The sequence below is a fragment of the Gossypium raimondii genome, chromosome 10 (assembly GCF_025698545.1).
Source record: "Gossypium raimondii isolate GPD5lz chromosome 10, ASM2569854v1, whole genome shotgun sequence".
NCBI classification, from domain to species: Eukaryota; Viridiplantae; Streptophyta; class Magnoliopsida; order Malvales; family Malvaceae; genus Gossypium; species Gossypium raimondii.
This window is the reverse complement of record NC_068574.1, coordinates 61,326,002-61,390,529: the sequence shown is the minus strand read 5'-3', so window position 1 is coordinate 61,390,529 and position 64,528 is coordinate 61,326,002. Positions and strand designations below refer to the sequence as shown.

The 64,528-nt window shown below is 33.1% G+C and overlaps 6 protein-coding genes, 1 long non-coding RNA gene and 1 pseudogene across 7 annotated transcripts; 2 read left to right on the top strand and 6 right to left on the bottom strand.

Annotated features, from left to right (window-relative positions):
• Positions 1-6,741: 6,741 nt before the first annotated feature.
• On the bottom strand, positions 6,742-9,327 carry LOC105778619 (laccase-12). Its single transcript, XM_012602346.2, has 4 exons — positions 9,165-9,327; positions 8,908-9,059; positions 8,205-8,578; positions 6,742-8,119 (listed from the first exon to the last, which is right to left on the bottom strand). Exons 1-4 carry the CDS (start codon positions 9,252-9,254, stop codon positions 7,026-7,028), a joined length of 1,710 nt encoding a protein of 569 aa, XP_012457800.1. The 5' UTR covers positions 9,255-9,327; the 3' UTR covers positions 6,742-7,025.
• A 6,747-nt stretch (positions 9,328-16,074) lies between these two features.
• LOC105776761 (probably inactive leucine-rich repeat receptor-like protein kinase IMK2) lies at positions 16,075-18,829 on the bottom strand. Its single transcript, XM_012599658.2, has 2 exons — positions 16,900-18,829; positions 16,075-16,819 (listed from the first exon to the last, which is right to left on the bottom strand). The coding sequence occupies exons 1-2, from the start codon at positions 18,647-18,649 to the stop codon at positions 16,233-16,235; spliced, it is 2,337 nt and encodes a 778-aa protein (XP_012455112.1). The 5' UTR covers positions 18,650-18,829; the 3' UTR covers positions 16,075-16,232.
• Positions 18,830-23,986: 5,157 nt separating this feature from the next.
• LOC105776764 (PRA1 family protein B3) lies at positions 23,987-24,958 on the bottom strand. Its single transcript, XM_012599661.2, has one exon. The coding sequence runs from the start codon at positions 24,865-24,867 to the stop codon at positions 24,220-24,222; it is 648 nt and encodes a 215-aa protein (XP_012455115.1). The 5' UTR covers positions 24,868-24,958; the 3' UTR covers positions 23,987-24,219.
• Positions 24,959-25,386: 428 nt separating this feature from the next.
• Positions 25,387-28,488, bottom strand: LOC105776763 (pentatricopeptide repeat-containing protein At2g22410, mitochondrial). The gene has a single exon (XM_052621667.1). It carries the CDS (start codon positions 28,259-28,261, stop codon positions 26,195-26,197), a length of 2,067 nt encoding a protein of 688 aa, XP_052477627.1. The 5' UTR covers positions 28,262-28,488; the 3' UTR covers positions 25,387-26,194.
• Positions 28,489-30,547: 2,059 nt separating this feature from the next.
• On the top strand, positions 30,548-32,721 carry LOC105783774 (uncharacterized). The gene is made up of 2 exons (XR_008190255.1): positions 30,548-30,829; positions 32,464-32,721. It is a non-coding gene; the product is annotated as an uncharacterized LOC105783774 (long non-coding RNA).
• A 5,208-nt stretch (positions 32,722-37,929) lies between these two features.
• LOC105776289 (omega-3 fatty acid desaturase, chloroplastic-like) lies at positions 37,930-40,606 on the top strand. Its single transcript, NM_001309353.1, has 8 exons — positions 37,930-38,441; positions 38,560-38,649; positions 39,122-39,188; positions 39,267-39,359; positions 39,439-39,624; positions 40,023-40,103; positions 40,195-40,332; positions 40,421-40,606. The coding sequence occupies exons 1-8, from the start codon at positions 37,930-37,932 to the stop codon at positions 40,604-40,606; spliced, it is 1,353 nt and encodes a 450-aa protein (NP_001296282.1).
• On the bottom strand, positions 39,239-44,493 carry LOC105776290 (N-(5'-phosphoribosyl)anthranilate isomerase 1, chloroplastic-like; annotated as a pseudogene).
• Positions 44,494-49,134: 4,641 nt separating this feature from the next.
• Positions 49,135-52,285, bottom strand: LOC105776287 (zinc finger CCCH domain-containing protein 29). Its single transcript, XM_012598857.2, has 2 exons — positions 52,087-52,285; positions 49,135-51,503 (listed from the first exon to the last, which is right to left on the bottom strand). The coding sequence occupies exon 2, from the start codon at positions 51,489-51,491 to the stop codon at positions 49,485-49,487; it is 2,007 nt and encodes a 668-aa protein (XP_012454311.1). The 5' UTR covers positions 51,492-51,503; positions 52,087-52,285; the 3' UTR covers positions 49,135-49,484.
• Positions 52,286-64,528: the final 12,243 nt, after the last annotated feature.

Below are 64,528 nucleotides of genomic sequence, written 5' to 3'. Positions count from 1 at the left end.
TTCTCTTCGATTGCGCCGCCTATTTTTTATGGAGATAATTATCAGATTTGGGCAGTGCGAATAGAGATTTAACTGGAGGCTATATATCTTTAGGAAGCTGTAGAAGAAGACTACGAGATTCCTACATTGCCTACCAACCCCACCATGGCACAGATCAAAACACAAAAAGAAAAGAAGATAAGGAAATCAAAGGAAAAAGCATGTTTGTTTGATGCAGTTTCACCAACTATTTTCACGCGAATTATGTCTCTAAAGTCAGCAAAGGAGTTATGGGATTATCTCAAATGTTGAATCTTGTACGTGATTTTGAGCTGCAGAAGATGAAGGAGATTAAGACAGTCAATGAGTATTCTGAAAGGCTCCTTAACAAAGCCAATAAGGTCAGGTTGTTAGGTTCATCTCTAGCAGATTCAAGGATTGATAAGAAAATTCTTGTAACAATACCTGAAAGGTTTGAGGCTACCATCACCACCTTAGAGAACATGAATGATATGTCAAAGATTACTTTGGCGAAACTCTTAAGTGTTTTACAAGCACAAGAGCAAAGGCATATAATGAGGCAAGAAGGGGTTGTCGAAGGTGCTCTACTAATTAAGCATCAAGATGATGGAAAGAACAAGAGATCAAAGAACAAAAATTTTCACGCTACGAGTGGAGAAAGCTCTGCTTTTGGGAACAAAAGTAAAATTGGAAATAGAAGATCAGGAGTAAAGAAGGATTATCCTCCATGTCAACATTACGGCAAAAAAGGTCACCCTTCTTTCAAGTGCTAGAGAAGACTGGATGCAAACTATAGTAAGTGTAACCAAATGGGACATGAAGCTATTATTTGTAAGTACAAAAATCAGCAACAAGGAGATGAAGCGCAAGTGGCAGATCAAGAAGAAGAAGATCAGCTTTTTGTTGCAACTTGTTTCACTATTCATAAAGCAAGTGAAAGTTGGCTCATTGATAGTGGTTGCACTAATCATATGACACATGACAAAGAGTTGTTCAAAGAACTGAAGAGTACCCAGTCCAAAAAGGTTAGAATTGGGAACGGTGACTATAGTGCAGTCAAAGGAAAGGGCACTATAGCCATTACAAGCTGTTCAGGTACCAAGTTCATTACTGATGTTTTATATGCACCTGATATTGATCAAAACCTGCTTAGTGTTAGTCAATTAGTAGAGAAAGGATTCAAAGTGAAGTTCATGGAAAATGCATGTGTGATAGAGGATGCTACAGGACAAAAGATGTTCAAAGTTAAGATGGCAATAAGGAGTTTTTCCCTCAATCTAATGTAAGAGGAGCAATTAGCTTTTCTAATCAAAAAAAGCCTCACAATACTGTGGCATAAAAGGCTCAGACACTATCACCATCAGAGGATACTGCAGATGAAGTCCAAAAAATTGGCAATTGATCTGTCAGAACTTTATGATCACATACCGACATGTAAGGCTTGTCAATTTGGAAAGCAAAATAGAAAGTCATTTCCCAAGACAGCATGGAGAGCCACTTGTAAGTTGCAGTTGATTCACACAGACATTTCTGGACCTCAAAAAACTCCTTCATTAGCAGGTAGTCAGTATTATGTTACTTTTATTGATAATTTTACAAGAATGTGTTGGATTTTCTTCTTAAAATTCAAGTCAGAAGTGGCTGGAGTATTCTGGAAATTCAAGAAGACTGTGGAAAATCAAAGTGGCAACCACATTCAAATATTGAGGTCCGATAACGGCAAGGAGTATACATCAGAAAATTTCAATGCATTTCGTGAAGAAGCTGGCATTAAGCATCAATTAATAGCTCCGTATACTCTGCAACAGAATGGAGTTAGTGAGAGGCAAAACAAATACATCTTAGACATGACCAGATGTATGTTGCATGAGAAAAATTTACCCAAAAAATTCTGGGCAAATTGCCGCAGTTTTCCTACAGAATAATTTACCACAGTTTTCCTACAGAATAAATTGCCCACAAAAGCAGTCAAGGATCAAACACCCTATGAGGCTTGGTATGGTCATAAACCATCTTTAAATTTGCTCAAAATATTTGGTTGTTGGTGCTTCACTCACGTTTCTCAGATCAAGAGAGACAAGCTAGACAAAAAGGGACTTCTATGAGTCTTTTTCAGCTATAGCACTGTTGCAAAAGCTTACAAAATTTTCTAACCGCAGTATGGGAAAATTGTTATAAGCAGAGATGTTCATTTCGTGGAAAATGAATAGTGGAACTGGGATGAGAAAAGTGGCCAAAGCACAGCAGATTTGAAGCTTAAATTTCCTGTTTCAACCACAGATAAAGATAAAAATTGGCTGAATGAGTTGGTGGATGATGCTCCAACAAGGGGTACTAGATTGCTCACTGACATTTATGCAAGATGTAATATAGCTGTTTGTGAACCTACAGATTTTGCTACGGCAATGAAGGACATAAAATGGGTGGTTGCAATGAAGGAGTTATCCATGATTGAGAAAAACAAAACATGAGAGTTGGTTGATCGACCCCATGATAGGAAGGTGATTGGAGTCAAGTGGGTGTACAGAACCAAGCTTAATGCTGATGGCTCAATCAACAAACACAAAGCAAGACTTGTGGTCAAAGGCTATGCACAAGTTTCCACAGAGATTTTTCATAAGAATAAGATGATCTTATAAGGAATTTTCAACTTCCACAGCGTCTTCCGGTCAGAAGTTGTCCACTCCTGTAAAATATAATGTCCCTCCCTTGTCATAACATTGTAAGCTAAGTATTTATATACTAATTTTTCTGAATATTCTCCATTATTATTAAGAGCCCATACCCTCTTATTTATTCCTCCAAAGAAAAGATAATGATCGTGGTTTAAGAGTGTTTATAATTCCCTGATCCCTACCATTATCTACACTACCAGCACCTTCTTGTATACGTCCATTCAAAATGGTCAAGTTATTTCCACTCCTTATTTGCCAATCCATCCCTTGATCCCTACCATGAATAATGCTTTTCCACACCCACGAGTCTGAACTTTTCCTTATGGCATTATCAAAAGTTATTGTAGCATGTTATTTCTTGACAACAGTGTTTTAAACAAGTCAGTTGTCTTCATTATAAATTCTCCAAGCCTGCTTGGCTAGAAGAGCTTGATTCATTAGTATCGTTTTACGAATGCCTAAATCCCCTGCATTTTTGGCTTGCATAGCCAGTCCCAACTTCTCATGTGAATCCTTTTTCCCACTCCATCATTACAGTAAAAGTTTCGAATAATTTTATTGAACTAATCACATACTTTGACTAGAGCTTTGAAGCTTACTTTGTAATATGTCAATAAGCGGTTGGAAAAACCTAGCTCTTGATTTCATTTAATCTAGCAGGAACCCCATGTCACGGACTTCGATTTTTCTCACACAATCCGTGCAGCCTTAAGCAGTTTTTTTGTTCCAAAAATGCCTAAGTCAGCCTAACTCCCAACAATTGAGGATTTAATAAAATTCCTCTAAGGCACCCACGAAGAACAAGTGGAAGAACGAAAAGTGAAAGAACTCGAAAGATGAACAAAACCACAGAAAAGTAAGAACACTAGAGAGAGTTTTGAGTGAATGCTATCAAAATTTTATTACTCATTAAATGAATTACAATGAAGGACAGAGGCTTCTATTTATAGTTGAGTCTCCCCAAAAGCAATGGTTCATATCAAAGTATATCAATGGCTAAAATTAGAAGCTATCTATAAATCAAATCCCTAAGATTACAAAATCGTATCTTCTAAAGATTACATATCATATCTAGGATTACATATATTTGATTGTAGATGGGCCTTTAATATCTCCAAGCAACGGGCCAATCCAGTTGGGCCAAATGACCTCCTTTGAACATGATGGATCACACAAGTGCACCATGGTTATAGGCTCCCATGTGCAACCCATAACACTAGGATGATGACCAACCTTTACCCCAAGATTTTGTCGGAATAGTTTCATAAATGTAAAATGACAATTTATGCTTACCATCATATCAGATTTATCAAAGTTAATGGCTTTACCAGAGACTTTACAGTATTGCTCAAGGATTCCTTTGATAGTACTGCATTCCTCCAGATTGACCCGAAAAAAAATATAGCTATGATCAACAAAGAATAGGTGAGAGATGAGATAACATTTCTGCTCATGTTGATTCCATGAATTTGTCTCAACTCTTTTGCACTTTCTAAAGTGAGAGAGAAGGCATTGTGACGTATAAGAAAAAGGTACGTGGAAATTGGATCTCTTTGTTGAACTCCTCTTTTCAGTTGAAAAATCCTAGTTTGATCCCCGTTGATGAGTAGTTTGGATTTCACCAATCTAGCACAAAGAAGGATAAGATTCATCTATTTTTTACTAAAGCCTGAGACAAGAATTTCCTAATGAAATCCCAATTTAATCTCTCGACTTTGCTCATGTCCAACTTTTTTTTATATATTCTCCATATCTGTTTTACCGTTCATGTTCGGGGTTCATGACTGCCCCTCTCAACAATTTTGTCTCCAAAAGTCGACCTAGATCCTCCTCTTACAAATATAATGTGTCTTATCATTGCACCAAACCACTTATTGATTTGCTCATCTCCAACTTAATTTAGTCCTCCTAAGATGCCCTCCCCCTTTTTCCTCCTCCATATGGTATTTAAAATCTCTGATCCCACTATGACTTTGTCTGGCATATGTTTCTTGCCAACGAAAGCATTTTGGAATGGAGAAATTAGATCTTTTAATATCGATTTTAGTCTGTTAACCAAAACTTTGGCCAAGATCTTTTACAACGTAGAACAAAGGCTAATAGGTCTGAAACCATTAGCAGTTTCTGAAAGATCTTTCTTCGGGATAAGTACAATAAATGTTTTATTAACATCCTTCACCATTTTCCCTTTATCAAAGAAATCTCTCACAACATTTTCTACATTAGGTCCAATAAACTCCCAACATTCTTGAAAGAAAAGAGCTAGGAAGCCATCCGGTCCCAAGACCTTTAGCGGCTTCATTTGGAACACTGTTGCTTCGTAATCTTGACTTTGAGAGTACTTATATCACAAGTTAACTGAGTATCAATTCAATTTCAAAAAGATACAAATATATTTACTTTACAAAGTAAATTGTATTATTTTTAAAATATTTTATCATTTTATATCTTTCCTATATAAAAATAGAAAATTATATATAAGATTTTAACCTATACCCGTCTAATATATACAATAGTTATACCTTATCATTAAAGCAAATCATTATTTATATTATTTTTATAAATATATTTATTACATAATTTATTTTTCACCCATAGTATATAATATACAGTAAATATCCTTGAACTAAGTAGCTTATTTTAAACAGAGGCATTCACTGATCCTAGATTGTTTTAGGATTTTTATTTTATTTTAATTGTATTGTTATAAAAATTAATAGTAAAATTATGCTTTTATGCTTCCATCCTTCAAAATTTTTTTATTTATTTAGTAAAATTTGTGATTTGACATAGTAGATGCAGTAGGACATTTAATTTAAACTTGGGTAAACAGATTGGCACTTAAGTATTTTCTTTATCCAATTAAGTACCTAAACTTGGTTTTTTAGTTCAAATTGGCACTTGAACTTCGCTTTTTTTTTTTTCCGAATTAGCACCAGTTTGAACTAAAAGGTCAAATTCTAGTACTTAATTTGACAAAAAAAAAGTTTAGGTGCGAAAAAGCCAAATTAAAGTACCTAATTGGACCAAAATAAACTTTAGGTACCAAATCGAATCTTAAAAAATCAGGTTATAGTAATTAAAGCTTGTAATAATAATAGTTACTTTGATAAAGAATGATTTTTTCTTACCTAAACTTCTTCAATCTTGTAGCATCCAAAATCAGATTTCTTTATTTTCTTTATTTATGTCAATGTTGTTATACCCAAATTGACTAATCCTAATTAATTGCAATTTTCTTTCATTTTATCTTCGTTCATGTAGTTCTAACAACTATGGAAAAACATAACAAGTTAAAATACACTTCAAGTCCTTAAACTTTCCGTACATTTGTAATTTAGTTTCTTTACTTTTTATTTTAAAGAATTTAGTTCTTTTATTTTTTAGATTTGAAAATACAAATACAATATAGTTAACACTGTTAAAATTCTCATGTTAAATCTAGGATAGTATAGTCGGGGACAAGGGGGTTGAGATAAAATTTTAAAATATTTAGGGTCGAAGATAAAATAATTATTCTAAAAATGATTAAATTATATTATTTAATTTTAGAAGGGCTAAGATTATATTTTTTTTCATTTATTTGAATGGCTAAAAGGCTTAAAATGAAATTTTAATACATGAGGGAGACTATTAATTAAATTTTTCGATTTGACGAGTGGGGCAAGGCTTCATCTCTTCATCTCTAAGTATAGCTTTAAATAAAAGTAAAAAATTAAAAAAAGAAAAACTGAATTACAAATGTATACAAAGTATAGGAACTTGAAGCATATTTTTTTTTATAGTAAAAAATTAGAGAGAATCAATTACAAATTAACATAGATAGTATTAGAATTAGACAGTAATGATTGATTATCTTATCGAATCTGTGTCAACTTTAGCAGGAGCAACATGAAAGACTTGGGACCAATCGAAAACTCTTTTATTAATCCCGCCAGAATATGAGGTGCAAAATTCGCTTTTCTTGAAATCTGTTTAATAACCACTCGTCATTCACGTTTGCATAGTTTTTACATCCGTAAAACTTGAAGCATATTTTAAGCAAAAGCAACAAACAAAGATATCATTAACAAAAAGACCCTTAAATTTTATCATTAATATTATCTTTAAAGAAAAGAATACAACTAAGAATCAAACGAATATGGCGGCTGGTCCACTTTATATCTATCAAAAGGAAAATACAGAAAGTGAGCAATGAACTAAACCTCCCCTGAATTTTTTATGCTAAGAAAATGACAAGGAAAAAAATAATAATAATGATATAACAAAAGGTTAATTATGTATTCAACCCTTCTTATTTTGCTTTCATGAATTTTGGTTTATTGTTGTGTGTTGGTGGTGATTGAATCTTTAACATATAGGCAAATCCGGTGGCGGTGCTTGCAAAGACTGTAATTCTCCGAGCCCGTTTTCGACCACAAATGCCATGGCTAAACCCCATGTGATATGAACATCCAAATGACAATGCATTATCCATACACCTGGATTATCAGCAACAAATCTAATCGCTGCCCATCCATTAACAGGTACTCCAACTGTGTTTCGTTGTGGTGGATCGACGAGGTTGAATTTCGATGTATCAGTTTTAGGATCGAAGTTTCCGAAACCTTCGGCAACGATGTAGAAATCGTAACCATGAAGGTGGATTGGGTGGTTTTCGGGTGTGACAATGCTTGTGTCTTGTATCACGATTTGCACTTTTGAACCGTACTTGAGTTTGTAAAGTTTGGTTCCGGGTACCGGTTGGTAAAGTGATCGGCTTACGTTGCCGGTGTAATCGAATTTCAATGGTGGGGTTCCGGGGAAATCGGTGGTGAACACTCCGGGAATCCCGTGTTGGTGAGCTTGTAATAAAGAGATGCTTTGTGGCAATACGAAGGATACATTATTCATGCTAGCAGTGAAACGTGTACCGTTCGGTCCTTGGCATCGACTCGAAGGGAAATTCGGTGGGCAGTTGTTGAGTCCTAGACCGACTGTGAAGAAGAGACTTTCGTCGATTTCGGTTGGGACTTCAACTTTTCGGGGACTTCTAAAGCTTTGGCTGAAAGCCGTGACAGTGTTAGTATCATTGTAGGCAGGTAGGGATGGCATGATTGGTTTGGGTCCATTGATGCCTTTCTTGGCAGGGCAGGGTGCGGATTTGTATTCGAGGATGGCAGTGGTGGTAGTATTGTCGAAAGGTGCATTTTGGGCGCTTTGATAGGCACGAGCCGCCATGTAGTATCGAGCCGGTAGTTGGTTGCCTTGGATTAGAACATCAGTCGTTTGGCCAGGGCCTAACATGATGACCGATGTTGCGAAGGGCTTGAGGTAGGAAGCATCCGCACCAACGACCGTCAACTTATGGTTGGCCACGGTGAAGAAAAGCGGTTGGTTGAGCGCAGCATTGATGACTCTAAGGAGGTTGGTCTCACCGACGTCGATGGGAACAATCGTAGTATCTGAAAAAGAAAGAAAAGGTTGAGGATGTAAATGTCGTGCAATATAATATTAAACCCGAAGATTCGAATCGAATTAATAGCAAACCTTTGGAAGAGCATTTGTAGAGATCACCAGGTTGACCATTGATTGTATACGCATCAGAGTTATTAGGAGCTGCCCCTGTCATTGTTGCTTGCCTCACAACATCAATGGGGTTTGCATCCCACCATTCACCGAGTACGATTGCCGTTTCGCGCTTCGGCTTAGGGAAAGGGTACGATTCGCCTTCCCTCGGACGAATAATGAGAGCTCCATAAACAGTAGCTCTAAGCCATGAACTATGAGCATGCCACCATAATGTTCCTTCTTGTCCTTCAATTGTAAACCTATAAGTGTAACTTCCTCCCGGTCTAATCGGACACTGCGTCACGAATTCCGGTCCATCTGCCCATCCGGTCCTCATTTGCCGAACACCATGCCTGTTTAATGATGTATAAACATGAGGAACAATATGTTAAACATCAACAAATTAGTATATGTACTTGATCAAAAAGCAAACTGCTTCTTCCGTTAAAAAATTCTATCCATTTCTATTGTTAAAAATTAATTCTTGTATAGAAATGCATGAAATCTTTTAATGAAAAGGATCAATTTACTCTTTAATCTAATATACGAGACTCAGTTTGTCACATGTACGTTTTATATTATGCATGCATGCATGAATTACTATTTTTTTTTATCTATCATGATAAAGTTAAAATCTTAACCCGTGACACATGCTTCAACATATATAAGTTAATTAAATTACCAGTGAATGGTGGCATTATATTTGGCCTTGTTGACAACTTCAATTTCAAGGGTATCACCATTTTTGACCTCCAAAGTAGGACCAGGAAGCATACCATTCACAGTGATAGCCATATGAGTGTTGCACAGCCTCTTCACTGGTGTTGCTTGAATCTGTTCCATTCATATACATATAACCAAAGTGTCACATTTTTCCTCCAAAAAAGCAAAACAACAATCAATGAAACAAACAAAACACACAAAAAAAAGACAACGTACAACAAATTGATGCCTCTGAACTTCACCAGTAACCCAACACAACATTGTAGAACAAATAAGAAAGAAAAGAATGGTGTTAAAAGACTCCATAGCTTTTAAAAAAAGCTTGGGGTTATTTTTTGAATGGAAAATTAAAGAAAATTGCGAGTGAATGAGAGAGATATAAGACGGGGTTTTTATAGGAAGATTAAAAGCCAACAGTTGTTTGAGGTTGGAGGGTGTTAGGTTTTTTTTTTTTCAACCAAAGGGTGAAAAAACAAAATTTCAAGGCAAAATTTAGTTCAACCTTGTATAGTAGGAGTTGTTGCACCCACTAATCTATTAAATGTGACTACCTTTTTTTAAATTCTTCTTTTGTTTTTCAATGCTTTGCTTGTTTTATAAGGATTGTTTTTCATGTGGGAGAGGGTTGATTTTTCAGCAAACTTCATCATTATTATCTGATTTTGTAGGGCAACAAACTAGAGGTGCTCATGGGTCGGGCCGGGCCCAAAAAAATTTTAGCCCGCATATTAGGCCCAGGCCCAGTATGACCCAAAATATGGGCCTAAAATTTTGTCCAAGCCCGGCCCGAGAATAAATTCTTAAGCCTGAGCCCGGCCCGACCCGGCCCATTTTTTAATAAACACCAAAAATTTATTTTAAAATAAAAATTATTTTAAAATTAAAAAAATTAAAAAATTAAAAATATATACTTATTATATTCGGGCCGGGACCGGGCCAAAAAAGTGGTGCCCGAGGCCTGACCCGTTTTCTAAACAGTCCTCGTTTTTTGACCAAACCCATATTTCGGACCTATATATTTTACCCGGATCCTCTCATATTTTAGGCGGGCCAAGCCGCCCGGCCCATGAGCACCTCTACAACAAACCCTAAACGCATCAAATTTAAGAAAAAGAAGAAAAAAAAGCATACTATTCAAAGACGAAATGAAGAAAGTGAGCCCTAGAGTCAACATATCTTTTTGTTAATATAATTTTGGTCCTTTAACTCGATAACAACATTGAAATGTTGTCTAAATTTTGTAAATGTGTCATCATTATGATATTATAAGAAAAATAATTTTATCTTTACACTGATTTATAAATTTTTTTAAATTCAAGGGACTTAGAAGAAATTTTACCATTTTTCAAGGAACCGATTAGTTTAGTTTATATGTTGACCCTGAAAAACCACCCACATTGAACTTTTGAGTAATTTGGTCTTCTTTCAAAGAAATGACGATTGTAAACACACCCACCAATTTCATTTATATGCTTTCAAATAAAAACACTAATAATGATGGGGTTAATTACACTATACATTTCTCAAATTCAAAAAGTTTTAATCGACTCCTTAAAGATAAATCCTTTCGTTCACCACGACCGTTTGTACCTATCTTATGAGTTGTCAGGGGCGGAGTCATGAATTTTATTTAGGGGGCTCGAGATAAATTTTTAAAATTTTGGAGGGGCCAAGGTTAAAACTTTTTACGTTATTAATTTTTTTGGAGGGGTCAAAATGATTTTTTTTTCATTTATTCAAGAGATAAAAGACTTAACTTGAATGATTTATATTTTAAGAGGGATTAAAAGGAAAATTTTCCATTTAAATTTGGATGACATTGTTTGTTTGTTAGTTTTTTAACTCATTCAATCAAAACTATCAATTTGATACACAAATTTTAAAAATGTTTCACGTTAGATCCTAACATCATTTGACGATCAAACTGATTAATACAATATAAATACTTTGAGAACGTCTTGGCAATTAACCCAATATTTTATTTATTTTAAAATAGTGATTTTGATTGAGTCTAACTTGTGTTTTCTTAACAACTTGTTTGGTGGGGATGTGGATACTTGAGGTGGTCCATTTTGAGTTTTATTAAATGCTGAATTAGGTAAGTTGTCACTAAAATACAGTTAAAAAGATTTTGGGAAGCAACATCTTATGTAAGAAATATTGTATATATCATATTTCATAACATATATGTGTATGTAATGTTTGATTCTAGATTTTCTTCTTGCATGTTCCCATGTTTGATGACCTAAAACAGGTCCTAGTTGTCTTTCTTTTTGACTGTTCCAAATTTCAATTTCTTTATAGATATATTGTTTATTATATATGAAAATTAAAGTCTTTATGGGATATGGGTAAATTACATCTAAGGTCACTAATTTATTACTAAGCTTACGTTTTGATCACTCAACTTTTAGAAATTACAAAATGGTCATTTAAGCCACTGAACTATTAGAAAGTTCTTATTTAAATCATTGGGTTATTAACTTTAAAAGGACAAAAAGTTCAGCTAGCAAGCTCCAAGCAGCCATTTGACGATCGGTACGGTGGATTAGTACCCATCAACGAGTAGAAAAATTTACCTTAAATCTAAATTAATTTGACAATCAGCGTCGAAAATCAAAATGAATATAGTTTATTATTTATTGTTTAAATTTGTCAAAAAGGTTTGAATGAAAAAACACGTCTTTGAATGGGAAAAAAGAATGGATCTATTAGCTAAAATTAATTCCCAGCACCAAAATTATTAGATTCTAATAATACCAAACACCATTTAACTTGTAATGCAAAAATTGTTCATATTTAATTAAAAAATATTTATAAATAGCAAAAAAAAATTTAATATTTAAAATGAAAAGAATAGAAACGTTGCAAAATAAGGACCATATGCATACTATGGCAAGAAAACGACCCGATTGGGTGCATCTTAAGCACGTTTATCAAGTTTCACCTTTAGGCAATAAAAATCCCTTTTTTCCCAAGTTGTAATTTTCCACAACACAACAAAGTTTTGTCTGAAATTACTTGAGAGATGGGGAAAAAATACATCTCATAGCCGAAGGCATAATCTAACTGTTTCACGTGACGTGTCATGTATACCTTATGTTTGACATACAGAGACCAATTTTTAATAATAGAAATAGATGAAATTTTTAATAAAATGACAAATTTGATCTTTGATCTAACGTACAAGGATTAATTTGACCATTTTTTTAGTAGAGGGATTCCATGGTACTTATATCGAGAGATGGCATTAGTTGGTTATTCAAAATAGGGATCGCAATAGAGCAGGGTAAGAACATATGTTGTCAAATTCGTCATCGTTCCACAATTGGTACTTTTTGCCCTATTATCCACTTTGTTTCACTATGGATGTATTTAGGGGGAGAAGGTAAAGCCCTAACCCTCATAAAATGAAAATTTTCTATTTTAGACCCCTCAAATATATTAAATTATAACTTAATAATAGTAAAATTATAGTTTACCCCAGAAATAATAAAATTTTAATTTAACTCTTTTAAAAACTTATAAAGATATAAGTCAATACAATGACGAAATTACATTTTAACTCTCATATTATCATAATCTCAGCCTCCCAAAAATAATGTCCGACTTCACCCCTAAATACATATTAACATAATCGCTTTATACCCATTGTTCAAATCTATCTCGTCTCCCCCCGCATTTAAAAAAAAAAAAAGGAAACTTCATTTAAAATGTAATGATTTGGGTTTGTTTATGAAAGTAGCTACTATCTTAATATGTTCTATAGACAACATAAAAGAAAACAAAGTTTTATTATTATTATTAACAAATTTCTTGGCTCATGTAATGATTAGGGTTTGTTTGAAACAAGCTATTGGTCTATGCTATAAATTAGTTAAAGATGAAGCCCCCTAAGCTATTGGCTATATAAATATTAAGAGAGAAAAAAAATTAATCTTGGAAAACAAGAAAAAATGATTTAGCCTTAAGGACTTGGTTATAAAAAATTTTGTTCAATGGCAAGGACCAAAAGAAAAAAACACATTATATTTGAGTGACAACGGTTAGTCTCTTTTAATAGAAGCATGTCAATAAAGGAAAGAGGGTTAGGATTAAGATTAGATAGGTGAACAACATATTTTGAAGGAACAATTAACAAAGTTGGTAAACGTTTGTTGCTGACTTTTCATAATCTTTTTGAGGATTAAGAGAATTAAAAAATGGGTAATTAGGAGAGGGGATTTTTTTTATTTTGATCCTTCTACTATACACAAATTTGGGATTTAATCCTTATGTTACGATTTGGCGTAATATTATTTGTCGGTCCAAATAGTTAAGATGATTAACTCATCATTAGAGATGTTCATGAATTGAGCTGAGACTTAATTAATTCTATTCAGACTCAGCTTAGCTCGTCCAAATGGTTCGTTGTAGCTAAACATCTTAGAGGGACCAAAATCGAAATTAGACGAATAGAAAAGATTGTGATAAGTAATGATAAAGGGTCCTAAAAGGGGAAAAATTGATAGAAAAACAGAAACTGAAGTTTCTTTGTCAAAGCTTCTTGCTTTGCCTTTCATCAACTTTTTCTTTGTTTTTTACCCTAAAAGAAAGAACTTTTTCTTTATTTTCCATTGTTTTTTTTTCTCCCAAATTGACTTTCAGTGGTAGTTATAGGTGGGTTTGAAATTATAGAATTTCTTTTGGCAAAAAAATTATAGAATGTTATTGTTTTGAAGGTAAATTATAGAATGTTCAATTCCATCATTTTCAGACATATTCTGTAGTAAGAAAAGTTACCTAGAGATTTATTATTGTCCCAAAAGTTGATGGTTAAATTCTGCTATTAGTCTTTATTCGTTGCAAAAGTTGTGGATTTAGCCCATGTACTTTTTAAATTTTAGAATTTTAGTATTGTCCCAAACAGTAGCAGTCAAATTCGTCTGATTAAATTCAATTACTAGTTTTGTACTATGTGTATTGTTCTAAATTTAGTCCATTTTCTCTAATTGGATCATTTGAAGTCCCTAGAGGTGCTCCCCGGCCCGACGGCCCACCCGAAATATGGGAGGGTTTGGGTAAAAATATAGGCCCGAAATATGGTCTTGGGCAAAAAAATGAGGCCCGTTTAGAAAGCGGGTTGGCCTCGGCACCACTTTTTTGGCCGGCCCGCCCAACTGCCCGATATAATAAATATATTTATTTTTTAATTTTAAAATATTTTTACATACTTTTTAAATTTTTTTAATTTTAAAATATTTTAAAAATACTTTTTTTAATTTTTTAATTTTAAAATCCTTTTAAAATACTTTTTAAATTTTTGTTAATTTTAAAATATTTTTAAAATACTTTTTTTAATTTTTTAAAATTTTTAAAATAAAAATGGGCCGGGCCCGGGCTTATGATTTTTTCCCGAGCCGGACCTGGGCAAAATCTTAGGCCCATATTTCGGGCCGGGCCAAAAAATTTTTATGGGCCCGACCCGGCCCATGAGCACCTCTAGAAGTCCCTATACTTTTCGATTTTTGAAACTTTAGTTTTAACATAAATGATAGTCAATAATCCATTAACTAGATTTTTAATGAGTAACATGTGAAAATATGTTCAAGACATCATATTTTGGAAATAATGAATTTTACTTAATGAATTTAACAATTATTGTTTGATGATGACTGAAATTTAAATTTTGAAAAGTACAAAGATTAAATTCACAAGTTTTGTTTATAGTAGATTTTAACCAAAGTTAATCTAAAGACGATGATGGATAGTGAAAAGGAAAATTGCTATTTGGGAGTTAAAATCATTCAAGTTTTCAGCGAATATTTTTCGTCTTTTTTTTTTTTATATTTAAGGGCAAATTAGTTCCTGTATGTTAAATCAAAGAGTAAATTAGTCCTTTTCTGTTAAAAATTTCATCTATTTGTACCATGATTGCCACATATATCTCATGCTGGTGTATAAAGATTAGTTTTCAACAGTAAAAACAAATACAGTTCTACACTCCGACTCTAAATATGAATTTAAATTGGTACAAAAAAGGGGAGACTTGTTGAATCAACAATCCCATTTATATGCATCATGGGTGTATTTGAGTCAAATATGAATAGTGGGAAGCTCGAGTTTGAGTTCGACTAAAATTTGAGGTTCGATATTTTACTCAAGTATGATTAATCTTGTTTACTAATTTTTATATTTAAGCTTGAACTCAAACTCGATTAAACTCGTTCATACCTAAACTCTTTATATAACAAAGATAAAAATATATTAAAAATATAAAATATAATTAAGCTCACAAGCGATTCGAATTGAATATTACAAAACTCAAAATTCGAGTTTATAATTATCGTATTTAATTTTGAATTTTTTTAATCAAACTCGAGTAACTTAGCGAGCAATGATGAATCATTTACGCCCCAAATCATTAGTGTTTAGGCTCAACATCAACTTCATTCAAGTATTTACGCCAACTCTTTTGGACTTGTCTGAACTGAAACAAAATACAGCCATGATTGCTAGAATAAGTTAAAGTTCTTGCCAGTGGATGTAATGAAACAAACTATTAAACAAAAGGGTAAACTACAGTAGTAGTCACCCAATTATTAATAATTTTCTTTTTTGGTCACTTAACTATGAAAAGTTACAAAATGGTCACCCAGTTATTCAATTTTGTCTTTTTTGATCATTAGCTAGGTAACAATGACAGCTTTTAAAAATGGCGTAATAGCAACTTTAACTCTCAATATTTATAACTTATGTCAGTTTAGTCTTGATTCTAAAAAAATTAACCTTCAACATTTACACATTGTGTAATTTGGTCCCTTTTTTTACCGTTTTGCTTTTCTTTGCAACAAAATATGAAATTTAGTTGATACATTTGTTTTTTAAGCTTTTTAAGTGAAAGGATCACAAAGAAAAGCAAAATTGTAACCAAAACAAAAATTACACAATGTATAAATGTTGAGGGACTAAATTGGCATAATGTATAATGTTAAGAGTTAAAATTGCTATTATGCCAATTTAAGAGGCTACCAAAATTAAATAATTGGATGATCATTTTTAACTTATCGGTATGAACAATATCACAACAATTCAAGACAACATCTTGGATCAATTGAAACATACTCATAATTGGGGTTACACAAAATTTATTATGAACTTTAAGATTATATTGTAAGAATGAAAGAATTGAAACATACTGAATCAATCAAATTGGTGTTACACAAAATTTATTATGAACTTTAAGATTATATTGTAAGAATGAAAGAATTTATACTCTATTGCCTATAGCATATAAACCATATATCATGACGGTGTAGAACTAGCTGGTGTATCTGCTCTAATCTCTTCTAGTTGCTGAAGAACCTGTTGAACTTCCGGCCTTGCCGACGGTGATGGATCGACACAATGTAAAGCCAGCTTCAAAGTGTTTAACAACTCATCACTAATGGAAGATGCATCCTTCATTAACTCAAGATCGAATACTTCATTAGTCCACTCTTCTTTCACTATAGAAGCAACCCATTGCGGCAAATCCATACCGTTCATACCTTCTCCCGGAGATTTCCCTGTTAAGAGTTCCAATATGATAACTCCAATGCTATACACATCAGTTTTCGTGTTTGCTTTCTTGAGCTTCGAAAACTCGGGTGCTCTGTAGCCTAATGCACCAGCTGTTGCAACAATGTTTGCATTCGCAGCCGCTGTCATTAGACGCGAGAGGCCGAAATCGGTTATTTTAGCTTGTGTATCGTCGTCTAGTAACACATTGCTCGATGTAAGGTTCCCGTGTATAATGTTCTCTCGTGTATGAAGGTGTAGAAGACCTCGAGTAATCCCTTTCACGATCCTCATCCTTGTTGGCCAAGCAATAGGCATTTCAGGCCCTCGAGCTGCAAGAACACGGTATTAGCCGGGTGAAAACCGAAATCCGAACAAAACAGTTCTAGTTTGAACTTTGAAGTTTACTTACCATGCAAGAAAGTTGAAAGACTCCCTTTAGGCATGTAATCAAAAACAAGAAGCTTTTCACCTTTAGGTCCTAAGTAATAAGCTCTCAAAGCTAGTAGATTCGGATGCCGGATTTTGCCAAGTGCAGTGACCTCGTTTTCGAATTCTCTCGGAGTTTTCATGATCTTTTCTCGAAGTCTTTTTACTGCCACTTGACTCCCATCTTCTAATGTAGCTTTATAAACAGTTCCGTAAGTACTTTTCCCCATAATCTCAGCTGTTGCACATAGTAAATCATCAGCACCAAACACCATGGGACCATCAAAATGGACTAATTTACCTCCATTTTCACCACTTTCAACATCAACACCAACAGGTGGTGAAGTTCCCTTAAGACCACTTCTTGTTGTTGTTTGACCTTGTTTTGATGTTGTCTTTTTTCTGACCAAACAAGTTATCAAAATGCAACAAAGAATAAACAGAACTATAAGAAGAGCACCAGCAGCTATTAGGATTATGTCTTTGGTACTAAGTTTCCTATGTTTATGTCCTGGTGAAGGTGGATTTGGAGAAAGACATGGAGTTGAACCATTATATCCACATAACTGAATGTTACCAACAAATGAGCTTGAATTGAACTTTTGGGAGAGTAAAACCGGAACAAGACCAGACAAGTTGTTATATGAAACATTTAAAGAACTAAGACCAGACAGGTTTGTGAGTGAAAATGGGATTTGTCCACTGAGTTCATTCTCAGACAAATCAAGTTGAACCAAACTAGAAATGTTCCCTACACTGTCTGGAATTGTACCACTTAACTTGTTTCTTTTCAGGTTCAACATAACAAGAGAAGACATATTGGAGAACAGACTAACAGGCAAGCTACCATTAATGGCATTGTAAGAAAAATCAAGTTTCCTAACCATGGTAACCTTACCTATATCATTTGGTATAGACCCAGTAATCAAATTATGGCTAAAAGAAACCTCTTGAAGCTCACTTAACTTACTGAAAGAAACAGGTATAGTACCAGACAGGTGATTATGGTCAAGTGTGAAGTACTGTAGTTTATTCTCACCAGTTGAACCCCAAGAATCTGGTATAGAACCAGACAGGTTATTATGTTGTAATGCAAGAAAAGTAAGAGAATTAGAACGAGTGAAACTAACAGGAATGGAACCCGAAATCGAATTGAAGCTAAGATTAAGCCTAATAAGCTTGCTAGAGTTCACAAGACTCTCCGGGATTGTCCCTGTGAGTAAATTGTTACTTAAATCAAGTGTTTGAAGCGAAGGACATGAACCTAATGAAGCAGGGACAGAACCTGTAAGCTTGTTATTGAATAATTGAACTCCTCTAAGATCAGGTAAAATGCCTAAAGTAGAAGGAATAGAGCCAGTAATAAAATTATCATGTAAACTAAGCTTACGAAGAGCTTGAAGTTGACCAATTTTATCACTGATTCTACCACTTAAGCCTTTCCATGGAAGCTGGATTACAATGACTTGACCTTTTGCACATTTGATACCGAGCCACCTGCCGGAACAAGCGCCGTAACCCGTGTCATTCCAGCTTCTTAAGAACCCTTTTGGATCAATCAATTCTTGTTTGACTGCTTGAAGTGCTTGGAAATTGGATGATGTTACAATGATACCATCCCATGCTTGACTTGAAACTGGTGAAATGAAGAAGTAAATGAATAAGTGAAGAAATAAGAAAAAATGGGTTATATGTGAAATGAAAGACCCAAAATTTTGTTTATGAATAGCCATTAAAGGAGGAAGGAAAGGAAATGGTTAACAATGGAGGAAGGAGTGAGGGTTTTTTGTAGGATGAAAGTGAACATAAAGGAAAAGAAAATAATATAAAATAAATAAATAGGAGACAAATTAAGTCAGGTGGATTAACGGCTAGTTTTGTATAATTTTTCACCATTTTCCAATGTTTTTTTTAGCTGAGCTTTGACTAAATTGATTATCTTCATGGATCCAAGATGGGGTGGGGGGTGTTCTCTGTCATTGTTCTTTGGCTGTGGCCGCTCCCCTTTAACGGCTACCTTTTCTATCAAATGGGTCCTTCTCTCCTCTTCAACGGCTAGCTTTTCTTTCAAATGGGTCCTACTATACACATGTGCTGTGGATTATTATAATATATATTATACTGGGGTAAATTACATCCAAGGTTATTAAACTATTAGTAAATTTACTTTTTGGTCACTTAATTTTAAAAAATTATAAAATAGTTATTGAACTATTCGAAAGTTTTTATTTAAGTTATTGTGTTGTTATGTGCTTTTTTTAAGGTCAGCTAGCGAGCTCCAATGGATGATTTAATGACCGATACGATGGATCAGTACCCATCGATGAGTAGAAGAACATCCCTTAAATCCAAATCGATCTGACGATTAAAGTCGAAGATCGGAGAAGAAGCTGTTTTGATTTTGGCTCTCAGATTCTTGATATTCATAGTTGTTTCATTAATTGTAGAATAGAAGGGGAATAAGAACTTCCAATTGGTGCGGACAACGATTTTAATAGTCCAATAATGTAAATAAAAACTTTCGAATAGTTGAGTGATTTAAGTAAAGTTTACCCATTACTATATTACATGCACAAAGCTACAAAATATTGGTCAGCATTTTTACAAATGAATGACCAGATTACCCAGACCTGGTTTTTTGGGGTTTGGCGCTAAAAGGGTTTAAAGATTGGGTAAACTTCATTCAAAGTCATCAAACTATTAGTAAATTTATGTTTTGGTCTTTCAACTTTTAAAAATTACAAAATAGCCATTAAACTATTCGAAAGGTTTCATTTAAGTTACTGAATTATTTTTAAAAAATTTATTTAAGTCACCGGGTTGTTAAGTTTTTATTTTAAAAAATAAAAATCTGGCTATCAGACTCCAAGCGATGATTCAACAATTAGTACCGATTGACGAGTAGAAGAGCATACATTCGATCTAAGATAAGAGAAGAAAGCTATTTCGATTTTGGTTCATAGATTCATGATATTCAAAAACAGTTTCATAAAAAAAATTGAACTATAGAAAAGAAAAGGGAGGAGAACTTTTGATTGGTGCAAGCAATATAAACAGAAAAGATCATACAACAACGATTTTAACAGCCCAATGACTTCAATAAAACTTTCAAGCAATTCAATGATAATTTTATAACCTTTTGAAGTCGAGTAACCAAAACGTAAACTTACTAATAACTTAATAACTTTGAGAATGATTTAGCCATTACTATATCACATGCACAAAGTTACAAAATATGAGAGAATGACGACAGTACCCCCAGGACCTGGTGTTTTGGGGTTTGGTGCTAAAAGGTAAAGATGGAGATGTGATTTCTGTGAAATCTGGAAATTAGACAAAATGGGGGGGTTTATTAGGAAGAAAAGGGTTCCTTCTTTTATCAATTATAAACCGACAAAGGGATTCATTATCTCTACTTACACATGCTTCACATGCAAAATCTTTCATCCACATTCTTTTGAGTAAGTGGTCCATACTCCATTTTACTAGTTCCACAAATATTTGTAAGTCGGTCCAATTCATTCAATCAATTATTTCTTTTTAATTTTTTCATTTTTCATCGATTTTGAACAATTCACTAAAACATCAATTTAATCTCTTTATTTGTATCAATATATGAATATATTTTCAATCCGATTAATATGATTTGATTTCAGTAACATTAATTAAATATACAACATCTCTACTTATTCTAATTTAAATGCTTGTTAACTTTCAAGACATTCATCAATGGTAGAGATGAGTGTTTGATCGAATTGAATCGAGTGAAAAAATTTCGAATTTAATTAAGTTAACGAGCCCTATTTTATAGTAAGGGAAAACAATTCTTAATTGTTGGTACCAAAAATAAAGCCACTGATTCGGTGGCGCGGGCTGCAATAAGAGCTCGGTGTCATTATGTTAATATCCTAACTTGATTTGAAATTTTTTCGAATTGAGTCAAGTGAAATGAAATTCAAGTAGAGTAGAATTGAGTAAAATTATTCGAATTAAATTAAAAAAATTAAAACATATCAAATTAAAATATTATTACAGCAAAATTAATTCCATTTTAGAACAAATATATTTGAAAACATTTTCACAGCAAAATAAAAAAATACTATTTAGTATGATAAACTTAAATAGTTAATTAACTTATTTAGGTCCCAAAATTATTAATTTAGAAAATTTTAAAATTTTAACTTTCTTTATATATTTTTAAAAAATTTAAAAATATAAATTTTGAAATTTTATAAATATTTTAAATTTTTTTGTAATTTTGTTGAGAGAGACTAATCTGTTTATTTTCAAAATTGATGAAACCATAAAATTATTTACTTTAATTTGTTATTCAAATTATTTGAGTTATTCAAACTGTAAAATTCATCTCAACTCGAACTCGAAACTTGAATTAATTATTCAAGTTGACTCGAAAAAATTAAATAACTCGACTTGATTAACTCAAAATCCAAATTTATTTTCAATTTTTTCAAATCGAATCGAGTTTTGTTCACCTCTAATTAATGGTGCATAAAATGAAATGAATGGTAAACAATCTCCCAAGGTTTTTGGAACCAAATCGATTGAACCAATCAACCATCGGTTTCTAGTCCGAATGGTTTATTCAGATCAATTAATAAATTATTTTAAAAAAATAAATATTTAAAAAATTAAAGAAAATTTATTCAACCACTAATTCAATCAATTGCTTAACCCGATTCATCCTTCAATTCATAAGTCAACCATTCCAAACTCTTATTCCAAATCAATACCTGAATCGTTCTAAAAACAATGCTGTGCCCATTTGAAAGTTGGAGAAGTGTGTAGACATTCGATTTGATGTAGTCCCTGTTCAACCACGGAACTCTCTTCTTTACCTCCACGATCATTTATCTAAGGTAAACTTTTGCATACATTACAAATCAAGAAGAGAATTACATCAATAGGATTCAAAATCCAGGTTATTGGGTGCCAAACAAGAGCCTTAACCATTGCTCTTTTAAGTTGTTGGCTCCATTTCAGGGTACAAGAATCGAAAACAACGGTTCTTTGCTCTTATTTCCATTTTTGTAGCATTGAGTAACGCTATAATGGTCTAGCAAACATAAATATCTATGTCCGAATCAGTCATTACAATGCTCAAGGTACTAGAGAGTTCGGTAATACACGGAAGAAAATGAATCCTATTTCTTTCAAACCTAAATCGAAAACTATAAAACTCACATGTTTATAGATAATAGGATCATTCAAGTACACAAAGCATGAAGCAAGGAAATGAATTCAACTGTCCCCACTAGTGATAAGATCACATAGAGCATTTAGAAGACACCATCTCTAACTTTGCTTCACTATACATAGATCCAAAGCCTAGCCTATCATAATACAAAGAACCAACTGTTGATGCAAAAGAACATATTGGCAGAACTAAATATGCTTATTTGGCTTAAACTTTATGACCAGGAGCAGATAATGGTCATTGGAGGTAAAGGAGGCCGCATAAATATGTAAAAATGGCATGCAAAATATGCTGTAATGCACAATCACTTAAGCACTATGCATATAGATGGCAAAAGGTAAAACAAAAAAGCCTTTTGCAGTTAATGAACATAATATCTTGGCAATAAATGATGTAATAGTTAAGATGAGGTTAAAAGTTGCATCAATCATTAATGCATGCTTTCAGTCTCATATTAGGTGATGAACATAAAAAAACGGGAACATTTGATAGGCCACGCTTCTGAGAAGCTAAAAGTTCTAACAATGTGTGCATGTACAAGAACATATTAGAGTGTGGACATGACGTGAAAGTTATTATATTGAAAATAATTAAGCTAGTGTGTAAGCAAACTATTGCTCTTATCCCTACTGCATAATCTCACAAGCAACCTCAATGACCAAAATGTAAAAATAAATTTTGAATCAACACTGCTATACTACATATACCACATATTTAAACAAGAGACTTACATACCTCAAAAGAATTACCTCAAGAAACTTTTGGCGAACATAGACGAATATTTTAACTCATATTCCACGTAAATATTTTCCTTGTACATGTCTACGGATAATTCTTCTCTATCAAATAGCAGAAGGTACAGCAGTGGACCAAACAGAATCACCTAATTGTTGAAGTTAAAATGATTCTTACCATGATGTCAATGAACTAAGATATTAAATGCCAACATTTTAGTAGGCTAAACATCGATAGATCTCAATCCAATCTTTAAGCAGTAAGGACAGCTACAGGTCAAGAAATGATTCTTACCATGATGTCAATGATCTAAGGTATTGAACGCCCGACCAAGCTAAACATCAATATACCATGATCCACTCTATAGGCAGTAAGGACAGCTACAGGTCAAGCTATATAACTAGCTTGAACCTTAGCCAATGCATTTGAAATGAATCTTACTATGATGTCAATGAACTAAGCTATTGAGTGCCCGACTAAGCTAAACATCAATATACCATAATCCAATCTTTAAGCAGCACGGACAGCTATAAGTCGAGCTATATAACTAGCTTGAACCTTATCCAATGCATTTGAAATCATTCTTACTATGATGTCAATAACTAAGCTATTGAATGCCCAACGCCCCGACTACACTAAACATTGATATACCATAATCCAATCTTTAAGCTGTAACTAGCTTGAACCTTAGCCAATGCATTTGAAATGATTCTTACAATGATGTCAATGAACTAAGGTATTGAATGCCCGACTACACTAAACATCGATATACCATAATCCAACCTTTAAGCAGTAATTAGCTTGAACCTTAGCCAATGCATTTGAAATGAATGAAAACAAAACTTGTTTTAGACATCAGCTTAGAGCTACATTGTTCCAACTTCCAAAAACCCTCACTTTCACTAACACGTAACAATTAATAAACAAAACCTTCATATCATTCTCCATTCCAACTACAACAGTTAGCTAGCATAAACCTTTCCCTAAACCTTTAAATATTCTTTAAATCTTCATAAATTATGGGACTGATGATTCCCTCTAAAACCTCCTAAATTCTAATCACTAACTTGAAAACCAATAGCATAAAAATTCCATCATAAACAGAAAAAGAAATAAATAGTTAAAACTAAATCTAATGACATCAAAATTTCAAGAAGCAAATAATACAACATCGAAATCAATAGGCAATAAGATCTATCTCTTAATCCAAGTTCATATCCGAGTCTAAATACAAACAAGAGCAAAGCTACAACAGAATATTTTAATCAACCATGAAAACAGTAAATCAAATTTTGATTTACCAAAAACGAAGGTGAAACGCATACGCTCGTGCAGCTTGAAAAAACCTGTTGTTCACACACGTGAGGCAACAGCAGGGGCCGCCGCAATGGCAGCGGAAGAGGCTGCGTTGCCGAGGAAGGAGAGGAATCCAGAGTTTGCAGGATCCTGATCGTCTAAAAACAAGTCCTCCGGAACCCTAAACGCACCGTGTATACAAACAATGGCAACTCCAATCAAGATGGCGGAGATCAAGAGCGAGCCAATGCTGGTTAAGAACACGATGAATACCGTCAGCACCACCAAGATGCCAAGCGTCTCACGATCGGAGAATGTACGGCCGAAGATTACGAGAGGTTGATCCGACGGTCGGAACAAGTATAAGAAGAGCCAAGCGGCAAGGAGGCCGAGGAGGACGAGGAGGGAAAAAGGATGAGATAAAAGCGAGAAAGCGAGAACAAGTGCAAGTAGAGTAATGTAATTGACTTTGAAATAGGAAAAGTTTCTACGGATCCGAGAATAGGCATCCGTTAAATTGTCGGGACGGGCCATGGCAGTCCGATCGATGAGTTCGTACCATGGCCGACGCTGGGAGAATCCCTGACGGATCGACGACGTCAGTCGTGAGAGGAATGTACGGAAAGCAGGGTTGGTTATTGGGGGTTGTGATTGGGGTCCACTTCCGGCGGTGGATTGAGAGTTTGTCATCGGAATGGTCGCCATGGGCGGACAGTGAGATCAGAGATAGTGGCGCGTGGATTCTTTAAAGTTTTCAATTGGGATTTTACTGTTGCAAAGGAAACTAGATAAGTGAACTGAGGGATGAGAGTTTAAATTTTATATTAAATTTTATATTAAAATCTGTTACTAGTCCCTGTACTTTGATAATATTTGAGATTTAGTCCCTACACTAAAAAAAGTAAAAAATTAAGTCTTCAATATAAAATTTTCAGTCCAACTATAACATCATTAACATTTTTAGTCAAAATTTGTCTACTTAACATAACAACGGATCCAAAAATTAAAATTTATATTTTTATTTTTAAATTAATAATTATAAAATTACACTTTAGTCTTTCAATAATGATAAAATTTTAATTCGGTTAAAAAATATAAAAATATTGTATTTTAACTCTTATCAAAATATAAAGATATTTGGGGAATTGCTCTGTTTTCGATGCTGAGTTGTGAGACATTTTCAATAATTTGGTTCTTTTAATTGATCGAGGCTACAATAACGTCTTAATTCAAACTGATAATCTTAAGACAGTTAAAGTTATTCAAGAGAGGCCTCCAAATGGTTCTAAGTCTACTCTGATCAAGAGAATTTATCAACTGCTATCACAGATGATTGAACACTGGCAGATTCAACACATCTCTACATAGGATAACCAGAATGCTAATAGCCTGGTCAAATTAGCTCATCATAGAACAAACGATTACGCTTGTTTGAAGCCTCCCCGTTGGGGGGATGATTTAGATTATGTAGTTAGTGAAGTACTTTTTCTGTCAAAAAAAAAAAGTACAACTTTATTCCCCTCCCGAATTTTTTTCTGGCTCCGCCCCTGCTGCTCTCATATGATGTGATAAATCTGTTGACAAATTTTAATGGAAATTGCCAACAACAATAATGCTACAGCAACTGCTTCAGTAGTCGACCGATTGCCTCTTCCCCATTACAGCATGCAGATTGCAGACTCTATTAATGTCTTTAGTCGACCGATTGCCTCTTCCCCCATTACAGCATGCAGATTGCAGACTCTATTAATGTCTTTTGCACAGTTCAAGACCAATGCTGGAAAAAAAATTGCAGCACCCAACAGATACCAAACTTCTATGGGCACCACAGGAAATATCCTGAAGGCCTATCTAGGTAAGGTTCGAAGCCTGCAAGAGTTTATACACCAAAACTTCAATTTAGAAAGATTATCTGATCAGGTTTCATCCCCTGCAATTTAGATAGATTATGCTTCATCCCAATTTGAACAAATTATTGGAAAGATTGAATAGATGGAACCGTCTTGAAGACAAGAAAAAGCTGCTCTGACCATCATACCCCATGGGTTTCAAGCTCAGAGAGACCGTATGTAAATTCAGCAAAACCCGATTGTCGTGTTAGCTGAATTAAGCTACCGTATATCTTTTCAGATTCAGGGTGAGACTTATCTCTAACAATGAACTCATAAACAGTGCCGTTGACCTCAATTGAGCTACAACCAGGGGTCTTCTCTACTCCTCTCTCTCTCATCATCTTCCTAACTTTTCCTGCTTCCTCCCACATATTTGCATCCCCATACATATTGGCAAGCAGTACATAAATCCCACTATCATGAGGGTCCAGTTCTAGAAGTTTTAAAGCAGCTCTTTCTCCCATCACAAAATTTCCATGCATTCGACAGGCAAAGAACAGTGCTCCCCACACGACTGCATCAGGCTCAACTGCCATGCTCTTGACAAGCTCTTCAGCTTCATCTAAAAGCCCAGCCCTACCAAGAAGGTCCACCATACACGAATAGTGCTTAAGCTGAGGGGACAGACTGAACTTGGACGTCATCTGGGTGAAATATTTACGACCTTCCTCCACCAACCCACCATGAGAACAAGCTGATAAAACCCCAAGAAAGGTCACCTCATCTGGCCTCAACCCAACTTCAACCATCTCCGAGAAATAAGATAGGGCATCATGTGCATTTCCATGAAGAGCCAAAGCTCCGATTATTGATGTCCAAGTCAAAGAATTTCTAGATGGCATTTCATGGAAAACCTGAAGAGCCTTTGTGATGTTCCCACACTTAGCATACATGTCAATTAGAGCAGTCCCCAACACAACATTTAAATGAAGTTTGTGCTTTTCAATATAATGATGAATCCAAATTCCAACATCAAGGGCTCCAAGTTGAGAGCATGCAGATAAACAAGAAACCATGGTGACCTCATCAGGATCTATACCAGCATCCTGCATTTCATGAAACAAAGTCAAAGCTTCCTTACTACATTTGGCTTGAACATAACCCCCGATTATTGCATTCCATGGTACAACATCCTTCTCAGGCATCTCATCAAAAAGCTTCCGAGCAGCATCCAAGAGCCCCAATCTAGTATATCCAACTATCATTGTAGTACAAGAAACAATTGTTTTCTTCTCCATGTCATCAAATATCCTTTGTGCGCTCTCAAGATTCCCACACTTAACGTACATGTCCATGAGTGCATTAGACAATGGAATCGTTAAATTCAATCCATGATCTTCAATATACTTATGAAAATCTCTCCCGAGTTTCAAGTCTTCCAACTGTGCACAAGAAGAAACTATCCCAATCATTGTCACCTCATCCGGCTCAACTCCCTCTTCTTGCATTTTTCTATAAAGTCCTATAGCTTCCTTCGCTCCCCCACTCCTAACATAGCCATTAATCAAAGAATTCCAAGAAACCAAATCTCTCACACAACTTTCATCAAACACCTTACCTGCCAACTCTAATTCTCCGGATGAAACCAAAAAGTGAATCACCCCATTGTGAACGTACATATCTGCATCAAAACCCAATTTCAAAACATGACCAAGGATTTCAAAACCCAAATATTTCAACATTAAAAAGGCGCATACTTTCAGCAAAGAAGGGTAAGTATAATTATCCGGCCTGATACACCCATTATTTCTAAGCATTCGCTTATAAACAAAAATGGCTTCTATGGGGTTCTCACTCTCTGCACAGCCTCTAATTGTAACGTTCCATGAAAAAGCATTTGGGTTTTGCAAATTGTACAAAATTTTAAAGGAATGATCAAGATTTTTGTGTTCTGACAAGGCGCAAAAGGCTATAAGGCGGCTGTAAAAGAACCAATCTGACATTAAGCCTTTGATGGTCATTTGGGCTTGGATTTCCTTCAGCTGGGGCAAGCATTTGCATTCCTCTAGTATTGAGAGGAGTGGGTTACGGAGAAACAATGCTTGTGCCTTCTTACAGTTGGTGGGGGACCTTTTTACTTTGAGAGGAGGAAGCGAACGAGTGTAAAGTGAGTAAGAAGAGGAAGAAAGAAGATAAGGGTTTAAGAGAGGTTTAGAAATTAAACGTAGAGAACTGAAATTTGATGATATAACATAGAGAAGGGTCATTAGATTTTTTTTTTCCTATAGCTGTTCAGAGGTTCACCGTTTGTTTATTTTTAGACCAATGGAAAGGGGACGAGGATAGCTTTCGATGTGTGGTGGCTTTGGCCAGAGGGGGTGACCGGCGGATGAGGATCCCGACGGGGTTTCAAGGAGTTCTCCGCGAAAACAGATCAGAGGGAATGAAAGAGCAGGCGGAAAGAGTTGACCGGTGCTGACGTGAAAAAGAAAAAAAGAGGGGAAATTTCAACCCTGGTCCCTGAACCTTTCTAAGATAAATTGCACTTTTAAATCTTGTAGTTTTGAGTTTTTTTTTTTTTTTAATTTTACTTGTTTGCATATTAGTAAAGCGGGTTGGATGGCATGCGCGGACATTTCGACACAGATAGCTCGATGCATTTTGGCGACCCTAAGCAGCTCCACCGCGTCCATCAAACGTTACAATCATCCAAAATTATTGCCTTCAAGGTTGCTGCAATTTCTACAAGTTTGCTGTTTTTTCGACCTTCAATCGACGCCCTTCTCCTTTAGTCCTACTGATTCAAATTATCATGGGTTACCTCTAACTTGCTATTAGTTTTAGTCTTTTACTATTTGCTGCTATTTGATTTCATCTTTGCTTATTTCGCTCCTTGCAAATATGTTTCAATTGATCTAATAAAAAGTGTAGAATGAGATAACTTGATTAGGAAGCTCATTGTTACTCGTAGAATCCGTTCAGAGGCATAAGAAAAACAAATAGCAGATATTTTTGTTCTCACACTCACGAGCCACGGACCATTAACACCCGGTATAGTTGTTTATACATGCTTATATATGAATGCCTATATGAATCTCAAAAAGGATGGTTATTCCTCTTTGCATGTTTGTAGATCTGTATATTGTACATTGTTAGAGAAAAGGAGCCCGCGAAGGGTTCTTGCGGATGGTTATATCCCCTTTGCATGTTTGTATATTCGTATAATGGATATTGTGGGATAAAAAGAGCCCGTGAAGGGTTCTCGTGGGTGGTTAGACCCCTTTGCACGTTTGTATATTTGTATAATGAATATTGTGAGACAAAGGGAGCCCACGAGGGGTTCCTGCGAGTGGTTATATCCCTTGACTTATATGTATGTTCATAAAGTTTTTTTTGTTAGAAAGGGAACCCACGAGGGACTTCCGCGGATAGTCCCCTCCACTATTTATATGTATGTCATATCTATAAATTATATATGTTATATTTGTAACTCCATTTTCATCACTTAAACCCAAGTCGATTAGACTTGGCCAATGGTTGTAATTCGATGAGGAAGGACTTTACTATCCATGTAATTTTGGAATACAAGAGCCAACGGTAGTGCGATCGACCTATGATTCTCTCCTATGTGTCTGAGAGCAGGATTTACCATAAGCCTTCCGCTTTGAGTGGAAGCAGCACAACCATGTTTTTCATAAGTCTCCCTTCATGCATTTAGGAGCAGGGCCATCTTTTTTACTTTCAATAAGCCTCCCCTACGTGTCTAGGAGCAATGTCACTTTATTACTTTCCATAAGTCTTGTAACAGCCCGATTTCGAATCTAATCGGACATAGTAGTTTCGGGACCACAAGTCTGAGTCAAAAAAAAAATTTTAATATTATTTTGTGTGTTTATTATGTGTGAATTTAATTGTATGAAATTTTCGTGTTTTAATTTCGTCGTTTGAGTGTCTGATTAAATAAAAGGATTAAATCGCGTAAAATAAAAATTTAATGGTTAAATATGAAAGTATCTATTTGTTGTTGTCTTTATAATTTGGAGGATTTAAGAAGCAATTAGTCCACCATTAGGTGAGTGGATGGCAATGGTCAAGAATGACCTTATAATATGTGTTATATATTATATTTTAACAAAGGTTAATTAAGTAAATTAAATATTATGGTTAATATATGTTAAATATAACAAATTTAAAACCATGTTCTTCATCTCTTTTTTACCGAAACTAAGAGAGAAAATAAGGGTTTAAAGCTTTGGAATATTTGGCACTTACAAAGCTTGATTAAGGTATGAATTTTGTTCGGTTTTGATAATTTTTACGTTTTGAGATCGTTGCTTTGAATACTTCAAAACCCATGTCTTAATTTTGTGAATTGTTGATGATTTTGAAATATGCCATTGATGAATGCTTGAACATTGTGATAGTTGATGATGAAAATGAAAGAAATGTGATAGATTAACATGTTTTGTTTTTGAATTTTAGTGAATTTGAGAAATTAGAGCTAAATTGTGAAAATGAATTTTTGAGGATTAAAATGTGAAATAAATGAAATGTGTGGACTTGTATGAAGATAAGGAACATTCGGCCCTAGCTTGGTGTGGGCAAATTTTGTGTATTTTGTGTTTTGTGCAAAAAGGACTAAATTGCAAAAAGTGTAAAATGTTAGGGGCAAAATGGTAATTTGCCCATTTATGTATTTTTGGATTTAATTGAATGTTTTGATGAATAAAAAGGTTAAATTTGAATATGTTTAGATCGAGAAACGAAGAAAACGGATTTGGATCGGGGAAAAACGAAAGTAGTTGAATAGTCGATCGTGTCCGCTGATATCCGAGGTAAGTTTATTAGCTATTTAATTTTATTAAATCAGTTTATATTACATGTATGAATATCAAATGTATTTATGTTGAGTTAAAATTAAAAGTATATAAATCGAATGAGAAGTATGAAAATTATGTATACATATGTGTTAGGTTCGAATGAGTATGAATATACAAATATATATACATCAATGTCTTTGTAAATAATTTGGGTATGGAACTATAGGCATGTGATGTATTCGAACATAGGTATGTATATATGTCAATAAATTTAATTTAGTTAATGTTAATTGTTTTATATGTTTACATGATGTTCGAATAGATATATATAAAGATATATATATATATGTATCAAATATTTGTATAAGTTGGATTGAATAAGCATATATATATATATGAATAAATAATTATATTGAGTATAGGTATGAAATTATATTTATATATATGTGTGTTAATTTCGAATATGTATGTGTATAATGTATAAAAGTACAAGTTCTTGTTTCAATATAAGCATAGAGTAATATATATTTGTTAGATTCAATATGTATATATGTACATGTATAAGATCTTGTATTGAAAAGGTATATGAAATTATATAGGTATATATGGAATTCAAATGTTAAAGTACATAGTATATTATAAGTTAAATCTTATAATATTAGTAGTGGAATCTAAAGTATGAGGTTATATATATATAAATGTGTTTCGGTTGAATTATTGAATTATTTAAGTTAGATTTGATGATTGGGATTTATATATATCCATGTGTTTTAAAGATATAAGTTATGAATATTGAGCTGAATTTTATGTGGATTTTATATACAAATATGAGATACAACTTCTGTGAATTGAGATTCTTTTGTTAAAGCTCAGTACCAATCGGATTTATTGCTAGTGAAATTATTCAGACTATACGTCTAGTAGGCTAAGTGCCGGTGATCTGAATCAGGTTATGAACCTAGCAGGCTAAGTGCCGGTGATCTGAATCAGGTTATGAACCTAGCAGGCTAAGTGTCGGTGATCTGAATCAGGTTGGCTAAGTGTCGGTGATCTGAATCAGGCTATGAACCTAGCGGGCTAAGTGCCAGTGATCTGAATCAGGTTATAAACCTAGCAGGCTAAGTGTCGGTGATCTGAATCAGGCTATAAGCCTAGCAGGCTAAGTGCCGGTGAATCTGTTAAATTAAGTGATTATATGCATTTGATATATATATATATGATTTTGGTTATATGTAATGGATAAGTTTATGAACATTTATTTATATGTATTTGATGAGCATGTAAATGTTTGGATCTATGTGTTTAGTGAATAGGCACATATATTGGTTGTTATGAAAATTGTTGAATATACATGTATGCATTCGGCACATGTGGATTAGAAGTATAAATGTGCATTTGGTTCATGTAGTTGATAAGTAAAAATATAAGCTTTTGACTTATGTATTTGAAAGATCATAGATATGCATTCGATGAAATGCAAATGATAAGTATATTAGAAATTAGTATATGCAATTAATGATTATGTCTGTAACTTGATTATAAGCATATAACGTTTATACATATGTTCGTTTATATGTATTTTAGATATGCTATAAACTTACTAAGCTATAAAAGCTTACTTTGATTGTTTTTGTCCATTTGTTTTATAGTTAAAAACCAAGCTGCAGACTCGGGGATCGTTAGCGAAGATCATCACTCTATCTACTATCTCGGTATTAAAACGTTTAAATTTTAACTTATGGCATGTATAGGCTAAATAAAATTTTGGGAGTTGTACTTTAATGTACTGTATATATATAATTAATAGCCATATGAAACTAGCTTATTTTTCTTACGGTTTAACTGAACTGAAATATTATGTTTTGTTATAAAAGGTTAAAGTAAAATTTATAATTATACTTACTTCATATTTGACTAATTTAATATAAATGTAAAATTCTTGAATTCTACTGAATGTTTGTGTTAAGTTGCGTTTTATTTGGTAACGTTTCGTAACTCTAATTTATCGACGTATACGGGTTAGGAGTGTTACAAGTCCCCTCCCATGCGTCAGAGAGTAGAGTCATTGTATTACTTTCTGTAAGTCTCCTCCTATGTGTATGGGAGTAAGGTCACTTTATTACTTACCGAGTTGTATATCACCATCATTGTGTTTACCGCTTGAGTCACCATACTCATAGCAACCTTGTCAAATCACCTTACTTGTCAACAACCTGGTCAAGTCACAACATCCATCATACTTGTGTTTACTGGTCAGGTCGTCACACCCATCAACAACCTGGTCGGGTCACCATACTCGTCATCCTTTTGTAAACACTTATTCAATATTACTTGTCAATAACTATGGTCAAAATCTACATTCGCTACTATTATTTATAACAATGAATAATCCCCTACTTACATTTTAACAGACATTATGCATGCCTTATGTAATGGATAATATGCATTTCTTACATTCTATATTACCAAGTATGCATTTCAAACATATAGTGTCCACATTTATTACGTTCATATTCTAACAGACAATATGCATTGCTTACATTTCACATCACCAATTAATGGTTTACACTTTTTCCATTTTATATCGTCAACGGACGATCTACACTTCTTACATTTTATATCACCAATGAATGATTTACACTTCTTCCATTTTGTATTGTCAACAGACAATCTATACTTCTTGCATTTTATATCATCAATGAACAGTTTTGCACTGCTTAAGTTATACATCATCAATGGATAGTACGCATTTCTTACGCAAATGAATAATATACATTTCTTACATTTTGTATTACCAACAAACGGGTCATACCCCTTACATTTTATATTGCCAGCAGATAGCTTGAACTACTTCTATTTTACATGTCCAATTATCACATCTACAATATACATACAACAAGTCTCCATTATATAAATTCAAATCCTCTAATTGACAATTGCACCATTCAGGTATATGTTATACATGTTTGAATTGTCGAGCCAATGGGCATATCACCCGCTAAATCACAAAGCAATATTTTTATGAACCACCCACAAACAAAAACACCATTCGCCAACGCATTATTAAGGGTACAAATTAATTTTAATAGCCTAGCAAGGCATCGTATATTTCTAGGATATTCAGGCAATAAATTGTACCCTCCACCCGTTACTTGCAACAACTACCACTCACAGGGGTAACTTGCGGATCATCTCAAGGCACGATCACTTTATAACCTACCTTTCAACTAAAGGGTCTATTGTTATATATCTACCACAATTTGGACCCGGTCGAGCCCTCACCTATTATGGACCCGTTGGGCCTTCCATTGTGCCCTCACCCCACCTATAAATATCCCAATATATCACTTAAGCTTTGTTTCTCGTTGCTTTTCAAAAGTACTCTTGTAGTCATAAGCAATGCTAAACAAATTATTTTTAAACTCAAAAGTAGTTTTTAAAAGTGCTTTTAAACCCAAATGCAAAAGCAATTTTTTCTAATTTTTCTTTTCTAGAAACACTTTTGAAGTAAAAAAGAAGAAGACATCTTTAACCCTTATTTATACTCTAATATGTTTTATGTAATATTTATATTAAACATATAATTAATTTTTATTGACATTTATTTCAAATATACAAATTTATATTTCATATATTAAAATATTAATAATAAGTTACAATATTTTTTTGTATTTTTAATAAAATATCATAATATTAACGAATTTGAATATTATTTAAATGCATATTTTATACTTCACAACATCATGTCTAAAATAGACATTTTATTTCTCAAAAATACTTTTTGACAGTAATATTAAACACTTAAATTTTAAATCAAATTTTTTAAAATCACTTTTCATAAGCATTTTTTTTAACAATACTTTTCAAAAGTATTTTCTCCTCTTCTCTCCAAAACCCTAATCCTAAGCATTCATCCTGAATTACTTTATCTGTCCGGCTCTCGATCCTAACCCGAAAAATAGGTTTAAAATTTTGTCCAAGCTCGGTTCATATTAAAGATGTTGACTGAAGCTTGACTCGGCCCGACCATAATATATTTTTTAAAATTATTTTTATATAAAAATAAATTTAAAAATATAATGCATCAAATACACTAGAAATATTAAAATAAACATTCCTAACAAATTGGAAATACAAAAAAAAATCTACCAGAGACCTGACCCATTTAGAAAACGGACTTCATTTTTTTTTATTTAAGCCTATTTTTCGAACTTATATTTTGCTCTTTGAGTCTAAGAGAGTACCTCATCCCATAATCAAGTTGATAAAAAATTGATAAAAATAATTTAAACATTTTAAATTCCAAAAATGTTTTGAAGGAAAAAGAAAATGTGTGAATTGGACTCTTTTCCAATTTCATGATGAACACTTTCCACTTTCAACAACCAAAGAGAAAGCTACTTTTGTCTTCGCCTTTTTTTCATTGGTCTAAAATTTAATAATAAATAAAATTATTACAAAAGAAGCTGAATTGACCACGTCACCCACTTTTATTATGATCCACAAATGTTGGATGTGACATGTCCCCTAAACTACAATACCATCAATCCAAATTAACCCTTTTTATGTCAAATCCTTTAATATTTTTAAATTTAATTTCGCTTTAAAATATTATTATTTTATTTTATTTAAATAATCTTAAAAATATCCATTTAAACTCATTATATTCAAATAATTTTGGGTAAACTACTAAAATAATCACTTTTGTTTGGTTCAGGTTACATTTTAGTCATTTATGTTTGAAATGTTACGTTTTAGTCACTTATGTTATCATGTTGTAACATTTTAGTCACTGAGCCGTTAATTTCTGTTAACTGTGTAACAATAAGCTGATGTGGCACATTAAATCATCATTTCAAACAAAAATTCTCGGTTAATTTATACAATCGGTCCCCATATTTTTTCGTTTGGAGCAATTTAATTTTTTTCTTTTATGATTTTTTTAACTTTCTTTCTTTTACATTCTCTTATGCTTCTCCCTTTGTTTTCCTCCTTTCTCCATTTCTTTCAACGTAGTTTTGCTATGTTTTATTTATTGAACAATTTAATTTTTTCGAGTGAGGCGAGCTTGTGGAGTAGTTACAAACAGAAAACATAGAAAAACTATGATAAAAGAAATGAAGAAGGGAGGAAAATAGAGGGAGAAGCAGAAGAGAATGGAAAAAAAAAGTTAAAAGAACTTAAAAGAAAATTTTAAAATTGTTTAAAATGAAAAAATATAGGGACCAATTGTAGAATTTAACCTAAATTTTTTGTTTGAAATGATGATTTAACATGCTACATCAGCTTACCGTTACACTATTGTTGGCAATTAACGACTCAGTGACTAAAATGTTACAACACAATAACGTAAGTGACTAAAACGTAATATTTCAAACATAAGTGACTAAAATGTAACCTAAGGCAAACAAAAGTGACTATTTTAGTAGTTTACCCTATAATTTTCTCTTTTTATTTTAAGAAAAAAATCACATTGATATTTTAATCTAGATAGTTAATTATTTGGATTAATGATATTATAAATATAGAATGATCATTGTATGTCAAACTAAAGTGTTTGGACTCAATCTTAAATTTGGGTATGCTGCAAAGGACCGAAATCATAATTTAACCTCGTTTTTTTTAATTTGGTATAATTAAATTGATTCTTTACTTTTATATTGTGATTAAATAGTTAAAATAATTAAGCATAGTTTGCAATTGAGTTAACTATTTGGTGGCATTAATTAAATTATGTCAAATTAAAATACATGGATAAAAACTCAAATTTTGAATAAAATAAAGGGATCAAAATCATAATTTAACAAAAATTGACTGATGTTATTATCCCACAATTTTAATTTTCATTATATTAAATATCTTTTTACATATTTTAAAACCCTTTTTTTTAACAATCTCGTTATAAGTTTTGATCATACCTGTTTTTTTTACACAATACCTAAAACTACCCATAGCCTCTCTCCAACCCATAAATAGGAAAATAATGCACTTGTATTGACAACAATACTTATATCAATTAAACTAAGACTCAATCGGTAAAACCCAATATTTTTTTTCCAACAACAATACTTATATCAATTAAACTAAGACTCAATCGGTAAAACCCAATATTTTTTTTCCAACAACAATACAATATCAATACAAAATCAGGCTTTAAAGTATAGAAATCTGATCTTTCCATAATAATATGTGAAATCATTAGTTTCCATATATTTAAGGATTTGATCACATCTTTCATTTAAAAATAATTAATTAATTCGAAATTATAAATATTAAAAAATAAAATGTATATTAAAAATTATGAACCACTTGTTAGTATCTTTGTTTCAGTTTTTATTGTTTACCGATTTCAAACTATTCGCTCAAAGGTTAAATTCTTCTTCTTTTTTCAGGCTAATATACCAATTGATTTTCAATTCACACGAAAAACTTTACCTTATTTTTGCATAATAAAATCTTAAGTAAAAATACTATGGAGACCCTTATATAAAAAGTCAGATTGCATTTTGTTTCCTTTACTCAAAAAAATAGATAATTTAATTCCTTTGCGTTAGATCAAAGAGCAAAATAATCTTTTCTATTAAAAAATTATTTATTTCTATTATTAAAAACTGGTGTGATTGACAGAATAACCAAACAGTTGCACATGGCATACTACGTATACAATGATTAATTTGCCTATTTTTTTAATAGAAGAAAGAAAATACAATTTGACTCTTAATATAAGGACCTCCATAGTATTTTTATCTAAAATCTTACCCTTATTTGATAAATAAATAATAATAATAAAATACCCAAAACAATTTTTTTTTAAAAATTATGATTAAATCAATTCACATGAGTAAATTACATACATATACATATACAAGTAGCAGTAGAAAGGTACAAAAGACAACCAACAAGCCACACAAGTTGCTGCAAACAGTAAGGTAGCAAAGCAAAGCCCTTTAGCACCCCATAATATTATCTTCTTTATTAGCTACAACTTTTTCCTTCTGTCTCTCTCCTCTTATCTAAGGCCAAGGTTTTTTTAAAGGCTGAAACTTTGGGAACCTTTTTTTAAAGGCTGAAACTTTGGGAACCTCGTCCCAGAACACACTTAGCATCAGCCTCCAATGGCCAGTTGGGTTGTATCAGAATGTAGTTTAAGACCCTTCACTGCCGTCAAAATCCACCATAAACCTAGACCTTCATTACCTTCAAACACCATTAATGCTTTCAAGTTCAAACCTTTACCATGTTCTGCATTCAAGGTCCCAACTTTATGGTCTAAAGGTAGAAACTTGGGGGGATTGGGGCTGTTGAATGTGAGTGCTCCATTGAAAGTGACAATAACTAGTGAAGAAGATAAAGGTAAAGAAGAGAGCACCACTGATGGGGTTAATAATGGTGAGTTTGACCCTGGTGCAGCACCTCCTTTTAAGTTGTCTGATATTAAAGCTGCAATACCAAAACATTGTTGGGTTAAAGATCCATGGAGATCTATGAGTTATGTTGTGAGAGATGTTGTTGTTGTGTTTGGATTGGCTGCTGTTGCTGCTTATTTCAATAACTGGTTTGTTTGGCCACTTTATTGGATTGCTCAAGGAACCATGTTTTGGGCACTTTTTGTTCTTGGTCATGACTGGTAAATAATAATTATCCTGTTTTGCTTGTCTCCTTCTGTTTGTCACTTTTGGACCATAAAAACATTGAATTTGGACATTGACATTGGTCTTGTTCTTTTTTTTTTTTTTTTTTTGCAGTGGACATGGTAGTTTTTCCAATAATCCAGCTTTGAATAGTGTTGCAGGTCATCTTCTTCATTCTTCAATCCTTGTTCCATACCATGGATGGTCAGTTCTCTGAACTTTTTCTTTTGGTCAAATTCTGCTATTAGTCCCTCTACTTTACAGAAATTGTTAATTTGGTCATTTTTAATCCTTGTAATTTCAGTCCGCACTGCTATTTTCAAAATTCAATGCAGTTATACCTATAATGCTTTTTCAGCATGTTATTTCAACATATTACTTACTAAAAATCTGGTTAATAGATTAACGACTATTATTTACTTCAAGCTTGAAATTTCAAAATTCAAAATCTGTAGGACTTAGAATGATCCAATTAGAGAATACAGACTAAATCTACAACTGTACACAGTACAAGACTAGTAATTGAATTTAACCAATAAGGATTAAAATTGGTCAAATTAAAGTATAAGGACTAAATTCACAACTTTTACAAAGTACAGGGACTAATTGCAGAATTTAACATTTACTTTTATATCCAATTACCAACTTCTTTCAACAATTTTGATCGTATATGCAGGAGAATTAGCCATAGAACTCATCACCAGAATCATGGGCACATCGAAAATGACGAGTCATGGCATCCGGTAATGTCGGCCACCACAACCCTTTCTTACATGTAAATTTTCATTACAAGTGAGTAATTTCTTTACCTTTTATTGCAGTTGTCTGAGAAAATTTACAAGAGTTTGGACAATGCAACAAGATTATTGAGGTTCACCTTGCCTTTCCCTATGCTTGCTTATCCTATCTATCTGGTAAGCCATAGATGTTGGATTCGGTTTACGAATCGAGTGATTCGTGTTTATATTGACTCATGTTGTTTCCGATCAACAGTGGAGTCGAAGTCCCGGAAAAAAGGGTTCACATTTCCATCCGGACAGTGATTTATTTGTCCCAAATGAAAGGAAAGATATAATCACCTCAACTGCTTGTTGGACGGCAATGGTTGGCTTGCTTGCATATTTGTCTTTTGCAATGGGACCAATGCCATTGCTTAAACTCTACGGCATCCCTTATGCGGTACATGCTTCAGTTCCTACATATATTTCTTCAAAACAATTTCGGTAAAAGTACTACGAAGGCCTTTAGATTAGAAATCGAATTGCATTTTACCCCTTCTATTTAAAATAAGCAAAATGGTCCTTCTGTTAAAATTTTTATCCATTTTTAGTGTTAAAAGTTGACCCTTATGTTCGGTTATTCAGTCAGTCCAGCAGTTTTTAACAATAAAAATGAATGAAATTTTTACCAGAAAGGCCAAGTTTGCTCTTTAATCTAACGTAGAAGGACTAAATTGCCCATTTTTTGAGTGAATGGAGTAAAATGCAATCTAACTCTCAGTACAGGGCCTTAATGGTACTTCAAAAAAAAAATCATATTTCTGGTCTGATATAATGGATTCACATATAAAATTGCAGATATTTGTGATGTGGTTGGATTTGGTGACATACCTACATCACCATGGTCATGACGAGAAGCTTCCATGGTATCGAGGAAAGGTTCGGGATAATGTTTATGCTTCTTCACCAAGAAACCATCCATGTTATGTATGGTATAACAATTGAAACTTCTCTGTGTTTTACTAACCAGGAGTGGAGTTACCTGAGAGGAGGGCTGACGACGCTTGATCGGGATTATGGATGGATTAACAACATCCACCACGATATCGGAACTCATGTTATACATCATCTCTTCCCTCAAATCCCACATTATCACTTGATTGAAGCTGTGAGTATCATCATCATCATCTTATTTTCCTGCATCAGTTATGTTTTAGGTTTTCCACATACTAAAGAAAATGTTACATGAATTACAGACCGAAGCAGCAAAGCCAGTGCTCGGGAAATACTACAGGGAGCCAAAGAAATCTGGGCCTTTACCATTTTATTTACTCGGGATACTCATAAAAAGCATGAGAAAGGATCATTATGTGAGTGACATTGGTGATGTCGTGTACTATCAAACAGATCCTCAACTATATGGAACTAACAAATCAGATTGAAGCACTGAAGTTTCTTTTTATTCTCTGGCTAAAACCTCTATTCGGATATGTAATACATCACATCGAGTGGTCGACACTCGACTCTATTCTTTCTCTCCCAATTGATGTGTATGATGTGATGATAATACCAAAAATCTGCAATTTCAGTTGGGGAATCTCCGTGTGTGGTGCACAATTAGCATTATAGATTCTGTGGATAAAACAGATCATTATAGCCACAAAAAGTGAATGTGTGTTTGATAAGTGGTCATATATGGTGACAAGACATGTAGCTTTCATAGTTTTTAAACCAAGCAAAGATCATGTGCATGTCCTAATTTGGAAAATGGCAATACCAAACAAAGATAATGAGCATGTCCTAAGGTGGAAAATGACCATTAAGGAAAGGTTTAAACATTTTAAACATTTTCCATTCATTTATCTTTGCAGGTTATGTGTCACAAGCTGTCTGAAAACTATTACAAATCAAGGGTAAAAAATGAAAATGACTAAGTAAAAGTACCATAAAGGTTATTATACTAGAAGTTGGATTGCATTTTATCAGCAAAGTAGCCATTGTACACCAGATCAAAAAACAAGCTGATTCTTTTGTTAAAAATTTCAACTATTTCTACCATTAAAAATTAATCATTGTATGTCAGAATGAGTGTAACTGCTTTAATAATAGAAAAGATTAGTTTGCTCTTTGATTTAACGTATAAGAACTTTTACCCAATTTTTTAAGTAGAAGGGGCAAAATTCAATCTGATTCTTAGGACAAGCCTCCACAGTTCCTTTACCAAAAGACTAATATTTTTGATACTTGTGGTTCAAGGTGCATGAATTACAAAACAAATGTACCTGATGTAACAAATCAATGGATGGATAATCTCTGATTCCTATATAGATCAATATGGTGCAGAACGGACCCCATTCATGAAAGAATAAATCCGTGATCGATCTTTCTGAATACCATCCGGGGCGCAAATACCGCTGCTTACATCAACTCCATGCGGTTTGAGAGTATTAATGGCCTCACAACCTTTATTAGGGTTGATTCCCCCTGCCAAAAGCCAGCCATGTTTGCTTGTGATTGAAGGCAACTTGAACTGAGCCCAATTAAATCCTTTGCCACTGCAAAACATTCATCAGAATATAAATTTAGTGTTTAAAATTAAATTTGAATGACGAAAAAGGCACATGCATCGAAATTTTCCTTTTCTCAAACAATGGAACTCACTGATTAAGTTAGGTGAAGAAAAGGTTACTGACTTGCCACCTTTAGCACTATCCACAAGAACCCAGTCTACTAAAGAACAGTCTTCATCGGAAATCTGGTTTTGAAGGTCTCCGTCTTCATTTGCATGAAGAACATATATAATTCTGTTTTCTTGAACCAACTTCGGAAATGCTGCTCGAGAAAGATCTCAATGAAGCTATATATGATGGAAATGACATTAAGTTATTTATTGTGCTACAAGAAAGGGAATCGAGATGGAATAAGTATATATACCTGCACGAATTCAAGGTCTGATGAATCTGAAGCTCTTAAAATTGTGTCTAAATCATCATCTGCAAAGACTCCAACAGGCTCAGCCCTATATTCACTTGCAACTTTTGAAATTTCCTTCGCAGCTGAAAGCGAAATGGAGCGTTTGGACTTGGGCCAAAGGATCATCCCAATGAAATTGGCACCGGCTTCTGCTGCCAAAGCAGCATCTCTAGCTGATGTGATACCACACATTTTGACCAAAGGATGATTCTTTTCATCCCCCTTGATCAAAGAAAAGTCTTGGTCTGATTGTGCAATATTGCATCTGACTATATTCTTCAATTTTCCTCCATTTCGGCCTGCTAATATGAACACTCGTGAGGAAATTTGGCATTAAAGATTCTAAAAAATCATTTGAAATCAGAAGTTACTAAAAAATCATTTGAAATCAGAAGTTACCAGTGATTTGACTTGAATGAAAGTTCAAAACTTTTGACTGGAATTGACTTCCTGCAGTTAAACCTGTGTCAACAATGAATACAACAGTGAAAAACAGTGCCTTCCAACAGAAATGCATAATAAAAGGGACAAAAGTATCACAAAATTCATCAAAGTAGAAAAGTTTACTCAAAATTCATCAAACCCGGAAATAATAAGACATTTGTATCATTTAGGTAGGGAGGGTTCCCCAAGACTATAAAGTCCATAACAAAACATACAAAAAATAAAGAACTTCACATGCAGCACTGTCAAGCTATGCGCCTAAGTACGCATTATATGGTACCTGCCTAGTGCACGTAAGCACTTTTCCCTTGTCGAGAAGGACTAAATCTCCAAATACAAATCTTACCAAGCAAATAAAAAGCTCATGCTGGGAAAAGAAAACTACTGGTTTATATATATCAAGAATTACTGTAACTGAAAGCTAAAAAAAAGCATGTTCCCACTTTCTCATGTCAGTCCCCCCCCCCCCCAACTTGCTCAACTAGTACACTCCCTCTTCATTGTGAAAGAATGGGTCAAACTGAACTAATGAGCCTCGAGTCCAAAACAAAAAACTGAAACTGAGCAGGTCCACATCTTCATTTTCATCATTCGCTTTATTTCCTTTGAAAATAAACCCATAATGGTGGAGACACATCACACTCAGCTAGTGCACCTAGGCATGCTTTATTAAAGGTGATAGGTATAGAAAAAAACACGCCTGATTGTAGATAGATTAGACACACGTGCATAAACTCACACATGTACATATTGCTCTTTCCTTCACTCAGGCTAGAGTTCTTTCTGCGCTTGAGGCAATATATGGGTTCTAGCACCTAGTGTGCGCCATGTGCACTTGACAACATTGCATCAAAGTAGAAAGTTCTACTCAAAACTCATCAAACCCAGAAATAATAACACATTTGAATTAGTCCCACATACGGCAAAATGTAGATTAATCATTTAGATAGGGAGGGTCAGACAAACTCCCCAAGACTATAAAGCCTGTAATCAAACATACTAAAGAACTTCACATGCAGTGCTGTCAAGGCATGCGCCTATGTGCACTTCATGAGGCGCCTGCCTACTGCACCTAGGCATGTTTTTTTGTAAGGTGATAGGTATAAATCAAGCTCGCCTTATTGAAGTTCCCTTTAATTTCTTTTTTCACTTTCTTTCATTCGACATACATGAAGAGTATCAAACTCCGTACTTCTCAATATTCGAGCATTCAACTATCGACATGGACCATAAGGAAATCATGCATTAATCAATAAAAAGAAAATTGCATGCAAGGGCGGATCCTTATGGGGGCCACACACACACACACACACACATACAAACACACATACTTAAACACACATTTACATATTGTTTGTTTTGTAGATAGACTAGGCACATTTACATGTTGTTTGCACCTGAGGCAATATAAGGATTCTAGCACCTAATGAGCACCATGCACCCTTGACAACATTGCATCAAAGTAGAAACTTTTACTCAAAATTCATCAAACCCAGATACAGAGAGCCAAACAAATTCCCCAACACTATAAAGTCTTAAACAAAAACATACAAAAGAAGAACTTCACATCAAAATAAACAAAAACCCACTCAAAATTCATTAAACCCAGAAATATTAACAAACAAGTTATCTACACTAATCACACAAGATAGTAAACACAGTGAGTAAGGAGGGAAAAAGCTGAAACCTGAAAGCATTATTTCCTCTTGCTGTTGTTTCGTTGGGGACTCTTTGTTTGAAACTGGTTTATGTGAAATTGAAACAAAGAAACAAAATCTGTAAAAAGACAAGTTAAATAAGCAAAAAAAAAAAAAATCAGATTGTCGATTATGTGTTTGTAAAAATGCCAAGGTGTCAATATGCAATGAATTTTGTCTTCCAATATGGGAAAAAGAGAAAGTTGTTTTAAGCGGGCTTGGTGGGCATTTTTAGACCCATAAAGCCTATGTTTCTAAGCATTTAAATGGTTCATAAATCTTTCATCAAATGGGCATAAGTAACCCAATAAAGCCTGAATATTGGGGTTTAGGTCCAACACTCAATGGTTTTAATAGAAATCCAAGTATAAATAATCGAGTTTGAAGTTAAATATTTAAATTGAGACAAGTTAAATCGAGTAAGTTAAAGCAATTTGAATTTTACCTCAAATTGAACTTAAATTTTAAAAATAAAAAATCAGAGTTCAATTTGATTCGACTTAACTTGGCTTGAAAATTATTTAAAATTTTTTAAATTGAAAAGTAATTCGTTAAAATTATGTTTTAATATGCCAATGAAGTCGTGGCATTGTTGGTTAAGACTAAATCTTTGAGCATCTAGATTTAAATTTTATCATGCACAATTGCAGTGTGAGACAATATGTTATATTAGGGATGGAACAATTATAATAATTGTTTGCTCCGTCATGTCAGGTATGCTACATAAAAGTATTATTTTACCCTTGTATATAACTATTAAACGATTAAATTTGTGTTATAGAAAAAAAAAGCTCTAATTCTCTTTACCTTTTCCCCTTAAATATATTTCTCAAAAATTAAATTCCAAATCAAGAATATTAGAAATATTATTTGAAGAATTGTATTAAAAATAACTAGTAAAAATCAAACCGAGCCCAAACAGAGTGAAGCAAAGATGGATTCATAGTAGAGCACAGAAAAGATGATAGGTAGCGATGGTAGATTAGGCAATATCCATCCCTACCCTGCTCTATTTTTATCTCAACAGCCCAAAGATCAGGTACTTATAAGTACCCAAATACGACCCTCTTTATCGCTCTTCATGCTCTTAACTTTCATCACTCTCGTAAGCTCATCTTATTTCTTCCCGTCGATGACATTTTTAGCTAACGTAAGTATTTAAAGGCATCTCAAAACATAAACTTTTACATCTAAACCTAATTCATTTATCGTGCAAGTCATCTCCTAACCCGATCCATAACTAAAGCATACTATTCTTGACCATTAAAATAATATTTTACATCAAGAAAAGGAAGATAGTACCAATATTGCTTAATGGTATAAAAGAATTAGAACCACCTTTAATAAAAAAAAGTAACCACAAATCTAAAAAGCATCACTCACACGCCTGCCTTGCTTTTATATTGCTTTTTTTTCTTTTTACCTATCCAAGTGATTAATTAGGCTTACGTTTAATTTTAAAAGTTATAAAATAACCATTAAATTATTTAAAAAAGAATTATTTAAGTTATTGATCAGTTAGCAAGATTCAAATAACGAATTAACAATTAGTACGGTGAATTAGTACTTATCAACGAGTAGAATAACAATTACTATATAAGCAAGGAAATAGAGCTTTCGATTTATATAAGTAATGTAAATAAAAAAATCATACAATAATGATTTTAACAATCCGTAAATTAAAAGAAAACTTTCGAATTGTTCAATAACCATTTTATAACTTTTTTAAGTCAAGTGACCAAAACATAAAATTACTAATAGTTTAGTGAACTTGGATGTAGCTTACTTTTTTCCCCTTTTTCTAAGATTTTTAAAACTGAACTAATAGTTGAATCGATTAAATCATCTATTCCCGATTTTTAACTCGATTCTTAACGATTCACTCAAAATCCAATTTAACCCTTTATTTAAACATGTTTTCAATTTTAACAAGTTGGGTTTTTTGCCATTGGCAACAAAGTGGGAATCGCACCTTAAGACCCACCATTGTTTAGCTTTATTGATAAAGGCAATGGAAATTGCAAATTACATCAACACATACACTTCACCCTTTTTGTCTTTTCATGCTGTCCTTAAAAAGAAATCTACATTTATTTATTACATTTGACATCTTTATTGAAAGAATAAATAAATAAATATTATAAACATTTGGTTGAGAATTAGTCTCGTGGGCGGCTCTCAACACTACGACTTATTCTATCCTTCTTGGAACAAAAAATATGGTTACCCCACACCCATTTTTCTTTTTTAAAACAAATTGGTCAAAATTTGATTTTGGCAACTCTTTTATATTTAAATTTAGAATTTAGTCTTTTTTGTTAAGGACCGAATTAAATTAGTCGTACTATTATTAAATGGATCGATTTAGTCATTAAATTTGATAATGTTTAATGTGAAATTTTATTAGAGGGGGATCCTTTTTAAATCAACGATTATGGTTAAAAGACATAAATGAGGAGTGTTAGAGTTATGCTACACAAATTCTTGTTAAAATAAAATACAATTGGCAAGATAGGGGATCTACGAGGGCCGAAGTGGAATCCGTATAGAAGTTTACTTCCTTTATTTGATGTTGATTAGAATAATGTATTTTAACATTACTGCATTACTTCTATTTGACTTTAATTAGAATAAGTTTTTAAACCTACAAATAGACGTAATCGTCTCTCCTCTTGTATCATTCGAATTCGACGTAGTGAATTTCCTTCTCCTCTGCCCGTTGGTTTTTTCTTGAAAGAGTTTTCACGTAAATTTCTGTGTGTTCTATTTTATTTCTTTTCTTTGCGATACATTGTCATTATCAACGTTCTATTGTTAGAAGGAGATTGTAGTTGTTTCATCAAGTCATGTTAGAAACTGCATTTTGTGCTAGTGACCTATATCATGTTAAATCGATTGTTGAATACATTGTTTTTCTTTGGAGATCAGTTTCTCTCCTTCTTTAGTGTTGAAACCAGTTGAATTTGATAAAACGTAAACTCGCGTTTCTCAATACAAATCCTACGTGGTATAATCAACGATGGGTTTATGTTTCTTTTTCTCCCTTTTTATTTCAATCGTTTATTTAAAAAGATATCCCGGGATCTCACTATAAATTCTTTTTAATAATAAAAGGACCGAATTAATATATTTAATAATAGAATGACTAATTTGATCCAATCATTATAATAACAGAACCTACTAGATACTTTCACCTTGATTCAACATAGTTCAATCTCTTCGTCATTATTCAAACAAATAACATTTTTAACTATTTTGAGTAACTAATGACATTAAAAAACAGAGATATACCACTACGTCAAATTAAAGTATAAAATAAAATATTGAATTTAAGCAAAGTGTAGGGACCAAAACCAAATATTGACCTTTAATTTTCAATTTTTAATCATATATTTGGTGGCTCCATTATTAAATCTTATCTTCAACAAATATAAGGTTTGAGCCTCCATAATAATATAAAAATAATAGCAACTTTGTTGATGGGTATATAAATTTTATAATACATCATACAGCCAACAATGGCATGGACATGGTCAGCTTCAGATTTTCACAACTAGATCATATCTTATAATATTTCATTATATCACTAATTAAATAAAGGTCTAATTTGGTTTTAGTCCTTTTACTATACTTAATTTGAAATTTAAACTCTTAATTTAATTTCACATAATTTGATCCTTGATTTTATGGTATAATTAATAGGTCCAAATTAATATCACGGTTACTAATGTTAAAGTGATAACATTGATTTTGGCTGGCACGTAATTTTTTTTCTTATAGATAAGAGAAGGCATCATATTGCCTTAGTTCAATTTATTCTTACATAGATATCGCCTAGTTTATCTTCTAAAAGTAATTTCCTAACATGGAATGAAGGAATATCGATCGTAACTAGACAACCATGTTCCCTTCCCTGTTCACGAACTGGAATTTGATAGGTGCAAACTGTCAAGGCATCATCTTTATTTTCCTGACAATAGTCATCGGATGTGTATTTCCCAAACCCTCCTTAATCATCTCCGCTGCCATCATACAATCAGTTTCGATAATAACCTTATTGTAGCCTCTATTCAGTGTTATTTCTAAACCATGTAGGATCGCACACAACTCTGAGTTTACAGCCGATCCCCTTCCAGTAAACCTTTGAAATCCTTCAACTCAATTCCCAGAGAAATCCCGTAGAACACCCCCAACCCTCGACCAGTTTCCGTTTGTATTTGCCACTCCATCAATATTATTTAACCATTTACGATTTGTTTCACAAACATTAAAAGCAAAACACTCGACAGCTCTGATTGTATCTTCCACTCTGCCAATCCCATGCTGGAAAACATATTTGTTCCTATTTTTCCATAACATCCAGCACATCACCGCAAAAATAATTTAAGGCTCAGCTCCCCCAGATCCCATTCAGAGCTCTCCTCTAAGATTAGTACTCACCAACTCATCCATGTCCATCTAAAAAAATCTAGGAGCACTGTCCGCTAAAATCATCTTTATCCATCTTTATTCATGCTAAATTTATTATTGATTGAATATGATCGATTAGATTTTCGCACGACCTTGATTATGTGACCGACTAATAGTAAAAGAAAAATATATGTTATCACTTTAATGGTAGCAAGTAAAAGTTCTATCAATCCAAAAAAAAAATAGAGGATCAAATGGTAAAGCTATTAATTGACCGAAATTAAAAGGATGAATTTGTAATCCTAATTTTAGTTTCTCTTGGATATGGGATGGGGCATCATCATTAGGATTTCTATGGTAAAAAATGGATTTAAATGCTTTTTGACTCATCAAATGCTTAATTACTTCCCAAAGAAGAACAGTATGAACAACTAAAACAGCAGCAATACGAGGAGAAAAATCAAGAATCAATACACCACAACAATGGAGTCTCATAACAATACAAGTTCTACTTATGTAAAAATATTACAATGACCCATTGATTAATAAAAACATAAAGAATTAAGAATATGAACTAATCAATAAATTTATTTTGTTTTTGCTTAGTTTTCATCTTTCTCCTAAAACCTTTAAAGCATGAGCAGTAACTTAAACCTTTCCTGCCCATGTAATTTTTCCTTTTACTTCGTGGACCAACCGATCGGAGTATTCTACCATGGACTAACGCTACTATCGGAATTACTATTACAAACTGAATGGAAGTTAGATTTAAAGCAATGGGCAAAAAGGGTCTCTTTTATGCTACCATCTGCTCTTGTTCTATGTACATTTGTTCCACCCATGGTGGAAGCCTTTCTCGAACACCTTTAGCGATGTTGTATTGTTGCTGCTGTTGCTGCATCAAGCCGCTGGAGGCGGGTGTAACATCTTTAACAAGGGAATGAACCCACGAGACATCTGGCTCGTTGATGTTGGATGGGGTTGGGGTTGGGGTTGGTGTTGGTGTTGGGGTGTTACGGAACCCGAAGGAAGCTGACTTCCTAAGCTTGTTTAACTCATCTCCTTGAATGCCCCAATCAAGTTTCCCATCAGGGGAGCTCCAATCGGATATGTTTGAGGACATCATGGTCGCGGAATTAGCAGGTGCGGTGAGTCCAGCACGATTGGTGACTGCTCCACGGTCTATGAAACTTTGGCTCCGTTTTGCAAATGTGGAAGACCTTGAGTTCATTAGTGCTGCTGCTACTGCAGCAGAGGAGTCAAAACCATATGCCGAGGGGCTCCTCACAAGGGAGGATGAATGGTTTGGTGGGTAGGTTGCGCGGAGTTGGTTTTGGCGTATTTGAAGAGCAGTTGGAGATTGCATCTGGGTTGGTGTTGCAGATTTTACGGACAGTCCATGCAATGGAGATAGCAAGGAAGGATCGAGTGATCCAAATGCATCATCAAGATTAGTAGGCTGCATATCGCCGAGCCTACTGTATTCCTTACTCCAGCAAGATGGAGAGGAGAGACTACTAATCTCATCTATCAACTTTTGTTGCTGCAACTGGTTTTCGAGCCCAAGCAATTCCATTTCCAAATCCAAATCTCGGGCGTTAAAAGCTGTCTTCAAGCGGCTACCTGGTAACTGCAAGGCAGGTGGGGTGAGGTTAACTTTGTTCTGCCACAAGCCTCCGCTTTTTGGAGAGGAAGTGGCGGTCAAAGGAGACATAGGCGGTGTTGAAGCAGTAGGCAACGGCAAGGATGGTGAACCTACTGCTAATGGGCTCAAAGTAGACATATCCACTGCATTAACTGCAGAAGACCTTGGTGAAGGCATGGCTGAACCGGTGGAAGCATATACAGGGCGCAACTCATCAGGTTTATGAGCAAAGAAACAGACTTTACGTGTGCAACCAGTCTCATCTTTGCAAAGTCTAGTCCGATATTGAGCAGGATGAAGCCATGACTCGAACACACCATGCGCATATTCACAAGCATCACCCTTAGGGCATGCTCCTTTACGAAACTCTGGACAAGGCACACAGCTGTATGGATACTTCCTCGGGTCCCTCCTCCTCGCGTTCTCACCAGGATGAACGAAAGGACACTCGGTCCAATCATGAGAGTATGCCCTCGAGCAAGGCTTCACCTTAAAGGTATACATCCTAAAGTCATCGGTTCCATATATCCCGTTGTTGATATCAGGCAATGATATATCAACAGGATATTCTTTCTTCAGAACCGTCTTTTCGGATTCTTCTTCCAGGTTAAGACCACCATCAACATCATCCCCTTTCAACAACAACTCAATCACCTTCTTTTTGGAATTACTCAAAGATTTTAAACCCGGAACGATCAGATCAATCGGTTTGTTCCCATTAGCATCAACACAATTAGCATCTGCAGATGCATCGAGCAAGAGCTTAATGACCTGAACCGAAGAACTCGCACCACCAGCAACGGCACAATGAAGAGCAGTAACGCCATCAGCACCACAAGCTCTATTCACATCAATCTTTCCGGTACCAACGATGTAGTTCAAAACATCGATACTACCGAACATGGCAGCGATCATCAAAGGCATCCTCTCTTCGAACCCCATCTTTTTGGACCCTATTCTTCTACCATACCAGTAGCTCGCCTCACCAAGATCCAAACCCTTTTCTTCTACTTCAGTTTTGAAGGCTACCAAATCATCAGAGGCGGCTAATTCAAGCAAAACCGAGCATTTAGATAGAGCATCGGGTTTACATCCTTGTAATTCACCTTCCATGGTGAAATTTGAAGGAACAAGTTCACTCTTTGAACCACTGCACATCAGCAAGAAGCCCTGCATAATGATTAAAGCAAACAAAAAACACTTAAGTTCCCTCATTCCATAGCAAAAATCATACAAGAACAGACCATTAAACAGCCAAATAGCATACATACATACATATATATATATATATATAAAAGACTAGGCCTTTTTTTTTAAGATTCGTTCATCTTAGGCTAACATTTGTAAGAAAAAAACTACCAAAAGACACAAAAATTCACAATTTTTGGCCTAAAAACAAAGAAACTCATCAATTAATCAATTTTTTTAGTTACTATTTAGCATGTAAGCTATGTTCTAAATCAAAGACTAGGCTTTTTTTCAAGACTTATTCCTCTTAGTTTAAGATTTCTAAACCAAAAAACACAAAAGACCCAAAAATTAACAATTTTTTTACCTAAATCAATTCTTTTACTTAATTCTTTAAACATGTAAGCAATGTTCTATATCAAAGACTAGGCCTTCTTTTAAGAAGCTAACATTTCTTAGCTAAAAAACCACCAAATACCCAAAATTTCAAAACTTTTGACCCCAAAAAACTCATGAATTCATCAAAAACAAGAGAACCAAAGCCAAAGTTGAAGGTTTTTTTTACCTTACAAGCAATCTCGGTATAAGAAAACAAAGAGAGACCCTTTTTTTCAGTTGAAAAAAAATGGAGGAAAGGATTAAGAGAAGAGAATGGGGTATATGAACAAGCTGTTCTGAGAGGAAAAAAGAACCAAGTTGAGGGCCTTTTAAATATGGAGTATATTGCTGGTTTACAAGGAAGAAGGGAGGAAAGTGTGACTTTTCTTCCTGTTCCCCCTTTCTGTTGAGATGGTCAAAGTCAAATCTTCAAAAGGAAGGCATTAGCTTTTTGAAGAAAATAAATAGGGTAAATTACACTCAATATCATTAAATTATTAGTATGTTTATGTTTTGTTCATTCAAGTTGAAAAAAGTTACAATATAATTACTAAACTATTTGAAAGTTTTATTTAAGTTGCATGGCTATTAAATTTTTTCTTAAATAGTTCAATTAGGGAGCTTCAAGTGATGATTCGATAATCGGTATGGTGGATTAGTATCTATTGACGAGTAAAAGAACATACTTTAAATTCAAGTTGATTTAATAGTTAGTTTTGAAAATCGGAGAAAAAAAATTGTTCAGATTTTATTTCATAGATTCCTAATTTTCAAAGCTTTTTCATGAAAATAAAATGAATTGTAGAGAAGGGGAAAGAGAGATTTTATTTAAGTCATCGGATATTAAGTTTTTTTTTTTAAATATTCTGCCAATGAGCTCTAAGTGACGATTCGACAATTGGTACGGTAGACCAATATCATTCAACGAGTAGAAGAACTTAGTTTAGATTCAAGTCGATCTAATGGTTAGTTTCGAAGATAAAAAATAAAGTTGTTTGGATTTTAATTCATAGATTCGTGACATTCAAAGCTGTTTCATGAGAAAGAGGATGAGAGCTTTTGATTGTTGTAGGCGGTACGAACATAGAATGTCATATAACAACTATTTTAATAGCTTAGTAACTTAACTGAAAACTATTGAAGTTTAATGACTATGTTATAATTTTTTTAAGTTAAGTGACCAAAATATAAATTTACTAATAGTTTAGTGACACTAAACGTAATTTACCCAAAATATAAAAAAATCTGCCATTGAAGATGAAATGGAAATGAAATTTGTAATGAAATGCAAATTGCATTGAAAAGGTTTTGAAACTTTTTGTGTGTGTTGAAATTCCAAAGTGGCTGGCTATCACGTGTGAGTCAGAAAGGTCGGTTGGCTACAAGTGGGGAGGGAGGGATTCATTGATTCCAAGCGGTAAACAGAGTGAGTACCGAGTGAGTGAGAGCCGAGTTGAGCTGAGTTGAGTCTTCCACGCGTTTGTCCTTTCCATTTTTGGTGGGTCACACTCACAGTCTCTCACATAAAAAACAGATAGACTCGGACAAGATATGCCTGTCGCCCACTATGACTCACCCTTCCACTTACTCTATGCTTTTGAAAAAATAAATTAAAATTAAAAACTCATATTTTTCAAATACCTAAAATTGATTAGGTTATTTTTTTTTTGAGATTCGGTTCAATTGATATTTTAGCTCAACTCAATCGGTTTATATTAAATCAGTGTATTGATTGATACTTAGTCTAGTTTCAATATTGTTGTTGAAATTGGACCGATTAAATTGAGAACCGACTAATATATTAATCTGGGTAGGAAAAATTCAGTTGAATCGAAAATTAATAGTCTAACCAGTTTGACCATAGATTTGATTTTAGAAACTTTGATTAAGGCGGCATTTAGTCTTTGAACTTGGCAATTATTTCACCTTAGTCCGTAAATTATTTTATGTTCAAATTAGTGCTTGAATTTAAATTTTTTTATTAACCCTAAAGTTGGATTTTATGTAGGACTTGGTCATAAGTATTGATTAGATTTTTATGAGAAATTCAAAATTTATGGATTATTTATTATGCAATCAAAATTGGATTATTTTTTTGACTAAGCAACATGCTTGACTCTTTGGGCAAAGGGCTTTGACTTGGAAAGAATTTTTCTTACACGTGATTCTACAGTATTTCAGGCTTTCTTGGATCATGTTATTAACTGTTTTGAGATTCCAATGTGTGAGCTTGCAATGTCTTTTGTTCAATCATATGAATATGATGATAAAATTATTATCAAATATTTTTAGGTGTATGAGATATTTTTTAATGTTTAGCATAATTCAACTCAACTGGATTTGATTATAAAAATCAACAATATAGATTTGTTCAATATGACTCGAAAATGTCTCAAAACAGGAAAATTTATTAGAATCCGAAATGATTTATGCCTAAAATGAGTCGAAAAAAAGTAACTTGAATGCTCGAACTTGAGTGTTGAACTCAAATGACAAACCCTAAAATGCCTGACTTAAAAACTCGATTGACAAACTCTTAACGATCCGAGCTTAAAAAATCAAAACATGAAATTATTCAAACTCGAAATGACAAATTTTAGAATCTGAATTAACCCAACCAAAATTGGCCCAACGGAAAATAACTAACTAGCTTAGATAATTTTTTTTCTAATATTAAACTTCATATATATGTATCAAATGTCAATGATATGTATTTTTAAATATTACAACGAATCAATTATTATAAGTATTGAATTGAATAATTAATTTATCAACTAATTTTATACTAATTGATTGGCTAACTAACTAACTAAAATAAATCTAAAGAGAAACCGTGAATAACTAAGTGAACAACTAAACCATAATAAATCTAGAGAGAATCCTCACATTTACACAAGATGAAACTCGAATATGATTGTCTAAAATCCACTTGATTTTAAGCTTGTCATTAAGCCAAAGATTGTGCCAATGACATTTTAGCTTAGTGATAAGAAGGCTCGAAATCTTGAGATTTAATCACATTGATACATAGTGTAAGAGAGGACGATTGAGGACAGTCAAGTGGTACCATACTTGCAAGTAAGCGGTTCGAGTCTCCCTTCACGTAGGTGGCTACATAATTAACATCACATACTGTATTAATACCTCTCCTCTAGGTCTTGTAGGTAAGGGTGAATCCAAAATTTTTTTAAAAATAGGGTTGGAAATTAATTATAAATTTTTTAAAGATCAAAATATAAGTTTATCATGTATATCATTTTTGAAGGGGCTAAACAATTTTTTTTTTATGTTCAGAGGGGTTAAAATGCAATTTTATTACATACTAATTTATAATTTGTTTATCTATAAGAGGACTAAATTGAAATCTTTTCTCTACCTCTCTCCTCATATTTGCCTCTGCTAGCAAGTCTTATTTTCGTATTTTCACCAATGGAGGTGTTCCTCCTCCGTGAACCCCAACCATGGAGACAACCTCCATTATTGAAGGTTCCACCGTCAACCCGATAAATGACACTTCAAAAATTTTTCTAGAAAATCGACCCTTAACAAATCATTTGTTAATTCCTTTAATTTGTTTATTTGTCTTATTTAATTCAACATTATTTTTTAAATTAATGTAATAATAAACAATATAAGAGTAAAGCATGCATGAATTAGGGGAGTTTGGTTCCCTAATCTGAATATAAAAATAAAAATTATTTGGATTATCCAAAATTATGACACTCAAATACAGATAACAAAAGCAGTTTAAACAGAAAAGAACAAATTAATTGATTATATATATATATATATATATGTTATAGCCGTCGACACTGATTTTAGGTTGTCTGCCCTGCTGGTCTACCCACATCCATTCCTTAAAAAATAATATTTTTAATTTTTAAATTATTTATATGTCGTGTATCGTCGAAAATTAGCTAACAATTATATACATACACATACATATACATATACATATAATCAAAACAGCTAACAATTGCATCATTGGAATATAGAATATTTGCACTCAGTTAATTGTGAATTTACAAAAATGAAAATTAGTGAAGTGGTTAGAAGTTTAGGTGTCTATGGGTCGGGTGATTCAGCTGGTCTAGTTAGTCAAACTCGTTTATGGTTAGATTTTGGTTTGAGTTTTTTAGTTTCAATCTGATTTGGTTTCGTCTAGTTTATTTTTATTGTTTTTAAAAATAAAATTAGTCATTTGGACGAGATAGGTTAGGTCAAGTTTAAATTTTTCTAAATCAAACATTGATCCGACCTAATCTAGGAACATCTATAATTAGGGTTAAACGTGATTTTCCAAAATGCCAAAAGCTAGAAATTTTAGCCTTTTGGATTGACTTAAAAATTCAATTTGAAAAGCATTTTTAGCTTGAAATATATCTCTCGAACATTGGTTATAGCTTGAAAAATTGATTTGATATGAAAAAGTACTTTTGAGAAGCGATACTAAATACATCGTCAATAATAGTTTACTAAAAGTGAAAGTAGTAAAGATTAGTGACTAAATCGACAAATTGGGTAGGCGAGTTAATTTTGGATAGGGTTAATTAGGATCAAATCAGTTTAGATTTTATTTCTTTTTGTACATTTCAAATTGCGTGTGTTTTAAGTTGTTTCGAATTTAGATTATTTTGAATTTAGGTCATTTGAGTTTGACGCTCAAGCTTTCAGAATTGAGTCAATTCAGATTACTTATTTGAATTAATATGGGTTCGAAACCATTTCGATTAAGATGAATTTACATCGTTGATTTTTCTAATCAAAATTGCTTTCATGTCTGAATTTAATTTGAGTTTTCAAATACGTGTCATAATCTAATATGTTAGATTCGGAATCGGTACGTATTTAATTTTTGTATTAGAAAAAATAGAAGTTGGAACTTTTATCATTCTCATATAATAGAGAGATTGGGTCTGGCCTAAACTAATAGCACTACTAGAAGGTGGTCCATTAATATCCTACCTTTGGGCTGATTTGGTACAATCCATGTGTACATATTTAGCTTTTTTGGGTCACATGTGCCACGATCCCATTTTTATTCTTACAATTACCATTAAATTTAGCATTTTTACATGGCAGTGAATTACAATTACATTATTTAGCATTACGTGTGGTTGAAGCCAAGGATGCCTTGCACAGGCTGTTGAACGAGGTACTTGAGCATAAATTTTCTTATTACTAGTGCAAGGGTGAGTTGAGGGATGTTGTGCTGCTAGTATTTGCAAACAAGCAAGATCTTCCAGATGCTATGAATACTGTCGAGATCACTGACAAGCTTGGCCTTCGTTCTCTCCATCAGCGCCACTGGTAAGATGAATAGTTCTCTTCATCTCTCTTATGTCGCCCTCTATAATATATATACATATATACACATATATACAGAGCACATGTGCCACTTCCGGTGAAGGATTGTACTGGCTCTCAAACAATAGTGCAAGCAAGGTAAGTTTATGCAAATCATATTATAGTAGTTCAACCTAAAGTTACAGACTATACCTCCTGTTTGTTTGTGCTGATGTACATAATTGCAGGCATAAATGAAACAATCGAGTCGAGGATGACACTAACAATGGCCCCATTTTTTATGTTCTTGATGTCTACCTCCTTTAATTTGTTGTATTTTGTTGTATTACTTCCATAGCTGCAAAAGAAAAAGGTTTTCACCAGTTATCTTAATTAGAGTGACTAAATTGATAAAAAAAAAATTAAAATGACCAAAATGGGAACGACACTATTTTAAGGTGATTTACGGTGTAATTTATCCTAATTAATTTATAAGTTTCTTCATGTTCCAAATTCATAGGAAAACTATATTTTTATTAATTTTAAAATAATTTCTTAATTTTGTTGACCACATTAATGCTTTGTCTTATCAATACAGCTTAATAGTTAAACCGGTTAATCGACGGTTTCATTAATGAAAAATATAATTGATTATTATTTTTCTTACCGAGGGCTCAATAGTGTGAATTCTTTTAAGGATTTAATTGATGTTTTTTTTTGGTAATGTGTTTTTAACTCCTAAGCCTTTAAAAATAGGTTAAGTAAATTATATTTATTATAATTTTTATATTTTTAGTTAAAACTTTTCACGTGTCACAAAATAATTGGTTAAGAGATTTTTTTAACAGTTGAGATAATCTGGTAATGAATTAAAACTTAGATACCACTTTGAGTAGCAAAATATAATTTAAGTATCACTCACGTCAAAATTAAACACGAATTTCGTCCGAGTCAAAATTAAATTCTTAAATTTAAATATTTATTTAATTATATTGGTGTATTTCATTCTATCTTCATTTTTCATGTTTTTATTTGTTTTCTTTTATACATAAAATACATCACTCACGTTATCTATATTATTATTTAAATCATTGATTAAGTTAGTGTCATGAGTTAATTAGACACCAATTTAATTAAAAAATTACAAAAATATATTTTCGTGTTTAAAATAAGTTATATTATTTGATGATATTTTAATCTTTTTAATTTAAAAAATAATAAAAAATATAAATATGATGAGATTTGAACCCACACTAATTATATTGGGTTAAAGCGTAAATTTGCCATCATATTATAGGTGAATATTGAAAATTTCCACTATAATTTGTTTTTCATTGATATTTGCCAGTACATTATTAAAATATAGGTAAATTTACCATTATATTAATAAAACCTTGAAATTACCATTTAGTCAAAATTTCAATTTTTAAAAATTATATAACAATGGTCTAATTTCAATTTTGGTTCCTATACTATGCTCAAATTTAAGAGTTAATTTTGATATTTCAACTTTTTGACACAGTTTGGCACCTCAATTTTTTCAGTGTCAGTGGTTAGCCCGAAAATTTTATTTCAATTAAAATGACGATATAATTTTTAACACTGTTAAAATTATCTATTAAATTTACGTTCATTGCAATGTCTTTTTTTTTATATGGTTATCGTGTGAGTATGAGCATTTTCTTTAAAATTTCAAGACATCACTCAAGCAAATTTAACAAAAGAACTTAATGGTGTTAATAATTGAGTTTTATATTTTAACCTTCAAAATTTACTCTATAACTCTATCTAAAAGCAAGGCCCTTACCTCTTGACACGTGTCCATTTACTTTTTTCCTCTCTTTTTTGCCATTATAATTATAAATGCAATTTTTCAATTTTGATCTCTCTATTATTCACACATTTAATATTTAATAATTATTTTAATTTGATATAATTTGATTTTTTATTTTTCCAATGAAATTAAGTAATCCAAATAATTAACATCTTTGAATTAAAAATTAAAGATGCTAATTATTTGAATTAACTAATGCCACAACTCTTTTTTTTTAGTCATTATGAGATAATGATAAAATTGTAGTTTTGATATCTCTATTACACTCACACGTGAGTAGACTTATCCATGGGCTGGGTCAGGAGTGAGAGAGTTTGGGTAAAAATATAGGCCCAAAAATGAATTTTAGCAAAAAAATGGGCCCGTTTTCTAAAAGATCCCTTTTTGCCTCTAAATTTTGATTTTTTACGTTTAAAATTGAAATTTGAAACATTCAAATCATTATTTTCCTTATTTATTTGAAGTAAACACCAGATTTTTTTTACAGAATTGTTGTATTATTTTTTCTGATTTGACACGTGTATGGAATAGGTCCGATAAATCATTAGAACGTAAGTAATATAATTAAGATAATAACAATATTTTTATAATATGTTAGTTAATTAGTTTAGCTTAGTTGGTTAAGATGCTTGCTCTTTTCCTTTAGTTCCTTGGTTCAAATCTTATTGGTAATAATTTTGAATCTTTTTTGTACTTGTTGCATTTATTTTCTTAATCAATTAACTCTTCAATATTACATTAATATATATTATTAGTACAATAGTATAGACAGATTGACAATTTGAGCTACAATATTATGAATATTAACTACAATACATAATTTGAGCTACATATTACAGTAATACATTAATATGTATTATTAGGGGCAAAATACCAAAAAAAAGGGGGCAAATTACACATAAAAGCCCTATTTTTTATTACCGAAATAGGCCCGGTATTTTATTATTTACCGGAATGGGCCAATTTCCCCGAAATCGCGTCCACGTCAGCATGATGTCAGGGGACGTGTCAGCAAATCACGTCCTCGTAGGCGCGATTTGTGTCCACATAAGCAAATCGCGCTGACGTGGACGCGATTTCGGGGAAAATGACCCATTCCGGTAAATAATAAAATATCGGGCCCATTTCGATAAATTTTAAAAAAATAGGGTTTTTTTTGGTATTTTTCCCATATTATTTGAATTTTTTTTTCACTTACGTGGTAGAAAATGATATGTCATCGTGTGGACCACTGATAAAGTGGCAAAGGATTTGCAATCTTTAGTTGACAGCAATCCCTGATTGCATACCTAGACTCGTACCTTTTATTTGAAAAAAGCGACAATTTTCGTAATTTGAATGACTGAATTGTTAAAATATTAACGGATAAATTATAAAGTTATACATCAATTTTGATTTACTGTGTAATTTTATATATAAATTTTGATTTTACACAATTTTATACATGAAATTTTAATTTGATCTAATTCTCACAAACCATTAACATAATTATTGATATAATATCATTTTATGTGTATATATTGCATATACAAATAATTATATTTATCCAACATAACAATAAATTTATGTATTTATTTTTAAACATGTATAGTTGAATCAAAATTAAAGTTTCATGTATACATTTGAATCGTAATCAAAGTTTCATGTGTATAATTACACCAAATCAAAGTTCATATATCAAATTACACATTAAATCAAAGTTCGTGTATAATTTTGAGATTTATCTCAAATATTGATTATGTAACGCCCCTGACCCGGTCCGTTCGCCGGACTCGATAATAGGGTGTTACAAACAATTTTCGTACAATTTCAAACAATTTAAACCTTTAACTTCACAACAGAAACAATTATACAAATTAAATGTTAGCATTTAATAATAGAATCTAATCATGGTAATGATACACTTTCGAAACTTGAAATTTTAGAAAACAGGGGTCACACGGCCATGTGACATAGTCCAGACCGTGTGGACATTTGAAGTTTGGACACACAGCCGTGTCTCAGCCCATGTGATCGCCTATGTGGGTATTCGAAATAAGGCTACACGGCCATGTCGCAAGCCCTATGCTAGATTGTGTTACATATTAACTTGAGACGCACGACCGTGTTGCAGGTCGTGTTTCAGACAGTGTGAAACCTGCATCTAAAATAATAATGACACTCTGCCATTGCACCTCACATGGCCTAGCCACAAGGCCGTGTGACTCTTATTTTTCATATTTTATAGTTTTGCCCAAAATTTTATGGTTTGATCAATTTAGTCCCTAAATAGTCCCCAAACTATTTTTAGAGTTTTATTTTTCTCAATTGAACCCTAATAACATGAATATTGGAATTCATGGTCTAAATGACCGAATTATTATTGTATATGCATGCTATGTGAATAATATATTCTTGTTGCATCTTGTATTACTAATCGTATGTTCAACATGTCATATGATACAGTTAATCCAAACACATAATAAGCATGTCTTTTGCTATTATATTGAATTGTTATAAGCGTATTAATTGCTTTTGTATTGATATGTTATAAAGCATACTATTTGCTACTGTATTGATCTGTTATAAGTGCATTAATGACTACCATATTGATATGTTATAAGCATGTCATATTGCATTGAATAGGGTGGAACGATATGTACGGAGGAAGATTGGCAGTTTATCTGTAAATTTACTGTGTGCCCACAACAATAGGCAGATCTCATCTGCGATGTAATTGTTATGTACCGACAGCCATTGGCAATGTTTTCCCTTTAAACTGCAAATATGATGTGCATCCACAACCTATTGACAGCTCTTACCTATTAACATGTTGTGCATCTACAATTCGTGGGAGATTTTATCTACATTATTTTACTGTGCATCCACAACCTATTGACAGCTCTTACTTGCTAACATGTTGTGCATCCACAGTCAGTTGCAAATTTTATCTGCATTAATTTGCTGTGTATCCACAGCCATAGGCAGATTCCATTGGTAATGTTTTGATGTGTGTCCATAGCCATTGGCAACTTATTTGCAAACCGTTAATGGTTAAAACCACAACTCGGCTTGTAGGTGGTTGGAATCCAAGGGAACTCCCATTGTAGTGTGTAGTGGTGGGGTAGGATCTTTTCTGTTAAACCGAAACTGTATGGCATTCATAAAGTATGTGCATACAAACTGGATTTTCTGGATGACATATATATACTTATGTATAAATTGTTGAATGGTCTGAAATATCGATATTCTAAAATAGCTATTGTGTATTGTTCTATGTGTTATGTTTCTGTATACGTAAGTGTTTGTACTGATTTTACTTATGATGGAACTCACACTGAGCTTCATAGCTCACTCCCTTTTTTATTTACATCTTTACAGATAATCCACCAGGTTAGTGTTGGAAAATCAGGTTTGGAAAACGCAGCGAAAAATAAATTTAGGGAAAAACCAAAGTATTTTAGGTTAGTGTTGGAGGGTCTCAGTTCGGAATGTGTTTTTATATATATTAAAGTATTTTTTGTTATTGCCTATATTTTTACCCGAACCCTCCCATATTTCGGGCGGGCTGTCGGGCCCCATGGACAGGTCTACTCCACAAGCAGAAATAAGATTTTGCCACATTTCCCATTGATATTTTTATGAATAAAAGTGTTTTTAACTTAATTTAATTGATATGAGTGATTATATCTTTATGAAAATGAATCGAAAATAGTAAACTAATATTTTCTAAGAATAATAAAAAATTATATATGTATAAATAACTTTTCACTATTGAAAAATTACCACCCTTGAAAAATAACTTTCCTTTTAAAAATTATTATTTTATTAAAAAATTATTTTAAAAAAGGTTAATTATATATATGTATATATATTATTTAAATTCTTTTCACTTACATAGTAGAAAATGATATGTCATTGTGTGGACCACTGATAAAAGTGGCAAAGGATTTGCAATCTTTAGTTGACAGCAATCCCTGATTGCATACCTAGACTCGTACCTTTTATTTGAAAAAAGCGACAATTTTCGTAATTTGAATGACTGAATTGTTAAAATATTAACGGATAAATTATAAAGTTATATATTAATTTTGATTTACTGTGTAATTTTATATATAAATTTTGATTTTAAACAATTTTATACATGAAATTTTAATTTGATCCAATTCTCACAAACCATTAACATAATTATTGATATAATATCATTTTATGTGTATATATTGCATATACAAATAATTATATTTATCCAACATAACAATAAATTTATGTATTTATTTTTTAAACATGTATAGTTGAATCAAAATTAAAGTTTCATGTATACATTTGAATCGTAATCAAAGTTTCATGTGTATAATTACACCAAATCAAAGTTCATATATCAAATTACACATTAAATCAAAGTTCATGTATAATTTTGAGATTTATCTCAAATATTGATTGTGTAACGCCCCTGACCCGGTCCGTTCACCGGACTCGATAATATGGTGTTACAAATAATTTTCGTACAATTTCAAACAATTTAAACCTTTAAATTCACAACAGAAACAATTATACAAATTAAATGTTAGCATTTAATAATAGAATCTATTCATGGTAATGATACAGTTACGAAACTTGAAATTTTAGAAAACAGGGGTCACACGGCCATATAACATAGTCCAGACCGTGTGGACATTCGAAGTTTGGACACACGGCCGTGTCCCAACCCATGTGCTCACCTATGTGGGTATTCGAAATAAGGCTACACGGCCGTGTCGCAAGCCCTGTGCCAGATTGTGTTACATATTAACTTGAGACACACGACCGTGTTGCAGGCCGTGTTTCAGATATTGTGAAACTTACACCTAAAACAATAATGACACTCTGCCATTACACCTCACATGGCCTAGCCACAAGGCCGTGTGACTCTTATTTTTCATATTTTATAGTTTTACCCAAAATTTTATGGTTTGATCAATTTAGTCCCTAAATAGTCCCCAAACTAGTTTTAGAGTTTTATTTTTCTCAATTGAACCCCTAATAACATGAATATTGGAATTCATGGTCTAAATGACCGAATTATTATTGTATATGCATGCTATGTGAATAATATATTCTTGTTGCATCTTGTATTACTAATCGTATGTTCAACATGTCGTATGATACCGTTAATCCAAACACACAACAAACATGTCTTTTGCTATTATATTGAATTGTTATAAGCATATTAATTGCTTTTGTATTGACATGTTATAAAGCATACTATTTGCTACTGTATTGATCTGTTATAAGTGCATTAATGGCTACCATATTGATATGTTACAAGCATGTCATATTGCATTGCATAGGGTGGAATGATATGTACGAAGGAAGATTGGCAGTTTATCTGCAAATTTGCTGTGTGCCCACAGCCATAAGCAGATCTTATCTGCAATGTAATTGTTATGTACCGATAACCATTGGCAGTGTTTTCCCTTTAAACTGCAAATATGATGTGCATCCACAACCTATTGACAGCTCTTACCTATTAACATGTTGTGCATCTATAGTT

Bases quoted from the DNA above. Each gene is read 5' to 3' on its own strand.
- LOC105776763 (XM_052621667.1), bottom strand. From the start codon at position 28,261: ATGACCCTTCTCTATGTTATATCATCAAATTTCAGTTCTCTACGTTTA.
- LOC105776761 (XM_012599658.2), bottom strand. From the start codon at position 18,649: ATGGCTATTCATAAACAAAATTTTGGGTCTTTCATTTCACATATAACC. The intron at 16,820-16,899 runs GTAAGTAAACTT...GTGTTCTTGCAG, and splicing joins TCTTTCAACTTTCTTGCATG to CTCGAGGGCCTGAAATGCCT.
- LOC105776289 (NM_001309353.1), top strand. From the start codon at position 37,930: ATGGCCAGTTGGGTTGTATCAGAATGTAGTTTAAGACCCTTCACTGCC. The intron at 39,189-39,266 runs GTAATGTCGGCC...CTTTTATTGCAG, and splicing joins ATGACGAGTCATGGCATCCG to TTGTCTGAGAAAATTTACAA. The intron at 39,360-39,438 runs GTAAGCCATAGA...TCCGATCAACAG, and splicing joins TTGCTTATCCTATCTATCTG to TGGAGTCGAAGTCCCGGAAA.
- LOC105778619 (XM_012602346.2), bottom strand. From the start codon at position 9,254: ATGGAGTCTTTTAACACCATTCTTTTCTTTCTTATTTGTTCTACAATG. The intron at 8,579-8,907 runs GTAATTTAATTA...ATCATTAAACAG, and splicing joins TATAATGCCACCATTCACTG to GCATGGTGTTCGGCAAATGA. The intron at 8,120-8,204 runs GTTTGCTATTAA...TTTCTTTTTCAG, and splicing joins CTACAAATGCTCTTCCAAAG to ATACTACGATTGTTCCCATC.
- LOC105776287 (XM_012598857.2), bottom strand. From the start codon at position 51,491: ATGTGCAGTGGTTCAAAGAGTGAACTTGTTCCTTCAAATTTCACCATG.
- LOC105776764 (XM_012599661.2), bottom strand. From the start codon at position 24,867: ATGGCGACCATTCCGATGACAAACTCTCAATCCACCGCCGGAAGTGGA.